The 60,948-nt window shown below is 34.6% G+C and overlaps 11 protein-coding genes and 1 non-coding gene across 19 annotated transcripts in view; 6 read left to right on the top strand and 6 right to left on the bottom strand.

The window, feature by feature from the left end:
- Positions 1 to 532: 532 nt before the first annotated feature.
- On the top strand, positions 533 to 4,776 carry LOC110808988 (S-adenosyl-L-methionine-dependent methyltransferases superfamily protein). The gene is made up of 7 exons (XM_022034682.2): positions 533 to 930; positions 1,515 to 1,679; positions 1,768 to 1,950; positions 2,150 to 2,744; positions 3,557 to 3,669; positions 3,748 to 3,968; positions 4,144 to 4,776. The coding sequence occupies exons 1-7, from the start codon at positions 703 to 705 to the stop codon at positions 4,457 to 4,459; spliced, it is 1,821 nt and encodes a 606-aa protein (XP_021890374.2). The 5' UTR covers positions 533 to 702; the 3' UTR covers positions 4,460 to 4,776.
- Positions 4,777 to 8,546: 3,770 nt separating this feature from the next.
- LOC110808998 (uridine kinase-like protein 5) lies at positions 8,547 to 13,023 on the top strand. 4 transcript variants are annotated; one of them, XM_088214507.1, is made up of 15 exons: positions 8,547 to 8,626; positions 8,758 to 8,896; positions 9,017 to 9,108; positions 9,486 to 9,555; positions 9,966 to 10,081; positions 10,299 to 10,395; positions 10,645 to 10,724; positions 10,986 to 11,180; positions 11,271 to 11,354; positions 11,465 to 11,525; positions 11,826 to 11,886; positions 11,957 to 12,050; positions 12,272 to 12,344; positions 12,571 to 12,653; positions 12,741 to 13,023. In XM_088214507.1, the coding sequence occupies exons 2-15, from the start codon at positions 8,800 to 8,802 to the stop codon at positions 12,927 to 12,929; spliced, it is 1,392 nt and encodes a 463-aa protein (XP_088070633.1). In that variant the 5' UTR covers positions 8,547 to 8,626; positions 8,758 to 8,799; the 3' UTR covers positions 12,930 to 13,023. The 4 variants fall into 4 exon arrangements, with proteins under 4 accessions (XP_088070633.1, XP_021890387.1, XP_088070637.1 ...); XM_022034695.2 differs by having other exon boundaries at positions 8,547 to 8,896; XM_088214511.1 differs by having other exon boundaries at positions 8,547 to 8,896; positions 10,640 to 10,724; positions 11,009 to 11,180.
- A 426-nt stretch (positions 13,024 to 13,449) lies between these two features.
- Positions 13,450 to 15,461, bottom strand: LOC110808983 (Surfeit locus protein 2 (SURF2)). The gene is made up of 5 exons (XM_022034677.2): positions 15,158 to 15,461; positions 14,754 to 14,851; positions 14,359 to 14,643; positions 13,849 to 13,891; positions 13,450 to 13,721 (listed from the first exon to the last, which is right to left on the bottom strand). Exons 1-5 carry the CDS (start codon positions 15,385 to 15,387, stop codon positions 13,640 to 13,642), a joined length of 738 nt encoding a protein of 245 aa, XP_021890369.1. The 5' UTR covers positions 15,388 to 15,461; the 3' UTR covers positions 13,450 to 13,639.
- A 2,841-nt stretch (positions 15,462 to 18,302) lies between these two features.
- On the top strand, positions 18,303 to 21,384 carry LOC110808973 (GDSL-like Lipase/Acylhydrolase superfamily protein). The gene is made up of 5 exons (XM_088214482.1): positions 18,303 to 18,670; positions 19,230 to 19,439; positions 19,757 to 19,926; positions 20,545 to 20,818; positions 20,957 to 21,384. The coding sequence occupies exons 1-5, from the start codon at positions 18,376 to 18,378 to the stop codon at positions 21,202 to 21,204; spliced, it is 1,197 nt and encodes a 398-aa protein (XP_088070608.1). The 5' UTR covers positions 18,303 to 18,375; the 3' UTR covers positions 21,205 to 21,384.
- A 262-nt stretch (positions 21,385 to 21,646) lies between these two features.
- LOC148269090 (Pentatricopeptide repeat (PPR) superfamily protein) lies at positions 21,647 to 24,583 on the bottom strand. Its single transcript, XM_088214474.1, has one exon. The coding sequence runs from the start codon at positions 24,292 to 24,294 to the stop codon at positions 21,901 to 21,903; it is 2,394 nt and encodes a 797-aa protein (XP_088070600.1). The 5' UTR covers positions 24,295 to 24,583; the 3' UTR covers positions 21,647 to 21,900.
- A 1,584-nt stretch (positions 24,584 to 26,167) lies between these two features.
- Positions 26,168 to 26,248, top strand: TRNAL-AAG (transfer RNA leucine (anticodon AAG)). The gene has a single exon. It is a non-coding gene; the product is annotated as a tRNA-Leu (tRNA).
- A 993-nt stretch (positions 26,249 to 27,241) lies between these two features.
- SGF29A (SGF29 tudor-like domain-containing protein) lies at positions 27,242 to 32,437 on the bottom strand. Of its 2 annotated transcripts, none has more exons than XM_088214462.1 (9): positions 32,181 to 32,437; positions 30,714 to 30,807; positions 30,412 to 30,488; positions 29,538 to 29,647; positions 28,869 to 28,954; positions 28,617 to 28,670; positions 27,880 to 28,033; positions 27,682 to 27,695; positions 27,242 to 27,536 (listed from the first exon to the last, which is right to left on the bottom strand). In XM_088214462.1, exons 1-9 carry the CDS (start codon positions 32,299 to 32,301, stop codon positions 27,434 to 27,436), a joined length of 813 nt encoding a protein of 270 aa, XP_088070588.1. In that variant the 5' UTR covers positions 32,302 to 32,437; the 3' UTR covers positions 27,242 to 27,433. The 2 variants fall into 2 exon arrangements, with proteins under 2 accessions (XP_088070588.1, XP_088070591.1); XM_088214465.1 differs by having other exon boundaries at positions 29,538 to 29,644.
- Positions 32,438 to 39,522: 7,085 nt separating this feature from the next.
- LOC110810253 (uncharacterized) lies at positions 39,523 to 45,182 on the top strand. Of its 2 annotated transcripts, XM_022036355.2 has the most exons (15): positions 39,526 to 39,907; positions 40,796 to 40,950; positions 41,059 to 41,170; positions 41,333 to 41,491; positions 42,205 to 42,309; positions 42,874 to 42,957; positions 43,030 to 43,145; positions 43,253 to 43,354; positions 43,429 to 43,542; positions 43,653 to 43,709; positions 43,835 to 43,901; positions 43,999 to 44,052; positions 44,150 to 44,224; positions 44,308 to 44,343; positions 44,862 to 45,182. In XM_022036355.2, the coding sequence occupies exons 3-15, from the start codon at positions 41,066 to 41,068 to the stop codon at positions 44,997 to 44,999; spliced, it is 1,212 nt and encodes a 403-aa protein (XP_021892047.1). In that variant the 5' UTR covers positions 39,526 to 39,907; positions 40,796 to 40,950; positions 41,059 to 41,065; the 3' UTR covers positions 45,000 to 45,182. The 2 variants fall into 2 exon arrangements, with proteins under 2 accessions (XP_088070582.1, XP_021892047.1); XM_088214456.1 differs by having other exon boundaries at positions 39,523 to 39,907; positions 42,874 to 43,145.
- Positions 45,183 to 45,515: 333 nt separating this feature from the next.
- On the bottom strand, positions 45,516 to 49,926 carry LOC110810234 (Pseudouridine synthase family protein). Its single transcript, XM_022036327.2, has 9 exons — positions 48,835 to 49,926; positions 48,573 to 48,628; positions 48,388 to 48,470; positions 48,198 to 48,276; positions 47,560 to 47,670; positions 47,324 to 47,433; positions 46,427 to 46,510; positions 46,042 to 46,079; positions 45,516 to 45,857 (listed from the first exon to the last, which is right to left on the bottom strand). The coding sequence occupies exons 1-9, from the start codon at positions 49,829 to 49,831 to the stop codon at positions 45,787 to 45,789; spliced, it is 1,629 nt and encodes a 542-aa protein (XP_021892019.1). The 5' UTR covers positions 49,832 to 49,926; the 3' UTR covers positions 45,516 to 45,786.
- Positions 49,927 to 50,047: 121 nt separating this feature from the next.
- Positions 50,048 to 52,385, top strand: LOC110810235 (cryptic loci regulator). Its single transcript, XM_022036328.2, has 2 exons — positions 50,048 to 50,620; positions 51,955 to 52,385. Exons 1-2 carry the CDS (start codon positions 50,189 to 50,191, stop codon positions 52,108 to 52,110), a joined length of 588 nt encoding a protein of 195 aa, XP_021892020.1. The 5' UTR covers positions 50,048 to 50,188; the 3' UTR covers positions 52,111 to 52,385.
- A 156-nt stretch (positions 52,386 to 52,541) lies between these two features.
- On the bottom strand, positions 52,542 to 56,020 carry LOC110810228 (GHMP kinase family protein). Its single transcript, XM_022036319.2, has 6 exons — positions 55,690 to 56,020; positions 54,941 to 55,090; positions 54,138 to 54,326; positions 53,942 to 54,058; positions 53,350 to 53,510; positions 52,542 to 52,937 (listed from the first exon to the last, which is right to left on the bottom strand). Exons 1-6 carry the CDS (start codon positions 55,924 to 55,926, stop codon positions 52,682 to 52,684), a joined length of 1,110 nt encoding a protein of 369 aa, XP_021892011.1. The 5' UTR covers positions 55,927 to 56,020; the 3' UTR covers positions 52,542 to 52,681.
- A 960-nt stretch (positions 56,021 to 56,980) lies between these two features.
- Positions 56,981 to 60,948, bottom strand: part of GC6 (golgin Putative 6) — an 8,533-nt gene continuing 4,565 nt past the window's right edge. For all 3 annotated transcript variants that reach the window (XM_088214430.1, XM_088214422.1, XM_088214433.1), the window contains 6 exons: positions 60,762 to 60,947; positions 60,512 to 60,615; positions 60,285 to 60,333; positions 60,129 to 60,194; positions 58,399 to 59,166; positions 56,981 to 57,747 (listed from right to left, as the gene is read on the bottom strand). In XM_088214430.1, coding sequence (XP_088070556.1) covers positions 57,193 to 57,747; positions 58,399 to 59,166; positions 60,129 to 60,194; positions 60,285 to 60,333; positions 60,512 to 60,615; positions 60,762 to 60,947 — 1,728 coding nt within the window. In that variant the 3' untranslated portion in view covers positions 56,981 to 57,192. The remainder of the gene's footprint in view (positions 57,748 to 58,398; positions 59,167 to 60,128; positions 60,195 to 60,284; positions 60,334 to 60,511; positions 60,616 to 60,761; position 60,948) is intronic.

The raw sequence follows: 60,948 nt of genomic DNA, 5'->3' as shown, positions 1-60,948 counted from the left end.
CAAATAAAGTTTATTTAAAATTTTTGAAGAACTAAAGTTTGCATCCGAAATTCATTTAATCCGAACTATTCGAATTCAATATGATATTAACTTTTTTTTTTTTAAATATGAGTTTGAATTCGAGTTAACATAAAAAAAAAAAGATAGGTTTAAGTTTAATATTTTAAAAATCATTCGAACTCAAATTGTAAAATTTAATTAAGGATGAATAATTTGAATATAAACTCATTTAATCTGATTTATTCGAACCCAATTTAATAAATATATTAATTATTAAAATAAATTTGAAAAAAAATTACACTCATACTTACATTTTAGTAAATTTAAATAATTAAATATCCATTCATAAATTATGAACTTGTGACCCACACATCCACATTTTAGGCCCATGAACTGAATTTCAATATACGGGCCTTAGTAGGCCGACTGCTTCGTTTTCATCGGCCCATCTAATGACACGTAAGCCCATCTAAGGGGCTCAGGTGATCCGTACCGCACAGGATCTCTACTCCTTGTTCTTATAGCATCTAAAACACTCCAACCCCGACATCTCCTTTTCCCTGGAACTCGCGTAAAGAGCGGCAACCAAATCTGAAGCTCTCTGCTTCAGGAATTTTGTTCTTTCATGTCTCACCGATGACACAGTAGCGGAACCCTGAACTGTCCCCGGTCCGGGTAGTTCTCGCACTCGGGTATAGAAAAATGAAGCAAAAAGACAAGCAATTTCGCACTGCGAAGCTGCTGACTTACTCTCTAATCGGACTCATCGTGTTTCTCGGATTGGCTTGTCTGTACTACGGATCCTCGTTCGCTCCAGGTGTGAGGAGATCCGATGAGGAACTTCACGGGTACGATGGGTCCGACCCGATTATCAGCCGCGGTTTGCGGGAGGGAGAATTTGGTAACGCCGGAGTACCCAAGAGTTTTCCTGTACGCTTCCTTGTTTGGCTTACTGTTTTCTTTTTTTAATGGAGCTCGATAGGAGTGTGATTTAGGATTCACTATTGTTTTAATGGGGTAAATTTGACTGGTTATCAGTTAGTAATGCTTGTGATTAAGTAACTTCATATTCAGTTTTGTGGAGCATAAACTTAATATGTTGATAATTCAGTAGGTTATATATATATATGCATATATATAAATATATATATATTGCGTGTATATGAATTTATATATGTACAAATTTATGATGCAGGTCAGTGCAAGAACCTGAAATTAATTGCCATATATGTGTTTATATATAAACAGATATATGCTAAATTTCTTACATTGGGTTTTAGATTTGATGGAGATCATGCCCATGTGGAGGAACCTGCATTAAATATGTATATGTATCTATTATGTATGCACATTTCTTATCCTGGGTTTTAGATCTGATGAGGATTATATCCATGTGTGAGAACCTGCATTGAATGGAGTCTTCAGTTCTGTGAATCGACTTTTTTTATCGAAAATTAATTTTCTTATTCAAGATTTTGGTTATTGGAAATAATAGGTTTGCATGATCGTTACAGGTGTGTGACATGAAATATTCAGAGTTAATACCTTGTTTAGATAGAAACCTTATGTACCAATTAAAGCTGAAGCTCAATTTGACATTGATGGAGCACTATGAACGGCATTGTCCACCTCCAGACCGTCGCTACAATTGTCTGATTCCACCACCGAATGAGTACAAGGTTGTTTACCAATCTTTTTTAATTGAGTCTGTCTTATCTCGGCTTCAGTTAGTTTTGATGCCAACAAATTTTTCTTCTAGAATTTCAGATCCCAATAAAATGGCCTGCTAGTAGAGATGAAGTGTGGAAGGCAAATATACCCCATACGCACCTTGCACAAGAGAAGTCAGATCAGAATTGGATGGTAGTGAATGGGGATAAAATAAATTTTCCGGGAGGAGGAACTCATTTTCATTACGGAGCTGATAAATACATTATTGCTCTTGCTCAGGTATATGTTCCTTAATCTATTCTTTACGTCTATTTGTTTTATTGTTGGTAAGTACATTGTTTCATTGGTTGACTTAAGTAAGGAAAAGGCGAAACAATGTGTTATTGTTTATGATTTGTTAGGTATTGCTTCAATAGACAAATTGAGCATCATTTTGTAATTGAGATAAGTTTCTTTGGATATTTGTTTATTGCCACAGATGCTAAAATTTCCGGGAGATAAACTCCACAATGGTGGGAAAATCCGAAATGTTCTTGATGTGGGTTGTGGGGTTGCTAGTTTCGGAGCATATCTTCTTCCCCTCAACATTATAGCCATGTCTCTTGCGCCTAACGATGTACATGAGAATCAAATACAATTTGCTCTAGAGAGGGGGATCCCATCAACTCTTGGCGTCCTTGGAACAAAACGACTTCCCTACCCAAGTAGATCATTTGAACTTGCTCATTGTTCACGATGTCGGATAGATTGGCTCCAAAGAGACGGAATCCTCCTATTAGAACTTGACAGATTACTAAGACCAGGAGGTTATTTTGTGTACTCATCTCCCGAAGCATATGCACATGATCCTGAAAATCGGAGGATAGGGAATGCTATGCATGACCTTCTCAAAAGAATGTGCTGGAGAGTTGTTGTGAAGAGAGACCAGACTGTAATATGGGCAAAGCCTCTCTCCAACAGCTGTTACTTGAAGAGAGATCCTGGCACAAACCCTCCCTTGTGTGATTCTGATGATGACCCAGATACAACTTGGAATGTGCTGATGAAAGCCTGCATTTCACCATATTCAGCAAGTAAGTTCTCATGGCACACGCTTGTATTTGATTGACAGATATGAGGTAAATTGTGATCCATTTTGTGTCGGTGGTATCATTGTATTTATTTTGGTAACATGGCATGTATATATATTAGGTACATCAATTTTGCACTGAAATATTTTGGTTTTTTTAATGTAATGACAATAGGTCACAGTCAAATGTGAGAAACAATTAATGGTTTGCTCTCGATCTCAATGCTTGTGGACAATATATAGTAGCATTCAGCTTGAGATTTGATGATTCCTCTTTTTTGCGCAGATGCCACCCCAATCGTACATATGATACTCAGAAGAGTTCTATTTTCTAAAACTACCCTTTCCATATTCATTTTTTTAATCCTTTTCTTCTTTCATTGGTATGGCCAGAAACAATGACAACCATGGTATTGGGCCCCTGTTTTTCTCTATCTTGATCTGTTTTCTGATCTGCTGCTCTATTTTCCTCTGATTTAGCCCTTGTTGCTTTTCTTTTCTGGATTGTTTTCCGCTGCGTTTATTTAATTATATTAAATAATTAATAGCACTATTTTCCAATGGTGGCCTAGAGAAATTCCTGGCTATGATGATGAACCTCCATTTAAACATAATTCAACGTATCATCATAGCTTTTGTTGATTGTGTATAGTGATATTTATATCGGAGTTCAGTATTCTGTTTGTTTTGGAAATACTAATGCCATAATTTCAGCCTTTCTGATAACTTGAAACATAACACTGTTGCTAAAAATGCTTCTTTGACTTTTACCCTTTTTTTCTTATCATTTGCTACTTCTTTGATTTGACAATATAGGGATGCACAAAGAAAGATGGAGTGGATTAGTTCCTTGGCCACAGAGGCTAACGACTCCGCCTCCTCGCCTGGAAGATATTGGTGTCAGTCCCGAGGAATTCCACGAGGACACTGTAAGCTTCTGAAATTGCAAACAACTACTTCATGTATAGAGTATATTCTTTTACTCATCAAATATCATTTCCATGCAGAGCATATGGAATTTTAGAGTGGCTGAATACTGGAAGCAGATGAAATCAGTAGTACAGAAAAACTCAATCAGAAATGTCTTGGATATGAACTCGAACCTCGGAGGCTTCGCTGCTGCTCTCAAAGATAATGATGTCTGGGTGATGAATGTTGCTCCTGTCAACATGTCTTCCAGATTGAAGATTGTTTATGATAGAGGATTAATTGGAACTGTTCATGATTGGTATGCAATTTTTAACCTTGCAACTGCTCATTCTTTACGCAATTAATAACTCCCCTGGTTTCAGAAGAAACTTGAAATGCTCTTTCGTTACACGTTTTATTGTTAACGTGCAAATACTGTTTGTGGATACTGTGTCATTTTCCTAAATGTTGTATGGTTACAATTTGTTTTGTAGGTGCGAGGCATTTTCCACATACCCTCGAACATTTGATCTTCTTCATGCATGGACTGTGTTTTCCGAGATTGAGGAGCGTGGCTGCAGTGCAGAGGACCTCCTAATCGAAATGGATCGGATACTAAGGCCGCATGGATTTGTTATCATACGAGACAAATCCTCGGTGCTAGGTCATATCCAGAAATTATTGTCTGCATTGAGGTGGGATGGCTGGTTATCAGAAGTTGAACCAAGATCAGATGCTCTTTCAACAAGTGAAGAAAGAGTTTTAATTGCCAGAAAGAAGTTGTGGCATGAAGAGATCTTGACGATGTGAATTTCTTTCAGACGAGCAGGTATGTACAATCAGATGAATTGCATGATGAAGGATTTGGCTGGTGCATGAAAGCTCCTGGAAATAGAGTTTAGTTTATCATCCTTGTTGGTTAAATTGGGTAGGTAGAGAAATAGGGGAAGTCTAGTTTGATTAGTCATTTTGGGGAACCCACATTGTAATACAAGTTTTGTTTTTATTTGAATTGTGAGTAAGTATTGTATTAGTTATGAAAATATATATATGTATTAGTTTATGGTACTTTTAAAGCTTTTGAACACGTATGATACTATGAAGCTTGTTAAATTTATTTTTCTTAACTACACTGTAATATATGTTAATTTTACACTAGACAAAAGTTGAAACTAAGATCTTTTATCTTCCATCAAAATTTTTGGAACCCTCTGTGGAGACAAAGTGTTGATTTGGAAACCAGATAGAGTGTATCTAACATTAGATGTATATAATTTATATACATTGTATAATGTATTGTGTTTTACATTAGATGCATGTATGTATAAATAAATAATTTGTATGTACTGTATAATATCTTAATTATACATTAATATACATTGTGTATGTAATGTATTTAGTAAGAACTAGAGTTATATATATATCTTATCAAAAAAATAATTATATTAATTATATATATATATCTTACTTTTAATTAAAAAATAATAATAATTAACTAACTATTTTTTAAGCTCCTCAATTGAGTAATAACTTCTTATATTTTTATTTAATAAATTTAATTAACTATTTTTTAATATCTATTCAAAATTAACATAATAAATAAATTTTTATTAATCCTTTGTAAAAATAACTATTTAGTTTTTTACAATTAATATTTTATCTAAATAAATAATTATTTATTTTTAATTAAAAATTATTCACTTTAAATAATGTAACATCCACCTAATTTTTTTTATTTTTTATTAATAAATAAATTTTTTAATTATTTAATTTATTTTATTATATTTTGTTTTATTTTAATTTAATAGAAAAAATTGAGTAAATTGATAAAGGATTAAATAGAAAATAATTTTGAGAAAAATAAGTAAAAATTTGGGTTCTAAGGGTTTTTTTGAAAGAAAAATAAAAAATTAGGGGTCAAAACGTAATTTAAAAAAATTGCGCCACGTCAGACATTCAGTCAGCAGCCCCGACCAATCAGAACGTGCCAAGTGGCAGAGGCGCTAACGTTGGAAGCCACGCGGGGGGAGTCACATGGGCGATCCGCGTGTGCGTGATTGGATGACTGAGGTTCATTTCTGCGTGTACCGACGGCCCAGAGTGAATCGCGCACGGACGATCCAGATTGGATCGCGATGAACGACCCAGATTCACTTTCTATTTTGTCGCGATCGGACGGGTCAGATCAAAAGCGACAGACGGTCCAGATCAAAAGCGGATGGGTATAAAGAACCCAATCTGCACCCAAACCCTAACCCTAGCCGCCAGAACTCCTCGCCGGAGAAGACAACCCAACCGCCGGGGAGCCGACCGCCGCCACCAGCCGCCGCATCGGAATCCTTTCCGACCGCCAAAAAAGATAAAAAAATTTTTTTACACGAAATTCAATTTTAAACCCATTCATGACCAAATCCGAGTGAAAGAACCGGCCAATTAGCCGAAAAACACCGATGAAACCCGGCACCGCCGCCACGGATAATTTTACAAACCGCCTCCGATGAGGCCTTTCCCGATTCCTATTTCGTATAATTTTTTTACCGTTGTGATCACCGTTTTCTTCTCTACAAGTTTACCGAAGTGAAACACCCAACCTCAACATGAGCTGGAGGAGCCACCGCACCAGAGAGCTCCGCTGCTGGTGAGTTTTGGTTTTTCGCATTTTTTCGGTCTATCAAGGCTCTTTAGCGTGTGTGCTCGCAGGAATCGATGTAAAATCGATCAAATTCGGTCGAAACGGTCGACCTGAGGAGGATCGCCGCCATGCCGGATTTTCAAAATTGATCGATTAGCCCCTGTGACTGATTTTGGGTTTATTGGGATATTTGTAGGTATTATAAGCGCGTTTCAGTTTTCGGAGAAAAATTAAGGGAACCCAAGGACCACCCGTAGGCGCAGTAAACTATTTAACTTTTCGACGTCTAATCAAGTAATGACCCCTCACCCTATTTCCTATCATAGAATTGAAGTTTGAATAAATAGTAATACGGTATTTTGTACAAATTAAATATATGTGCATAATTAATTACGGATTGCTAATGGAGCCCGAACCGGACATCATTCTCTGTTGGTTTATTTTACAGTCTAAAAGTATGATGGTATCTGGTTTATCTATTTTATGGTTTAAATGCATGTATTATTACCTTACCTTACCACTGTTTAATTTTAGAATTTGAGACATGATTGCATTACCAGATGCATGTTTATTTGTTTATGTGATTATATTTAATTTGATAATGGAGACTAAGGAGAAACATAAAAGAGGTGTGATCAAATAAATAGATAGAATGACAGCCTTACTAGATTGGGAGATGGTGAACAGACTGGGTACATAGGGAACCCTACCGTGAACGTTGTCTCATACCAAACGGGGTATGGAAACTTGATAATTTGGCGCTCATACCAGACGGGGTATGAGGATGACCCGCTGCACCTTCATATCGGACGGGGTATTGAAGTTTAATGTCTTGGAGCTCATACCGGACAAGGTATGAGGACGGCCCTGTAATTGAGATTGTTAAGGAAAAATATTCACGTGTAGCAGGGATACCCCTATGAACTCTTATGAATACTAGTAGGCTGGTGAAATAAGAAATGGTTATGATTTAGTTTATTGTTAATGAATATAAATTTATGATATGTTCTATGTTGCTGATTGTTCATGAAGTTATTATCTGTATGATATTATTGTCTCTATAGGTTATTTTCATAAATTCCACAATATTAAGTGAACGGTAAATGATTTTATGATTGATAAACGAATTTGCTAAATTTAGTGCTCCATTAGTTGTTTTGATTTTCTACCAACCTTTATTTCTGTATCGGTGATATAGTGTGATATCCTTATTGGGCTAGTGTAGCTTATCCTTTATTTAACCATTTCAGATCAAGAAGACCTGGCTCTAGAGTCTGATCTGTAAGAAGATTGCAAGTAGATACTAGATCATTTTTATTTTCTATTACTTTTCTTATTTCTCGTGTTTCTTTCAGAGAATTCATTCCATAATGTTTGTTTAGTACTTTTAAGTTATTGTGTAATGGATGTAACCCTTAACCTTTTATTTCGCTTCCGCACTTAAATTATTATATATATTTTTTTTGAATTTCCCGGGTTGTTACAAATAATGTAAGCTTAAATGCTTTAACAATCTCGAATTCTTTATAAGTATAAGCAGGTTGGATATTACATATAAAATTTTACTCAACCAGAAATGACTATTTGACCAATCGTTATAACGTGCTATTATATGTTTTGAATGTTGGATGTTACATGTGAAATTTTACTCGATCAAAAATAATTATTTAACCAACCGTTATAGCGTGTTCTTACACATTGGATGTTACACGTGAAATTTTACTCAACCAAAAACGACTTTTTGACCAACTGTTATAATGTGTTATTGTACATTGGATGTTATACTTGAAATTTTACTCAACCAGAAATAATTATTTGACCAACCGTTATAACGTTTTGTTACATGTTGGATGTTATACGTGAAATTTTAATTAACCAGAAATGACTACTTAACAGACTGTTATAATGTTCTACTACACGTTGGATGTTACACGTGAAATTTTACTCGACCAAAATGACTACTTACCGACCGTTATAATGTATTATTCCAAATTGGATGTTACACGTGAAATTTTACTCAATTAAAACTACTTGATAAACCGTTATAACGTTCTATTACACGTTGGATGTTACATGCAAAATTTTATTCGTTTAGAAACGACTACTCGACCAACCGTTACACGTAATAAATTCACTATATGAAATAATAAATATATTTTTTCAAAAAATAATTACTTATCAATTTAATATTTAGAGAATTTATTATCTATAATAACAGCCTCTCTGCCGGTATAAATATTAGTTTTTAAGTGAATATATGCCATTTGTCTATTTGTTCCCGCGTATTTCTCTCATCAGCATCTCCCATATTCATCAGCCCCCTGAAAATCTTACTCAATCTTCCAGTTGCGTATAGATAATAAAATCGAGAAACCGTTTTTGTTAAATTATTCAGGAATTTACCATTTCCAATTTATCTTCTGTTTTCTCAATTTTTCCGAGAAATTTTAAAGAGTGTATATATACATATGTATAGGAGTATATTTTTAACCTGGAGTCGGTATCTGTGGATGATCTGATGAAGATGGAGTCCCAAATGGTGAGTGAATTGACTAATGGCGTCCAAAATCACTTATCTCTGCAATCTGTTCCTGGAAAGCAACCTTTTATTATTGGTATGATCGGCTTAATTATTTCTGAATTTAATAGAAAATAAAATTTAATTTGTCATTTTTTTTTTCTCTTCATTCTCTCTCTCCCTCGCTTGATCATTGCTTTTTGCTTCAATGTATAAGGTGTTGCTGGAGGAACTGCGTCTGGCAAAACGACTGTGTGCAACATGATTATTTCCCAGCTCCATGATCAGCGTGTTGTTCTTGTAAATCAAGTAATTTCCCCATTTTTCTCAATGTATTTTTGGTAATGATAATTATTATTATTTAACATCAAGTTAGGGAATGAAGAACAACGCTAACCTATATGGGATTGTTTTAATGGATCTACTAAAGAATTTTCAAATCCTGGAAATAAGAGAAAACAGAATATGAATTAATTCTATGTAAGTTTTCTTTTTCTTTTAATTTTAATTTATTTAGTTTAAAATTTTGAAGTATCCGTGAATAGTAGTCTCAAGGCAAAAAACTTATATTGAATTCTGATAATAAAACAAAATGGTTTGAATTGTAATAAGATCAAACTACAAAAAGATTAAGACTCTACTTGTTACAGATTTGATCTTTCTGTTTGTATGTGGAATTACTGTAGGATTCGTTTTACCACTCTCTCAGTGAAGAGAAGCTGAAAAATGTTCATGAATACAACTTCGACCATCCTGGTAAGCATGTCATTCTCACTGGCTGCAAGGTGTTTGATTTATGTTCGCAACATATATTAGAGTAACTATAGGGTATTTCAAGAGCACAAATGAATTGACACACCTTGTAGATGTTATTGATACACTTTAAATTTTATTTCTATAATTTTTTCACATAAATTTAAAAACATTTACAGAATTTTACTAACTCATCTATACTCCTGGAGTACTTTATAATTACTTATATTGGCTCAAGTGGTAGAAAGTTATTGGATTGAAGAACCTACAAATTCAAAGTCTTCAATTTGAATTGTGGCATGTTTCATTTAGTGTTCAGATGGTTGCCAAATTTGACATGTTTCAGTTGATTTTGAAATTTGTTTTGTGTGATTCTAATGGAAGCTTATTTCGTGTTAAAATTGTTCATCTAGATGCCTTCAATACAGAGCTCTTGCTTTCATGTATGGAGATTTTAAGACATGGAGAGGCAGTTAAGATCCCGGATTATGATTTCAAGACTCATAAAAGCTCTCCATCGGTATATAAGGTACTAAAACTGATTGTTTGGAGATGAATTCAGCATATGCTACTCATATGGTAGACATTCTGTGCTACTGTTATTTCAGAAAAAAAAAATTTAACTTGCATTTTGCATCTCAGTTTAGCCAAAAAAAAATATTTGGAAAAAACAAGACATAGTTGTTTGGATTGGAAGAAAAACATTTGGCTCTTAATGCTGCTGCATATTTGACAATCTAACGTAGGTTAATCCTGCTGATGTAATCATTTTAGAAGGCATACTTGTCCTTCATGATTCTCGCGTCCGTGACCTCATGAACATGAAGATCTTTGTTGACACAGGTTCTTCTTTTGCTTTTCTGATACCTAGGTTTTTATTTTGTGTATTTGGTTCTGTACATAAGCAATTTATCAGACGGCACTTTTGTCTTTTGCTTACATAAAAGAGCATTTTCCGGGTTCCTAGTTCTTACAGCCAACATTTTTGCCAGTTTCCTTTTTAGTACGTCATGATCTTTTCACTTTTATTTTGCAAGTATTATTGACAACTATCTTCAATCCAACCACATTGCAACAATGTTGCCAGTGCAGATTCTGATGTTCGTCTTGCACGGAGAATTCAACGTGATACTGTCGAGAGAGGGAGAAATATCCAAAATGTGCTTGACCAAGTTAGTTGCTTCCTCCATATATATATATATTTTTTATATATATATTTTGTGAGGCTCCAATTGGAATGTTTAACAGCTTATGATTTTATATAGTGGTTAAATGACTCGCTACCAATAGTTTGAACTGAAATTTTCTAAATTAGTAACTTTGTGTGGAGTTAACGTAGATATTTTGTTATTTGAATATAGTTTTATTTATGATCAATCATACTATTGTTGCTTAGGGTGGTCTCATCAATATTTTTTCTCTGCAACTTACAGTATGCTAAATTTGTCAAGCCCAGTTTCGATGAATTCGTACTGCCATCGAAAAAATATGCAGATATCATCATCCCAAGAGGAGGAGATAATGATGTCGCAATAGACTTGATAGTACAGCATATCCGACTGAAGCTTGGCCAGCACGATCTGTGTAAAATATATCCAAACATATTTGTTATACACTCAACATTTCAGGTACCACACTCTAAAATTCGTCTGAAAATTGTATTTTGTTGACATTTTATTTTCACTTTCAGTTTCATGGTGTTTTTGTAATGGTTTCAGATTAGGGGTATGCACACCCTGATTCGTGATGTCAATGCAACGAAGCATGACTTTGTATTCTATGCAGACCGATTGATTCGTTTGGTAACACAACGAAATTCTAGATTGAAGCAGAGATAATCCAAGATTTATGAATCATATTTTCACATGTTGGACGGTCCTGATTTTTTTTTGTTTCATAATCAATGTTTTAGGTGGTAGAGCATGGTCTAGGACACCTTCCTTTCACAGAAAAACAGATAAATACTCCAACAGGTAATTTTCCCTGGATCATCTGCTGTCACTTTCTATCATATGAAGACTTAGCACTTGAACGGTAGACACCAAAGCCATGAAAATAATATTTCCATTCTCATTTTCCTTTCGAGATTGTATTGGATTGATTTTTTGTTCTATGCTTTTGTCATATATTAAATGGAAAATATTTCAGGTCTGGTCATATCTTACTTGTACTCTATTTATAATTGAACCTGTGTGGGATTTGCTCACTTGCAAATATAATTAAGTTTGGTCATTTTCTATTAACATAAACTAGAAGTAGTTTATTACTTGCAGGGAGTGTGTATACTGGAGTTGTCTTCTGCAGAAGGTTATGCGGAGTGTCAATCATTAGAAGGTGCGTAGCTTAGCCATTTACTAGAGACTTCTATTTCTTGACAAACTGATGAACCCGGTTTTCTTATCAGTGGAGAAAGCATGGAGAATGCATTAAGAGCATGTTGTAAGGGAATCAAACTAGGTAAAATCCTTATTCATAGAGAGGGCAATACTGGTCGGCAGGTTCGTACAGGCAATTCCTTCCCTTGTTATCGAAAACATGTATAGCGATGTAGCTTGATAGCAAGTTTTCTTAACTTCAATTGCTATTATCATCAAATTTTGTATTTTATAATAAAATTCAAAGATAGAAGTTATATGTTATGTTGATTTGATATAGAACACGTCACCATAGTTGAATTAAATCCTCTATATTTCTCATTTGGCGGTGCAATTTGTTACAGTTGATATATGAGAAGCTACCTGCAGATATTGCTAGCCGTCACGTGCTATTGCTTGATCCAGTTCTAGCTTCAGGTTTGGGAACATGAACTCTTTTTCTTCTTTCTAAAAGATGCAATATCTCTACCAGGGATGTTAAGCTTATTGATCAAGATTGAAGATTTTTAATGTAATGGTTTATATATGTCTCATACTGATGAATTTTAATCACATATTGACTAAGTATGAGAATATATACTAACTTCATCATATGATTTTATATTAAAATTAAATGAGCTCTAACTCCATGGACAATAACTAGGAAACTCGGCGGTCAAAGCTATATCTTTGCTTATCAGTAAAGGAGTTCCCCAACAAAACATCATCTTTCTTAATCTTATTGCTGTGAGTTTTTTTCAGTTTCTTATCTCTTTTGCTTATAAAGAAGTGATCATTATGCGGTTACTGAAATTGACTTGTGATTGGATTCAGGCACCTCAAGGAATTCGTGCTGTCTGTAAAAAGTTTCCAAAGCTGAAAATCGTGACATCTGAGATTGACGCGTCGTTGAATGAGGACTTGTGTGTGATTCCAGGCATGGGAGAGTTTGCAGATAGGTACTTTGGCACAGATGAAGAAACTGTTTTGAGACCTCAGGACAGATTGCAGACTCAGAGATGAGATACAATACTTCCCCATTTCAATCTCGTTCCAAATTTTACAATTCAAACACACAATATGATTTGTTGGTGCTCAATGGAAGACCTTTCCGTTACCTGCTTATTTATTCTGGAATAATGCTGGCGAATGACTAGGGACTGGAAATTTCATTTAACATAGAAATATACTTGCTCGTGTGCCTCTTATCATAGAACAACCAATTAAAAAATATACATATAGGAAGTTGTAATTATTAAAATTAGATTGGACTAGTTAGCAGACTAATTGATCATGTTTAGCAAACTGGTCTGAATAACTTTCAAATCATTCTTCGAGTTAAATCTGTAAAAATTTGGATTGACCAACAAGTTATTAGTGATAGATTTATCTGTTATATATAAACTCATCTTGTTTTGTTCATTATCTTGGTGATCAAAACTTAGAAAGAGCTCGGGTTACTGATTCATTTCCACCAAGCTGAGTCTTTCTTAAAGAAACTTAATAGTAAGTAAGAACCCAAATGATATGAGAACCTGTGCAATAAAATAGAAAATAAGACTTTCATATTTGTCTTTATATAAAAAATTTGAACAAAGTCAATTCACAAGGAGAAACACCAAAATCAGAATATCTTATATATTCTATCCCTTTTTTCTACTCTGGAAATAACCTAGAATGAAGAAGACAATCGGGTGAAATGCTGGACCTATAAACTCTTTGATGTGAGCGGATTAACTTGTAGAATTCTTCTTACTCTTTTTCTTCCTCGAGGCAAAGCTACTGGGTCCAATTTCTATCGACATTCTCTTTGTCCTGCTTACCAAACAAGAGTTAAGAACTTATCTGGAGCCAGAATGTAGAAACTACGTGTAACTGAAGAAGCAGCGGCAACTTCATGAAGACTACAGAATCAAAATCAAAATTTAATGAAATATAGTACCTTGCAGAAAGCGCTTCTGACTCTAGGCTGCCATCTTCTTCAACTGGATTACCAAAAATACCATCAAAGTTAATGAGGATACAAAGAAGCTTAACTACATGCCTAGAGTAATTCAGAAGTAAATTATCAAGGCAAGACTGGAATAGAGAAATCCAAAATCTCATTGTTGTTTCCGAAAACATTTCAGTTCTTGGGCCAGTTTCATCGTAAACCAAGTAAAAGTAAATCCAGTTCAAACACAAAGTTAATCAAACTCAACTGCAAGGTAATTAAAGGTAATGAGGTAAGTTCCACTATGTCCACATTGTTTACTTGCAGAGATCAGGAACAAGAAAATACAGGACTCTATGACTGAAAGTTTGAAGGCTTGTCAAGCTATAATATAATCATCTTTCTATGTACAAGATCACTTGTCTCAAAATCTGCCAGCAATACGCTACATCGTGCAACATGAATGCTTAAATCCCCCGGACAAACAAAGCCCATTTCAACAAGGGACAAAAGGCATACCTGTTCCATTTTCATCGCCATCTTCCTGCCCTGACTTGGAATCAGAACCCCATCGATTATCTCCATTATCAAAGTCCCATCGATCTCCCAATGGAGGCATCCAAAATTCAGGTTCTTCTGAATCACTAGCTTTATCTCTTACTTCAGAAATGATTTCTTCAACCTTTTTTTCTTTCTTCTTTTTCTTCTTCAAGCTTTTTGGACTTGGATTTGGCTCTTTATGGGCCTTCTCTTTGCCTTCCTCAACCAATGTTCCACCTGCTTCTTTCTCCATTTCCTTTTGCTCTGTTCACAGTACTTCAAATATTAACACCACCAGAACTAACGCAGAAGATGCAAAGCACCCTTCAAGTCCACTTAAAACTATAAAATAATGTACAATTTCTCACACAGACCTAATTTGTTGAGGAACCGTCTTCCATTGATATGCTTCCAGATATGTTCTTCACTCTTGTTGACCGAGTCACCCGTTAGTTTACATATCACTTTTGAACTGATAATGTCAAAAAATGAAATGCAAAATTATGACAGATCCAGAAAACTAAGAACTTCTTGAGATTAAATTTCAAATTGCAAGCCATTCTGAGACCTCAAAAATTCATCAGGAATTATAACGTCTTATCACTGAGATTTCAATAACTATCTGAGTTAAGAAAATAACCCAAAAGAAATAAACTTTTAAGAGAATCTAATCATGGAGTACCATTAGAATTTAAAAATTGACTGTAAGCTAAAACCCTAAACCCTAATAAACCGGGAAACTTGAGGAGGAAAATAAAATTTGCAAAGGATTGATTACCGGGAGAGAGGGTCTTGCTTGAAGAGGTTGAGAGGAGGCTTGCTCTGAGAAAAAGCGTAGTCGATGAGTCCCAAACGACACCGTTTGCTCTGCGAATACGATTCCTTGTCTCTTCCAAGCAACTCATGGCCCGTCTCAACGCACTTAAACCTTCCGTTTTGGAGCTCGATGAATGTCGGTGAACCTAGAAGATTGCTCCCTTCTTTCTCTTTCTCTTCGTTCGTCGCCATTGCTGCACCTTGCCGCTGCTGCTAAAACCTGTTGGGGATTAAAGGAAGCACAATTTTCGTATTGATCCGATCGGCCTCTCGCAAGCCTAAACGATGTCGTTTCTAGATGACGAAGAAAATTGCAATGAAAACGCTGTCGTTTTTGTGCTGTTTAGCGTGCCTGAGCTTTTCTAAAACGGACCATTCTTTTTTTTTTTTTTTAGTAAACCCCAATATATAAAGTAATGCAAATCATAATTTAAATTTAAATTTCTCATGAAAAATATTAAAAATTAGAATGTAATGTTTTTTTTTTTTCTATCTAAAAACACATTAATTTGGGTTTCTGTTCTGAGTACAGATTAAACAGAAACCACCTCAACATTTTAAATCCTTAATAGAATCTTGAAGATCAGGTAACCCACTCGGAAGAACAATATTCAGTTATTCATGTGCAGAACATGAGATATTTAAATTTTTAAACTAATATCATGAGATAATTTTTATCTAACAGGCAAGCTAGATGATGACTGTAAATACACAGGATACAAAGCCGTACATATATATTTATACGTGTGCATGCGTGCGGGTTATTGTTTTGTCTGAAAATGGAGACAAGTTTTCCTGAATTTAAGCTCCATGGTACATTTATACATACATATATATACAAGAAGAAGAAGAGATGAGAGATAATCCAGAACTTGTAATTTGGCGTATATATATATATATACACTATATGTTAAAATCAAAAGAATAGTGTATGTAAAAGTTAAACTATCTGCTCTGTTGGTTCTGTGTGTCCGGAGTGGGACAGGGTTGGAGGAAGAAGGATTCCGGACTTGTAAGTTCCCGGCGATTTATAACTTTGGAGATTCGAATTCCGACACTGGAGGAGGCTCTGCAGCATATTATGCAGCTGGGCCGCCCGGTGGGGAGACATTTTTACATGAGCCTGTTGGAAGAGCTTCTGATGGAAGGCTCATTATCCGACTTCATAGGTAACAACTATTCTATGTAAATCTTCTTTTTATTTTTGTAGAAGAATAAGATCGGTTAGTTATATTTAATTTATAAGTTTGATCTTACTTATAATTCGTATAAAAATTAATTTATTTTTAATGTATTGTAAATAATTTTTGAATTTTAATAGTGGAGAGTTTCGGCTTATCATACTTGAATGGATTCTTGAATTCAATCGAAACGAGTTTTAGACTGAGGTACTAATTTCGCCGTTGGAAGATCAACAATTAGGCCGCAGAATGAATCTTGGTTTCTGAATGGCGTAAGTCCATTCTCACTTGACATCCAGGCTGTGCAATTTAAACAATTCAAAGAACGCACGATCAAATTCTACAAACGAGGTGCTGATAATCCCGAATCCTCATTTTCGATTTCTACGATTAATTTCTAGTCTCCACAAAATGTTCTTTACTATTAGCTAGCTTATTGCTTATTACTTATTGATGGATCGTGTTCTGCACGTTGCATGCGTGGATAGACACCATCTGTCTTGACCCGAGGACTTTTCGAAGACCCTTTATAAGTTCGACATTGCTGCTGGTTTTCAAACAACGAGCAACAAAGACATTCTTGAAGTAATTCCGGACATAGTTAATCAGTTAGCTACAGCGGTTAGGGTACGTTTTTTAATTAATTTCTTTACTTTTATTCGATAAAACAATAAATTTCAAATTTTTATGTTGTCACTTATTAAGATGACCGATAAAATATTACAAATATGATTAATATTATTTAATTTAAAATGCATTAATTACAATAATTATATTATTTAATTCATTTATATTTTTAAAACGTGTAATAATATTTCTAATTTCCGTATATTTGACATTAAATTGCAGATTTTGTAGGAGAAAAATGCAAGAACATTTTGGATACTCATAGAAATTAATTGTTGTTTTGCAGATTTAACACATAATGTTTTTTTTTTTTTGTTTTTTTTCATTTTAATTCACTTCACAATGTTTTTTTATACAACAATTTGAATTGTGACTTTGCATTTTTTTTTGTTCATCTTACTTATTTATAAAGAGTTGATTATAATGTTATATTGATGATGCTTCTGTACTATTTAATTATTAAAATATATAAATTTTTATTCAAATATATATATATATATATATGTGTGTGTGTGTGTGTATAACCCATCAAAACCAGACAAGAGAATCCCACGGCATTCTTGATTTGATAGCATTTTGCAAGTACCATAATACATAAATTTTCTGTGGACTAAAATTTATTCAACTTTTAATTTTCTTTTTCTTAAACAAAAGTAATATGAATCTTGTACGTATTATTTAATTGAAGAACATTTATTTTATTAATGATATAAACAGTTTCTATATATATATATACACGTATTTATCCCCACACACCAAATGTGCAGAATAATAATTAATAAATTACAAAATACGGCGTATTAATGTATAATAATAATAATTATTTTATTTGAATTGATAGTTTGATATGATTATATATTAAATTTAATTATTTATATTTTAAAGTATTTAATATTAAAGAAAAAAAATACTTACTTAAAATGTATTTAAATTATTTAAACTGTAATCTTTATTAAATTTTTTAAAAAATAAATTTAGTAATTTTATAATTAGTATAAAAAATGGATTGAGCTGTCAAGAAAGATTTTTTCGTTAATAAAATAATAATTATAAAAATTTAATAAGAATATAAATGAAATAAAAAATATTACTCTATCAAAAACTACTAAATTTAAAAAAATTCTCAAATTTAATCTCTAAAATACTATTAAAAACTCTAAAATAATCATATTATTATTAGCAAATAAACGTAATTTTCTCCTTCTACTGTTATACCCTAACTATATTTTCCCAACATCCAAACAGAGGAGGGTACTGTTTTTTTAAAGTGTGTGTGACAGCGCATGTGCAAATCCCCACATATCCAAATCTTTTGTCACCATATTCAAAGAGAAACTCACTTTTACCCTTGAATCTTTCTACATATATATACATGTACACACAAAGAGTAAGCTCCATATTGAACAAGATAATCTTAAAAATGCTTATTTCACGGAGATCATCAGCTTTTTTGGTGGGTTGGGTTCTATTTTTCTGGGTGATTAGCGCAAGATCTGCTGCTTTACCGCCATGTCAATTTGCTGCAATTTACAATTTTGGTGACTCAAATTCAGACACCGGAGGTATATCAGCTGCTTTTGAACCAATTAGAGCTCCTTATGGAGAAGCTTTCTTCCATAAACCTGCTGGGAGAGACTCTGATGGCCGCCTCATTATTGATTTCATAGGTACCCAGAATGTACTTCCTTCTTCTTTCTTCTCACTTTCTCTGTATATTATATATATATATATATATCTATGTATTTCAGAACTCTGCAGGTAACTATCAGAGTTACTAATCTGGTCTTTATCATTTTTATTATTTGTAACCGTTGTTTTTTATACTATACTGGTTGGTTCGGGAACAAATAATAAATAAAATAGTATCCAAAAATGGTTAATGTGAATGGTTATTCTAGAAAAACCCTATATGTGTTTATGCTATGTATGTGTTTATGGGTATGTACATATTTGCTATTTTGCTTGGACTTGAGTGTGATGCAGTGTTGGAAATGATTATGGATCTAATTGTTTAACCTAAAAAGATGGGAAACTGATGAGTAAGATTTAGGCATAATCTTTTAGTTTTGGCATGAATGAACTGACTTTCAATAGACTGAAAATTCGTGTGTGTGTGTATGTGTGTGTTATGCAGTCCAAATTTGGAGAAATCTATATATCCAAAATTCATTCTTGTCAAGAAAACTGTAGTGGGTTTAATTCGAAAATTGTTTTCTGGGTATGCAGCTGAGCAACTTGGACTGCCATATTTGAGTGCATACCTGAATTCTCTAGGAGTAAATTTCAGGCATGGAGCAAACTTTGCTACAGGAGGATCAACAATCAGGAGACAGAATGAGACCATTTTTGAGTACGGAATAAGCCCATTTTCTCTCGATATGCAGATTGTTCAATTCAATCAATTCAAAGCTAGGACTGCTGAGATTTACAGAGATGGTTAGTATCATATAAGAGTATTTTTAGTTCAGATTTCTTTGACATATCTATGTCGAGGGTATTTTTTGGGCCTGATAGCAACCGGAAAACTTGGGAATAATCTTGATTAAGGGTCTCGTGTATACATCAAAGTTGATGAATCAAATTTAATTTAAATGGATTTGCACGTAGAAAGAGAAAAAATATCTTGAGTGAGTTGCCATGGTTGTCCCAATCCATTTTTTCCGCTATCAGGTCCAAAAATATTCTTCACAACTCTGAATTGGATTGACTGATTCTTGATATGGGTATATTATGTGTTTGTCAATATTCCTCAGCCAAGAATCCAGACAGAGAAAAGGTGCCAAGGCCTGAGGAATTTGCAAAGGCCTTATACACATTTGATATTGGCCAGAATGATCTCTCCGTTGGATTTAGGAAGCTGAGTTCTGATCAACTCAAAGCTGCATTGCCAGACATCATCGGCCAGTTAGCTGCTGCAGTGAAAGTAAGTTTTAAAACATGTGGGAAAAGGAATACTGAAAATCTTGCTGATTCAATACTAAATCACTGCAATTTTACATTGTCTTCGCCATGAATTTACTTCAAAGTGAAATGAATACATGTTTGCGTGACTCGAATTGTGTAAATCACCAATATTATAACTTTGAACCATGCAAGACCCGTCAATTCTCCTTGGTTTATGCTTCGATTGCTTGTGAAGCTTTATGGATTTCTTGAAATTTTAATCCTCCTGTTAAACTCAAAATCGTCTTTGCACGGGGGAGAGTACCTACTTTTATTGTCTTTGCTATGAATTTATTTCGAAGTAAAATGAATACTAGTTAAAGGGCCTATGATGTTCAAATCACCAATATTATACCTTTAAACCATGAAAAAGTCTATCAGTTTATCTTTCACCTATGCTTCAACTGCTTGCACTCGACCTTCATGCTTTTCTTTTGAGTCTACCTGTTAGACCCAAAATCTCACTTGTGAATACGTGTAGCTTAGGATTTCACACTTAGAATCAACAGTTTACAGATTTTTTCAAACAGTGGCATGATCTATTTACTGGAGAGTTGAGGAATTTAATCCTGATCACCAACCATCTATGATTTTTCAGAATATATATGGTCAAGGAGGAAGAGCATTCTGGATACACAACACTGGCCCTATCGGGTGCTTGCCAGTAAACCGGTTTTATATCCTTAATCCAGCACCAGGCACTGTTGATGACTATGGTTGTATTAAGGCTCAGAATGAAATGGCTATGGAGTTCAACAAACAGCTTAAAGACATAGTTGTCAAGCTGAGGACAGAGCTGCCAGAGGCTGCAATAACTCATGTCGATGTCTACACTGCAAAATACAAATTGATAAGCAATTCAAAGAATCTAGGTAAACAACTCAGTGTTGATCTATATGCCAAAGCTATTCGAGGTGCTCGTTGTCACCCGTATGGAAAGAATTATCAAAACTAAACGGGTTTCTTCTGTAGTGTACTTTGCTGACTCGAGTTAGCCTCTTATGTTTTAGGTTTTGCGGATCCATTGAAGGTATGTTGCGGGTTCCACCATGATTATGACCACGTGTGGTGCGGCAACAAGGGCATGGTCAACAAGACTGAAGTGTACGGAGCTTCTTGTGAAGATCCTTCAGTGTTCATAAGCTGGGATGGAGTCCACTACTCCCAGGCTGCAAACCAGTGGGTTGCTAATCACAATTTCTATGGTTCTCTCACAGACCCACCAATTCCTATCACTCAGGCATGTCATAAGCAGTGAGAGCAAATAATATGTACGAGTCTAATTTTATATAAACATATAAATTTAGAGCATTATATTGAGAATATTTTCTCTTTTTTTTAAAAAAAATAATTTGCTCAAACATGTCGTAAGTTGTGAGAGCATAATAATATGTATAAGCCCAATTTTTATATAAACATAGTGAATTTAAAGCACTCATTTTAGAGCATTGTATTGAGCAAGCTCTGTTTAACCAAGGAAAGTTTTAATGACTATAATGTAAGCATTGTAAAAGTTTTTCTAGCCTATGTAACATCAAAATAGTAAATCTTCTAAATCTCTTTCGCTTAAATTACTTATTCTCGCTATTATTACTTTATTCGAATAGAGAAAATTAAAATATCTGATAGATTGAAATATGGTATAAACTGTTTGATAAATAAAAGTATTAATCGAGAATGAATTAAAATGCTAAAGTTAATTGACAATGAATTGAAATGGCGAGATTTGATTGATAATATATTAAAATGATAAATCAAATATTGTACAAGGTCTCATTCTTCCGAGACACTCCACGTGATACACTAACCAATTCTAGACCCTAATAAAAAATTTTTGATACATTTGACATTTGTTCAAATGGGTATTTCTTTATCTTTTTTCAGAAAATCAAGAGTTCAAGTGCCTCAAAGTGTATCTCTTATGTCGTAGAGTTGAAGATAAAAAATAATCTGTCTACCAGTAATCACCACAAGAGCATGTACCATCTTGAAAATGGTGGAACCTCTTTGCATCTCTTACAACAATCTTTCTCCGAACTATTTTTGACATTAATTTGACTGCATTGTGACAATCCCCACAAATTCTTAGGTTCTTAAAAACCCTAATTGTGGCTCCATGAGGAAGTTTCATCAGTCCAAAAGCAACTGCAAGCTTCTCACTATGAGTAGACAAGCTGTATTCCTTCTGATCAGACTCCATGTCATGCAATGCAAATTTTGTATCAGGGACATACCCTAATTTTCTCATTTCCAAACCAAGTTGATCAAGATAATCATAAACTGATTGCACCTCTGGATGCACCGTGTCATCGACCAAGAACACATGTACCTTATTCTCAATCTCAATCCAACTACAACCAGGTTCCTTTTTCACCCCTCTATCTCTCATTAGTTTTCTAACTCTAGCAACATCATCCCACCGGCCAACAGCAGCGTATATGTTTGATAAAAGCACGTAGCTTCCATCGTGTTGTGGCATCAACTCGAAGAGTCGTTCTGCAGCTTGAATTCCCAACTCCATGTTTCCATGAATCCGACAACCAGCAAGAAAAGCCTCCCAAACTGGTGCAGTTGGCTCAGAAGGCATTGATTTTATAGCATTCTTTGCGTCTGCAAATTTCCCAGCTCGACACAACAAATCAATAAGACGAGCATAATGGTCTTCACCTGGCATTATACCATAACAATCATACATCGAATCAAAATAATATTGTCCTTTTATGACTAATCCTGCATGGCTGCACGCAGAGAGAATTGTGAGAAAAGTTATTCGATCAGGTAATATGTTTTCATCTAGCATCTGTTCAAAAAGTTCCACAGCTTGAACACCATGTCCATGCTGTCCCAAGGCTGCAATCATGGCATTCCAGGATACTGAATCTAAGAAAGGCATAGTCAAGAAAACGCAGTTTGCAGCCTCCACAACACCACATCTTGCATACATTGTTATAAGTGCATTTCCTGCTGAGAGGCTCGACTCAAACCCGAGCTGGACAAGTTGAGCATGGAGCTGCCGTCCATTCTCCAATGCTCCCAGAACAGCACAAGAAGTAATTGCTCCTGCAAATGCATAATCACACGGTTCAAAACCCTCTAATTTCATCTGATTAAACACCTTGAGACCCTCTTCCCCAAAACCATTTTGTGCCAATGCAGATATCATTACAGTCCATGTCAAGAGGTTCCTCTCCGGAATTTCCTTGAAAAACAATTTAGCTTCATCAATGCGCCCAGCACTTACAAACCCTGATAAGATGGCATTCCAGGAAACCATATCTCTCACTGGCATCTTATCAAAAATCACCTTTGCCTCATTTATTCTCCCACATTTCCAATACAATGTGATCAAAGCATTGTCAACAGGCAACTGAAAATCCGGAGCTGGTCTCATCACTGTCCTTAAAATATAAGCATGAACCTGCTTCCCAACTGCAAGTAATCCGGCATTAGCACAAGCACTGGTAATACTTGTGTATGTAAACTCGTCCAACGCAATTCCCATCAACTGCATCTTCCTAAACATCTCCAAAGCTTCTCGATAATGCCCACGATGCACATACCCTGAAATCATCGCATTCCAAGCAACCGCCAACTTTTCATTCATCCCCTCAAGAAACTCCCTTGCTGCAGCAAGCTCATCATTCCTTACATACCCTGTAATCATGGTCGTCCACGACAACTCATCCCTTTGAGGCATCTCATCAAACACCCTCCTGGCCGCACCCAACAACAAAGCTGATGACCCAGATGGAGAAGACGCGCACTTGACATAAACAGACACCAATGCATTCAACACAGATGTAGCAAAACCAGTGCCTGATTTCACAACTGCGCAATGCAGTTGCTGGCAATGGGTTTCATAATCAGCAATGAGCGCTAAACCACCAAGAACACTCGCAAATGTAAAATCATCAGGCTTAAAATCTTCACGCTTCATGTTACGAAACAAATGGATAGCCGCGTACCCATCGTGATTATGGGAGCAGCCAGTGATCATAGCATTGTACATGATAGTGTCTCGTATAATCAAAGGAGTTCTCTCAAATATCTCCATAGCCAGCTTTAGGTTCCCCGCAGCGGAGTAGCCCGCAATCATGGTCGTTCTTGCAATGGTGTCTGGTTGGGGAATTTCGTCGAAAAGGTGGCAAGCATAAATGAGATTGGAAGATTTGCAGTAGATATCGATTAAACGGTTGATGATATGGCCACGCGGCTTGAACCCAGAAGAAACCATGTTGCCATGGATGATCCGGGCGAGGGAGAAAGATATGGGTTTGTGTGGACAACATAGTCGTAGTTGGGCTGCATAGTTGTTTGCAACTGTACGGACATACTCTGGGCTGCTCATGGCTGCAACGGTGGATTTTCATGGTTGCACCTGCTTTAAACGACAATGCATGGAAGAGGAGAGAAAAAGAAGAGAAATGTCAGGTTCATACTGCAACAATGGCGACTGTGACGAAAAAAATATATGTATACTTATATATATATATATATGTATTTCTCAGAGGCAGGGAGACGTCAAAACAGGATAAAGATGAAAACTTTAGTGACCATTAGAATTGATTTGATTCAGTTCTTATAAGCAGTTATTAGAATGGTGTTGAAACCTAATAATATTTTCTATTGGATGGTCATGAGTACCAAGTGAAAAGTTTAGATAAATTATGAATTGTTAAGACTTATAAATACTTAAATCCTACTAATTTATAGTATCATTATGCTAATATAATTACAGTAAATAAGCTTGGTTAAGTTTTACCGAGTTTTTCGTGTTCAAGTAAAAGTAATATTGTATCGTCGATAAATTATCTTAGTTAAAATAATCATAACATTTAAAATTTTGATTAAATTTTTTGTCAAAAATTAATTTTATAACTTTTATCACCAAGATTATAGTATAATCATTTAAATTTTATTAAAAATTTATAAATTTAAATTTCATTAAAAATATAAAAATTATTATTTATAAATTTATTCTAAACTGATAATGTAACATTTTAAAAAATAAAAATAAAAATAAAAATAATAAGTTAAAGAAATTTTGAAAGAGAATGGAACAATTGGGAAATCATTGTAAGGATTTTAAGTAGTGAAGGGAAATTTGAGAATTTTTAAAAGATTAAAAAAAATTAATCAACTGTCTTAAATCTATTGTTGGGATCAAATAACTCATTACGCCATATAATTTCTTCTTTTTTGGTTCATTCAAAAGAAAAAAAAAACCCAAAAAAAGAAGAAGGGGCGACATGAAAGATAGAGAACGAGAAAAGAAGGTTGGGAGAGAGAGTGAAATTAGAGAGGTTGAGCTAAGACAAGACAGACAACATAATTCGAGGAGGAAGAATTCTCACTGAGAATTCGCGAGGACGATAAGGGTATGAAGAATGACAACTGTCGTAGACAAACATTCATTCAACCTCAACACTCAAGGAGTTCAAGATGACACCAACTACGATAGCATCTAGCTTGATATTTTCAAAATATTGAAAATAATATTTGTATACACTTATCATGTACAACTTCTCCTATTGTTGGTAGGATGCATTGAGTGAGCTAAACAAGTTGATTGATTAATATACGGACATATTTTTATGAAATGTAGAAATAATCTCATTATTTTATTTTTAGTGATGTTAAATGGTGAAACATATGATAAAAAAATTTAGAGTGTGTTTAAACAACACCCTGTCCTCTTGGATACGAGTTGTTACAAGTAATATCATATTATTTTATTTAACAATACGAAAAATTTTACTTATTAATATATTATTAAATTATAATGAATAAATTTAATTTAAATTCTCATAATTGGAGTAATTAAAATAAGATAAAAAAAACTCACCTAACTATTTAATATTCAACATGTATACATATATTTATTTTAATTATTGTGTTTAAATTATTTTGGTTTACATTAATATGAATTTAAAATATATATTTAAAATAATTGAACATTTTATTTCAATACCTATAAAATGTGTGTTTCATTCTTTCACTATGTAATTTGATAGTTGTATGTAATTCTTTAATAAATAGAATTTTAAATACACGGTAAAAATATATATATGAATGTATAACTTGTACATATATTTTCCTTTATCATGGATTGAAGAATATGTATATCAAATATATACAAATAACTAAATAAAAAAACATAAAATTGAAAATTAAAAACAATGTCAATATTAATATATCTTGAAAGAAGCAAAATTGCACGTGTTGAGATGGCCGAGTTGGTCTAAGGCGCCAGATTAAGGTTCTGGTCCGAAAGGGCGTGGGTTCAAATCCCACTCTCAACATTTAATTTCTTTTTCCCAACAAATATTATTGCCGGTCAGTTCAGGAAAAATCAGTGTCAATTTTGGCCCTTTCACTTTTGACTTTTTTGAATTAAATGAACTAAAATTATTTATGTGTGATATAAAATGTTTGTTTTTTTATTTTTATTTCTGATATCAATGTTTATATTTATTCAATTGAAATAATATAAATATGAAATAATAATATAAAAAAGCAAACTGGACCAAATTATAGCGGTTTAATTTGGTTTGATTTTTACACCATTCAATTTAATTTTGTTTTTCTTTTTTAATTTAGAATCACTTTAGATGATACTTGAGAAATAAAATATGTAAAACTTTCACATCCATAGTTGTAATTTATTTTATCAAAATAAACATAAGTTTGAAATTTATAAATACAGATATGATTTGGTTCGATTTTAAAATTTGATAAGGTTTGTTAATCCTCATTTTAATTTTACAAAATTTCTTTGTTACAATTGATTTAATTCTCATTTTCCTAATCTCATTCTGATTCTTATTTTAATATTAATGTTTTATAATTAAGAATTTCAAGTTTCTAAGCATAAAACTTCAAAATAAATATAACAAGAATTTAAACTAAAATTAACTATGAATAAAATATATAAGAATAAGTCAAGGAAAACCTTATACATATATATATATATATAAGTAGAATATGTTTTATGTTACTTACTACAATAACCAAATAGAGCCAGGTTCATATTCAAATGCTGACAAGAATCTTGTTTTTCAGTTGAAAAGCTGTCAAATATTACTTAGATCGAAAAATTATTAAATAATGTTCTAACATTTCATAATAATTTCATAAATCTGTGAAGTAAATCATCCAAAGATATGTATTTATAATCATATAATATTATGTAATTTACTAAGAAATATTAGAAAATTGTACAAAGTTGGAGAAATGATGCATACCTTGGAGAAACCATAAGATTTCCTGCAGATGTATACTAAAGATGGACTGCGTAAAGAAATATAATGACTACGATGACGGGAACAAATGCAGGACAATGGTGAACGTACAGAGATAAAATGTCAATCCAAGTGAGCTCAACATCATTTACCTATTTCTACATCCGGCGCATAACTTATGTGTATAAGATCAGTCTTATGCTTTAGTACACATCCAAACCTAAATTTATACAGGTTATGAACAGATCACTGGCGATACCCCTCTGGTAGGGCAACTACCTTGTGGAAGGGCACGGTCCTGTGAGGCAAGGCTCCATCTTCTTCGTCATCATCAAATTCCAGCAAATACCTGCCGAACAAAACATGAGCATACATGTTATGCTGGTATAAAACGCTTGACTATAACAAGAATGCACAGACCGGGGGGGGGGGGGTGCTGCAAACTTTCTGAAATGCGTTAAAACTGTAACCGAGGCATGAGAAGTGTTTCTTACTCATCGGATTTCCTCTGGAATTTGGTAGAATGATTGCCGGAACCCAAGAGAATGACATTACAGTAACAGTCAGTTTCGTGTCAGGAACATAATAACATATTTGAACATTGAGAATAAAAACTACAAACAAATGATCAACAGGAAATTAGATAGATAATAATGATAATTATAATAATCAACTCAAGGGGGTATAAGCACCTTCCGTGGGGTACTGATGACAGTTGCCTTGTAGAGTGTAGTTGTTCCTGGATAAACAGCCAAAACATGTCTTCCAGAAGGGAATTCTGGAACACTAGAAGGATCATTTCGCTTGGGAAAAGGTATAATGCATGACATTGGTAGCTTGTATTTCCTGAAAAAGGTAATGGGATGAAAAGAGAAACATCAATCAACCAAACCAACTCACCATAATCAATTGAGATAAAAAGAGAAGCACATATTGGATCTAGCATTATCCTTCAAGAATCATGTAAGGTCCTCCAAGCTTACACATTCACAATAAGAAAAAGAGTGAGAGAAGTTTTATCCTATGATCATTCAGGTCCGATAATTTTTCAGACAAAAAGCATCTAATGAATTTAGACATTTGGGGATAAGTAGCACCTATGAGGAAGTTACTAAGGTCAAACTCGTCTGTAATTGCAACAATATTGTTTTGCTGATCACTAATAATAAGCCGTTTAGAATGAAAATTTTGGATTAAGAATAACTCTTATGTTCCTTAAATAAATAAGAGATCCATATCGTCACCAAAAAGTTTGTGTTTAGAGAGCCGGGGAAAATGTACAAGATTTATCAGTATAAATTAACTATACACATGAATATATAAGACATATGACATCAACAAACAATTTTAATAGCAACAACAAAGAAGTGAATAAGATATAATCATCTCACTGTCAAGATATTTAGAAGCCTCAGCAAAAAGAAGCTACCTTTGAGCGCCAGCCTCTTCATCATCACCTGGCTCCTCATCAAGCACTTCAAATCTGCAAGCAATTTAACAAGTTAAGAACAAGTTTAAAGAATTTTGGCTGTAAAACACGAACAGAAAGAAAGAAAATGCTTTAAATATGAAAAATGGCTCTTTTTCACTAAAAAGAAAAGAAGAAGAAGAAGATAACTGGCTAAGGAGCAGCAACCAATAGCAGGAAGCATATTTCATAAGTTCAAGGAACTGTACTCACTCTTTTGTTTCCCTATCGAAGTGCATCACTTTCATAACGTACCATTCAGCGTTCTCACCATTTTCTGGTGTGACCTTTGCTGCTACCTGAATATAAGAACGAGTTAATCTTCTCACAAAGAAAAAGTAGAAATATCAAAACGCAAGTTATCCATTCAAGTAGCTTCCAGTTGAAAGTTAGTGGCAGAGAGGTCAGCCAAAAGCAGCATTTGAGCTTTTATATTCTATCTGACACAGCTTGTGTGTTGCTCAGAGTGTCTTTTTGTGTCAAACCCATGGTGGGCACAACCCGATGTTAGTGTGGTATGGGATTATTGTCTTATACTTGATGCGCATATCAAACACTTGATGATCAAGAACTAAAGGTTATAATATAAAATAATATGAAAATGATGACAAAGGCCATTATTTTGTTATGAATATGACATTGTCATATCTTTCTAAAAGCTTATATATGACTCTTGTTATTTTTCATATCAAAGAATCCAAGTACCCGTATCCAATTTCTTGACTTTTATTGACCGAAACTCTATATTTTTCACCATAAAAGTTAGCTAGTCAGACACTTAAATCTATACCTATACCAGACACTTGCATTGGAGTCCAAGCAACATAGGAAACAGCTATTCTGAATTTATGATGAACTACTAGTATAGAGCTAGAAGCATACCTGTTCACCTTTTAGACTAGCACAGGCTTCAACCTGACTTCGCATAGACGGAGAAAGCCTTGAAAGGTCTGAATCAGCCTTCATTCGTTTCCTCTTCTGGTCATTACCTTCTGCCACATAGGTAATATAAGTAGATAAATATGTAATGCTCACTAAAATCTAGAACAGGCAATGGAAGGGTGTTGGCAGGAGGCACATAAAGACTTACATTTTTTCAATTGGATTAATAGAATTAGCTCAACTATTTAGCTATGTAATTTTAACTAATACTTTATATTTTCAATTGCTTGGAAGAGGCTTGTTTCTAATCCTACCTTCGATGAATTTTTTCTTTTAGAAGAAGTTTAATCATGTTATCCATAGGTATCTTGAATATGTACAAACCCATGATCACATGTCATGAGCAAAGTACATCCTGAGGTTGAAAACTTCTTATATAAACACCGGTCACAATAATACCAGGCACTGAATCTGAATTCATCAGGGGCAATAAATAGGATAGATTGTATGTTTTCTTCCTTGGAGTGGAGTGGTGGCAATCTTATTTGCATTATGTAAAATCATAGTTCCTTCATCTTGTAGAGAATTAATATAACTAACATGGTCTACACAGACATTTAGAGCACATATCATTTGCTACAACGGGATACCTGTTTATAGCACCTATCTGCCAACAGGTTTTTTTTTTAAAAAAAAAAAGAGAAAAAGGATTTATTCTGACAGAAAATTCTGACTTAAAAGACCAACTACCAAAAATCCAATTTTCAATATTTGCAATTGAAAGCCACTGTGAAGAGCTTAAAGAAAAGGTCACAGTAAGAAACACAATAGTTCATATAGGGACATAGGATGCAGCAGAGATTGCAGCACTCACCTATCTTTCTACGTTGCTGCCCAGGAGGTCCAGAGGGCAGCAGGCCATCCAGTTGATTAAGTAGAGTGTTGGAAATACTGCATTGAAAGAAAAAGGATACATCACAGGGAAACTACATATTACTGACCAGAATATTAAGAATTGTTGTAAGTTCGTTTTCAATGGACAATTTATCATATTAGCCAGGACCTTAGCTTCAAAATATGAGTCTTATTGCTACCATTAACAAATTAATAACGAAAATAAACCAAAAGGAACAAATAGAGGCATCTAGACAATGTCTTTTTACTTCAAAAACTCACCGTACTTCATTTTCTGAAAGTTCTTTTGCCTGAATGTATAAACTCTTTAACCTTGATAATGAATTATCACCAGGCTTCTCAACTACCTCAGGAGCTGCATCAACATGCAAAATATCAGGTCTGAAAAAGTAGTTAAATTGAAAATCCAAGAGAACTAAAGTTGCACAGTAATTCAACAAAATTGGAAACAGTGGAAACATTATTCAATAACTAATCTACCTACAATTTATGTAGTAGTTCTTACATAAATTGTTTCTAGCATTGAAATGAAATTGCTGGCCACAAAAATTCATCAGAGAAATATATGTAATTCACATTCTCCTCTTTAGGAAATAAGGCACAACAATAATGCTAGCATAAAGAGGACTTGGAGCACAGGAAAAAGTCAGTCATAAAACAGACAGTTCTAGGCTTACCAGAATCAGATCATAAAAATCTTAATCACATTAATCTGAAAAATAAAAGAAACTCCTCATCTAAAAATTTTCTCCAAAAATCAATTTCAATTATTGATTGTGCCAAGAGCAAGTTTCATGCTATATCTAGTTAACACACTGTTGCATTGTTAAAAGGGAAAAAAAAAAAAAGAAAAAGAGAAGTTTCAAATGCTGAGTTAAGAAAGAACAAGATGAACCAAAATTATTCAAAAGCAAAGCAAATACTACGTTTGGAGAAAACGGGTAAGTGCCAATTTTGGAACACGTATCAGAATCTATCCGACTAGTCCTTATAATCACTCTACATAGAATTCCAAAATAAAACAGGAAACATCATGAAAAAGATCTTATTTCCTTTTTCACAAACAAGAAAGGAATAAATAAACTTTCTATAGATTTCCTTTTTACTCCGTCTAATACTAACTAGCGAAACTGTTTTTCTTTCGATCATTCCTTTCGACTGCATACTGCTATATTTCTTGGTAGCAGCCATGTCACTTAGAAATTCTCTGCATAAAATGATGGCCAGTTGCAGCAATGATAAATTTCACAAGGATTAACGTAGCTATGGTTAAAAGCATTAAATGGATTAAATCAGTTATGAAACGTAAAAAGGTCCACCTCTCACAATATTCTTTTCATTTGTCATTTGTGATTAATTTCCCCGCCACTTCCTCATTTCCATGGAAATAAAAATCATCGATCACTCATTAATTCACAGTGATTAAACTAGTGATGAATAACGGAAGCTGATAATTTTTAGTAAAATTAACCAAATTTTTTTTTAAAAAAAAACCACAAAATACACCTCAAATTCAATTATTCTAACAATATTAACCTCAAATTTACTTGTTTTTATTTAAAAAAAAAAAATTCTCGCCCCCTAAGAAATACCAGAGCAGAAACATTGTTTAATCAAACAGTCGTGAATCCAAAAATACGAAATAGGGCAAGAAAACGACAACACATATGATCACAAAACGCTAATTGGCAAAACCGACTGATACAAGCATAGATTACCGAGACTCACTTGCTTGGAGTTTTTTGTGCATCTTGTTGATTTCCACTAGAACCTCTTCTTGTTCTTTCCTCAACCGATCGAGCTCCTTCGAATTGTCCAGTATTCCGGCAATGTCCGGCGACGACGACATCGTTTCGCCTCACCCCAACCGAGCACCCGCCGGACGGCAACGAGACAAAAACGACACTGTTTCGGAACGCGAACTCGATCTTTACTAGAATGTGTATTTACTTACATTCAATCATTATTGCGATCAAAATCGTAAATTACCGAGAAAAAAATAATCTCCCTCTTTTGGGTTTCTTAAATTTACGCGAAACCGAGCAGATGACGAAGAAAATATCAGTGAAGAAAATCTTATTTTTCATTTTTATGAAATTAAAAAAAAGAAACAAAAAAAAAAAAGAGCACGCCGATGAATGAAGCGACGCCGTTTCAGGAAGGTTTTAAACAAAACGTTGTCCATCATCAGCAGTGGATGAAACAGAGTAAGTTTTATTAATTAAAAATAATTCGTAAGTTTAACTTTTTATTTAATTTATAAATAATTCTTTTTGTTCGGAATAAAAATTTATATTTAATTAACTATTTTCTTTTCTGTACCCTTAATCAGGGTTTTAATGTCCGAGCGTTGCCACGTGGAGACATTCTAAGCTAGGTGTCTTACTATTGACTGCCACGTGTAGACACTATATTTGTGAAATACATATGAAACTTTTATTAAATAAAGTAAATATTACTATAACCGCAATAATACATTAATAAATTAAGTCATACGTATTAATTATAAAAAAATTTTATTCATATTTATTTCATAATTTTTTAATTTTATTTGATTATCTCTCTTGATCAAACCAAATAACAATAAGTTAACAAATAACTTAAAATATACACTAATCCTGAGGTAATAAGTAAATAATTCCTTAATAAAATACATTCTAAATTAAAAAATAAATTGAATAGAATTTAAAATAGAAAAAATAAAAGAGTTCTTGAATATCTAAACAAATCATAAAGCTTTTTATTATTATTTTTTTAAAAAAATATATTATGTTGAATTTTAATTATCACACAATATTTTTTTTTATTCAAATACTTAATAAGCTTATTAAAATTTAATTCAATTTGATTTTCATAATCTCATCAACATAATAATAAATTCAGTCATTACTTATACTGAATCACTATAAGTTATCTATCATCATCCAATTAGTATATTTACAAAATTATGAATTCTACACAATTAAGAGAATTTAACTACCATAAAATATTTTTTCAGCCCAAAACATAATAAACTCGCTTAAATTTAACTCTACAACTTCATCAACGTATTAATAAATTTAGTCATTAACCATACTATGTAACGCCCTATTTTTTTTTTTTTCAACGGCGTAAAATAAAACAATCCCGTGACCAAACACGCAAGTCCCATGCCAGTTTAATCACACACAAAGAAAACTTATCCACATTTCATTGTTCAAACCCAATGTAAACTTACAATTCTACGTATACATCAAATGACAAAATCATATCATACACCTACAGCAAACAGTATCCATACTAATATAAACTTTTACACACTACAACCTGCCACAAAGAAAACCATTGCCCTATGGCGCTAAAGACTAGGCTCAACAACCAGCAACTCAGATCTCGACTTCATCCCTACTTCATTTATTAATGATAAGAAGTGAGTTCACATAACTCAATATGATAAAAATCAAGTTGCAGGTATAATATGCAATGACAAGAAATTCAGTATGTCTATATGCATTTCTCCTACACAACCCAAGTCATACCTTATAACCACCCTAGAACTAGCCATCATTAACCTACTCTGAAAGTCCAGTTATGGTTATTAGTAACACATATAACAACAAATCCAGTACCCCCATAGGTACTCTATCTATACCACCTACATCCTACCTTAACACTACCATAGTACAACACCAACCCCACTTATCCTGGAAGGCTATTCATATTGCGTATCAAACGTGACCCCATGCCGAAGTCACACCCTGAGCACCCCTGTTCACATTCATCACCAATATCGGCAACCCATACTCAATTCTCTACCTCTCAACCCTAATAGGCCACACACACACACAAATACCATTATCTCACGTCACCAACATCGGCGACTCATACTCACTACTCTACCTCTCGACCCTAATAGGCCACACACACACACAGATACCATTATCTCACATCACCAACATCGGCGACCCATACTCATTCCTCTACCTCTCGACCCTAATAGGCCATATACATATACAGATACCATTATCTCACGTTACTAACATCGGCAACTCATACTCACTCCTCTTGCTCTCGACCCTAATAGGCCACACACACACACACACATACCATTATCTCATATCACCAATATCGGCGACCCAATCCCTTACCCGTCGGGGTCTCTCGACCATTACCACTATCGATGATCAACCTACTCTTTCTAAATAGCGACACCAATATCGGCGTCCCCCCCCCCCCCCCCCGTACGACACACACCAACATTTCACGCATACGCCGGCGATGTTCCCTCGCCAACCTTTAAATTTACAGCAGCTACACCAACCTATATCCCCTCCACACACTTACACTACATAACTATCAACACGCCCCTACTCTCCCACCTTAAATCACACCTTACAAGCCCCTCCTGTGCCATCCCAATCTCTAGCAGCTACACTCTCCTCTCCCTCTATACCTACCTCTCCCTACAGCCATAACACGCCTTTTCCCTCACCCGAATCTCTTCATACACACCGATCTCCTATTTCACAGTCCACTCCATCGGACAGTCCTGAACTCTCATCTCCCTCACAGCCCTCACGCCTCGCTTCCCTTATTCTTCTACTTCCCAAGGCCTGTTCGAAACATCCCGACTCTCACCGTCACAATCACCAACACTCATCCCTCTCACGGGACACTCACTAAAGACATTCTTCCTTCTCTCTCCTCTCGCAACTCCCTCCGTACCCCCTCTCACACACAAACTCTCCTCGTCATCTCGGATCTCCCACACACGCAAACTTCCTCACTCACACTCTCTCTCAGTGACCTTTACTATGTGATCACACTCACCTCACACAACCTCCACTCTCTCCTACGGATCTCTCGTACACCCCAACGTCACCATCCTCTCCCTTTCCACGGCCTCCTCCGTGAACGTCTCCGCCGTTCAACCCATACCCTACATTGCCTACCTCCACTTCTCAATTCTGCCACGTTACATACTAACTACCTGGATTCCTCAACCTACAACCAACATTTCAAAATCACATAGCACCTACACAATCAAAATTTTTACTGTATCTCCTATTTCCATCTTCCTTCCTCCTGTCAATCGCACTGTCACCACCGTCCACTTCCTTCTTCTCTCTCCCTTCTTGCTCCTCTCTGCTCCGACTCCCCTCTCTCTCTTTCTCGAACTTTCTTTTCTCTCTTTTTTTCTCCTTCCCGCTCTCTTCCTTCTCTATTTTTCTATTTTCTTTCCCTTTTTTTTTCCTTCTCTTCCCTCTTTCTTTTCTTTCCCGTCCCCTATTTATATCTCACCTGCTTCCTCAAAACGACGTTGTTTTTCCCCATTTAAAACGACGTCGTTTCCCCCCCACTTTTCTTTTTTTTCCAGTTACTACATACTAAATCAAGTATTATACATTTATTACTTCTAACTAATTATATATTAAAAATTATAAATTTTATATTCTTAATGGAGTTTAAAATTATAATTTTTAAATAAAATATAAGGATGTTAATTGCTAAACTATTATATTATTGATAAATTATTGCTAATTATTAAGATGTCAAATAATTATGATTCCCTTTGTTTAATTTTAATAAAATAAATCCAAAAAATAACCAGCCTAAATATAAAATAAAATAATTGTACTATTAACATCAAGTATGTCCGTTAAATTCAATCGAATACATCTATAAATAAAAAATATATATATTAAATATGTTAATTAATGAAAGTATTAATGTAAGATTTATATTAATAATATGATGATAATTTAGTGATTAAAATTATTATGTTATACTTGAATGTCATTAATTTAAATTTCACTTATGATATAATTCATTACTCTATTGATATATTATAAATTGGTAATGGTTGATTTATAATGTTTGATTAAGTAAAATTGATCACTTAGCTTGCTGATTCTTTGGAATTGTAGTGACCAAATTAGGTTATCTCTCAATAAGTCTAATATATTTTTGAGCAAAAAGAACATCTTTATTGTAATACCAGTAATTAAATTTAAAAATTTAAAATTAATGTATAAAATATATTTTTTTTTAATTTATAAATTTTATTTATTGTAAAAATTAGAAAAAATAGATAATGATGAAATTGAAAATAATTTTAGAAAAAATGGGTAAAAGTTTGGGTTATTGGGGTATTATTGAAAGAAAAATAAGAAACTGTTGGTCAAAATATAATTTAGAAAAAATGTGCAACGTATGACCGCCTAGTCAGCAGTTCTAACGAATCAAAGCGCGCCGCGTGGCAAGACACAATGACGCGGTGCCACACGGGAGGCCACACTGGACCACCAGAAGGTCTAAAATTGTTCCCGCGCGCGTGGACGGCCCAGATCCATTCCATCCTCAGGCGCGATCATACGGTTCAAATCAAATCGCGATGAACAATACAGATTCACTTCCTATTTAAACGCGATTAAACGGTCGAGATCAAACGCGATGAACGATCCAGATTAAAGAGAGATTGATATAAATACCTCACTTCACACCGAATCCTAATCCTAGCCATCAGCCCCTGCCAGAAAAGAAGAAAAACCAGTCCCTAGGAGAGAGAGCCAACTGCTGCCCACCGCTATGCCGAAACCACCTCCGACCGCCAAAAGGAGGTAAAAAAATTTTTATTTGCTCGAAATTCGATTTTGAACACCCCATAGCCAAATCGGATCAAAAGGATCGGCAGATGAGTCGAAAACTTAGGGTAAAGCCTAGTGGCACCGCTGCAGGAAAAATTAAAAACCGTCTCCGATGAGGCCATTCCCGATTTCTGTTTCGTGCAATTTTTTTACCATTTTGTTTTCCATATGTTGACAAAAGAAAAACACACAATCGCGAAGGTGAGTTGGCGGAGCCGCCGCACCGGAAACTTCACTGCCGATCAGCTTATGTTTTTCGACTTTTTTGGCCAACCGAGGCTCTTTAACGTGTTTTCTCATAGGAATGAGTACAAACCAGTCGAAATCGACCGAAATTGGCCAAAAATGACCAGTCCGAGGCAAACCACCGCCGCAAGTGGTGATGCCATCGCCGGACCACAGCGGTGCCGCCATGCTGAAATTTTAAAAATTAACTGGAAAAGGGTTTTAACACTGGTTTTGAGTTTTTTAGGGTATTTTTAGGTACTCGGAGCGTGTTTTAATCTTCAAAGAAAAATTTAGGGAACCTAAGGACCGCCAGTAGACGCAACTGAAAATTTAGTGTTATAATATCGATTCGAGTAAGAATCCATCAACCTATTCTTTGTTATGGAATTGAAGTTTGATTATAAATAATGTGGTATTTTGTACAATTTAGAAGATCTCGATAAATAATCACAGGTTACTGATGGAGCCAGAACCAGTTATTATTCACTGTTGATCCTGTTTGATTGATTTTACTGTTTCAAATACATAATATTACACTGGAGTTGGTATGATGATTCAGTTGTGCTTTCTTGATGCATGTATTGCTTGTTTTGCGTGATTTATAGTTAAATTGTGAAACTAAAAATTAAATATAAACAAGAAATTATTTCATTAAGTGAGTGAATGAATGATAACCTTACTAGATATCATGGGATATGGTGGACGAATCGGATATATAGAAAATCCTACTGTGAACGTTGCCTCATATCGGAAGGGGTATTGAAGATTCATATTTTGGCGCTCATACCAGAAGGGGTATGAGGACAACCCGTTTCACTCTCATATCGGACGAGATATTGAGGGATGATATTTTTGGCGCTAATACCGGACGAGGTATGGAAATGATCGATTAATTGATAATGTTGAATAAGAGTTCAGACATAGTGGGGGGATCCCTATGGACCCCTATGGATACCAGTAGATAGGTTACAAGGGAAAGTTACTATTTAATTAATTAAATATGAGATTATAATATTGTTGTGTTATTGTCTCTATAGGTCAATTTTGAAAATTTTGCTACGGTAAGTGTATAATAAATGATTTTATTTATGATAAATGAATTTACTTAAATTAAAAGTTTCATTAGTTGTTTTCATGATTTTTATCAACCTTCATTTCTGTATCGGTGAGTAGTTTATTGAGTTAGTGTAACTCACTATTTTATTAATCATTTTAGATCAAGATGATCAAGATCTAGATCCTGATCCAGAAAAGGGTTGCGAATAGGATGTTTAATTGTTTATTTTTCATTTATTTCTTTGATTTTTCGTTGTTCTTTTAGAAGAGTCATTCTCGTAATCTTATTGGGTATTATGAATTATTGCGTAAGAAATGCAAACTCTAACGCTATTATTTCGCTTCCGCATTCAATTTATAATTTATTTCCTTTCTAATTCCGAGCTGTTACATTTTTATATGTATTATACACTGATAATGATCAATTTATAATATTTTATTAAATAAAATCGAGTACTTAACTCATTAGTCTGTTATTTAAGCTGTAGTAACAAAATTAGGCTAAATATCAATGAACTTATTATATTTTTTGTCAAAAAAAAAATATTTTATGTGTATTATAAATTAATATTGATCGATATATAATATTTGATTAAATAAAATTAAATACTTACTGTTTTTACAACTACAGTTACCAATTAAATTAAGTTTCAATGAGTTCGTTATATTTTTTTGGTAAAAATAATATTTTATGAATGTAATATAGATTAATAATGATCGGCTTATAATATTTAATTAATTAAAATTGAGAACTTAGCTCACTAGTCTTATGTTAGGTTAGGGACTAAATTTTACAAATGTCAATCTTTAATTTCTTTTTATATCCACCCAAAATATTATGTTAAATATACTTACAACTGATTACTGTAATTACGCAAGCATGTGGCATTATAAAAAGTATATATAATAATCATCGACCCAACCGTCCTCAGAAATAATTAAAAATTTGAATTTACTAATTCTAAAATTTTAAATTTATTATTTTATATAATATTTTATTTTATTGTAAAAAAAAATTATAAAAAAGTCTCATGAACAAAACGACAGCCAATAGAATTAAGGAATCGATCTCAGAGCCTGACGTGGGGGGCCCGCGGGTCCTACCTTTTGATTTTCACGAAATCACAATGGGTTTTGACCAAGCCTTCATCATCTCATCAGTTACGATACGAGTGTTTAATACACAGGAGTTGCCACTTACCACCCTGAGAGAAAGTAATTAAGAAGAAGGAAACAAAGAAATTGAAACTTCCATTATGAAAACTATGGAATTGGAAGAGTTCTTTTTATAGTATTCCTCATTGGCTAAGCAATTTTGACAGACAACAGCTCGGGAACAGAGTTCTAATCTGATTATTTCCACCTGGTTATGCGCGAGAAGCTGAAGAAGACCCAACACGCTGTTGTTGTGCCGGGAAAAGTCTGTAACAATCAGCTCTACTGAAAAACGATCAGAGCAGCTCTCTGCAATTCGTTTTGTTTGCTCGGATAAACTCTGGTTCACCACGAGATTCATCTGTTTGCGATTTCGGTTTCCGATTCCGTGTAGGTTTCTTTAATTTTTTTTGTTCAAAATTCTTGTTTGGCTGTTGAATTTTTGTTAGTCTCTGTTTGTTTGTTTTCTGTTCAGGTTAGCTCGGGTGTAATTTCAGGTTTGCTGGGTTTTTTTTTTTTTGAGAAAGGTTTTGTTATTGTGGTTCTGCTTGTGTATGCTTTACTGGGTATTCGTTAGTGGATGTTCACAATAGAATTCTGCTGTTTGTATAAATTGCATTAAGTGTTGATCGAGTTTGTGTGTGTTTGGGTGGAGGGTGTTGTATTTTACATGAATTTTGCTTCACTATTGGTGGATATCATGGTATTTTCCTTTCTACATTGATTCTTTTGTTTTACCTATAAGGTATCTGGTCAGCTTTTCGCCATAAAACTGTCTAAGAGATCATAAGATTTCACTCTTTTTCCACAATTGGTTCGTATTGTGGTTTTTGAGGTGTCCTTCTTTCTCATGTTTCAAATTTGGTGGGTGGGCTAAAAGGAGGGAAATAGATGCTTGATGCCTCTTGAATGCTAGAGGGTTATCATGGCATTCCTGTTTATTTGATTGTTTATATGCTTTATCAAATTCACGTAATAGTGTTAAGAATTTGAATTTGGAGTGTATAAATTAGTCAATAATGATATTGAAGGCAGTGGCTTATGTCTATTTGTTGCCACCTGGTTTTACCATATCTAATTCATTCATAGGGGATAGTGAAGGTTTTGTGAGTATGGATTCTAATTTATTCTGCTTATATCCGAGTTCAAAACTTTAACTATAGCATGACAAATGGTTGGATTCAAATTACTTAAATTTCTTTTGGTAGTTGCTTTCAAGGAATATAATGCATCTTCTTGGTCAGCTAATCTCGTTCCAATTACTCAATATGGTTTCAGAATTGGTAGTCTTGCTGGAATGGTGCTTATTTGAGTTTGAAGGACCGAAGAAGCGAGGCTAGTATATGGACCAGCTCGTTCTTGCTGGACTTCAACTTGTGTCTTTGTGATTATAGAGTCAACAGAACTTGATTGATAGGAGTATCTCCACATAGGTGTGGGATTTCTTACTTTTCTTCTTTTGGAAGTTGGATCTTTTAAATTCTGTTTGTTCTTTTACTAGTTTTGGTAAAGTTTGTTGACCTACCTCTTTTGGGATGCAGCAAAAACATGAGAAAACCTAACGAAATGATGAGGCTTTTTATAATGACTTTTGCTGGTATTTTAATTGGTTTCTTCCTAGGAATATCCTTTCCAACACTCTCCTTAACCAAGGTAAACACGCTTTTGTTCATGTATCATGTTATATTGATATATATATATATATATATTTCAATTCTCGCCAATCCTGTTCTCTATTTACTCTTTTTGCTTTCGTCTAGGTTAACAGAGTATTTTAGTAATGGAATCTATTTTTATATTGTTAAAATTTTGTAGATGAATCTCCCATCCAGCCTTTTCCCCTCCATTGATCTTACATATATTGGGGACAAGTACCCAAGCCTTTCAAAGCAAACAATATACAAGGCTTGGTCTCCTGTGAAGAGTGATGATGGAGGCATCCCTCTTCCACCTTACAACTCAAATGATACGGAGGTATCTTTTTCTTTTTTCTTTTTTGTTTTTCAAATACGAGGTTTAGATGGGGTTATCTGAACCGTCTGGAACTTACAAAAGTTTAGTGTTCTTTTGGGACTAACATGTGATTTAATTTTAATTCATTTGACCATATTTTGGGCTCTGTTTTGAGTATCTTAGTGAAGGAAAAAGAAGATAGGAGTTTATATAATCTGAGCTTCTTTATCCTTGACTTGAAGTTCTGAGTATTAAAAGTTTAGTTTAAACTAGTTCACAATATTTTAAGAAGCCGATTAACCCAGCAGTTCGCTATTTGTCTTTTCGTATTCACTTACGGGTGTTCTTACAGTATTTTAATTGTTTGGATTTGTATTCTGTGAACTTGCTACTCTTCTGAGGAAGGCTTTTCTTTTAGTTGTTTGGATTTGTGGCTGGTGCACTTTCTACACTTCTGAGGTTTCTTTTATCTTTGAGTTGCACCACCAAGAGAAGTCATGTATAGCCTAGTTCCTATGTTGCATTGTGCATTCCTACATACCATTCATGTTTAGAAAGACAAGTGAAATGCATTTCATCAATCTGATTGTTGAATTGTCTTGCCAATAATTTTAAATAACAGCTTAGGACAAAATGACCATTCATATCTGATCTAATGGCTCCTAAGTTAAACAAGTAGAATCCTCTGAATTTCTATATTACCCCTATCTGTTAAAACGCATTGTTCTATGCAGATCTGGGTTCCAACAAATCCTCGTGGTGCTGAAAGACTTCCACCAGGTATAATTGAATCAGAATCAGATCTCTATCTGCGCCGATTATGGGGTCTTCCTAGTGAGGTGTGCATCTTTTATTACATGCTTATGAAAGACAAAACACATTTGAGCTGTAAACTTATAATCAACAAGCAAAAAAACACGTGGAGGAGGGTATGGTGCATGCAAATTCACCATTAGATGATTGGAAGCCAGAAAATACAAATAAAGAAATCACTCGCAGAGACAGCTTGGCATGGAGGAGGATTTGGTTTTCTCAAGTGTTAGTACAAGCATGCCACAACATAGAGATTGTAATTTGTGTTGGATTTTTAGGATTGTGAATTCGAGTTATAACTACTATGACTTAAGATAGTACATTGTTGGTGACGTAGCTGGAAATTCTGATTAGATTACGGGAATTATATTTTCTTAATTCACCTTAAGCACCCAGAAAAAAAGAGTGGATCTAAAATTTCTTGCAAAATATTAGAAGCAGGGTTTAGTAACATTTGCTAAATAATAATGGATCAGATAGCTTTGCAAAAAAATTTAAAAGTTCATCAAGATAGATTTTAAGAAATTTCAGCCAAAAAATTACACATATCTGAACAAAGAACCTTTAACTAATAGATGTTGCATTTCCAGGACTTAACCATCAGGCCCAGGTATCTTGTGACATTTACTGTTGGATATGAGCAGAAGAAAAATATCGATGCAGCTATTAGAAAGGTCAGTGAGGCTTTTTCGGTCTTTGTTTCTCATTATACATTTATGTTTGTATCTAAACATTTATTTCTACAGTTCTCAGAGAATTTCACCATTATGTTGTTTCACTATGATGGTCGGACTAGTGAATGGGAAGAGTTTGAATGGTCAAGACGAGCAATTCATGTGAGCGCTCGAAAGCAAACTAAATGGTCAGCATCTAGCTTTTTAGATTTCACTTTTAGTTCTTACATATCATAGTGAATTCGTTAAAGCTTCTTAACTAAATTCTAATGTAAACCTATGAAATTCTTTTAAGGTGGTACGCTAAGCGTTTTTTGCACCCTGATATTGTTGCCATCTATGACTACATATTTATATGGGATGAAGATCTTGGGTTGGAACATTTTGATGCAGAGGAGTAAGTGTTGGTAAATTTTCATATCCTTTGTTCGGAAAAGCTAGGCTGTAGGCTAAATTAGTTTTCTGTTTCAGATACTTAAAAGTGGTAAGGAAACATGAATTGGAGATCTCACAGCCAGGTATACAGCCAGATGGAGGATTGACATGGGAGATGACTAAGAAGAGAGACGATTCTGAAGTTCACAAGTAAGAAACCTAACTTTTCTCAACATCTCTTTTTGGTTTTTTTTTTTTCTCATTTTTATCCTTTTAATTTGTGGCTTGATCATATTTTTTTTCCTTTCATCCTCTCGCAGGCATTCTGAGGAGAAAAATGGTTGGTGTACTGATCCTAATTTGCCACCATGTGCAGCGTATGCAAACATAATTAAGTTCATTTTCTTCAATTGTTAAACCATGTGAATCACTCCTTTTTCCATCACCTGTACGTTGATTGTCAATATGATGGTAATCCATTTTACACTGAATATGCTAACAGATTTGTTGAGATCATGGCTACTGTATTCTCCCGGAAGGCATGGCGCTGTACTTGGCACATGATCCAGGTACCAGACAGCAAATTCATCTGTTCTTGTTATTTCCCACTTTGAAAACATTTCCCCAGCCTTGTGTGTGTACTCATTTCTTATCCTCGGATTGCAGAATGACTTGGTTCACGGATGGGGTATAGATTTTGCTCTTAGGAAATGTGTTGAGGTCAGTGTCTATTTGTTCCTTTTTCAATAATTAACTTATTTCCGAGTAGTCATTGTTAATAAAGATATTTTTCTTCAAAAAAACTGTATGAAACTAGAATGCTCATGAGAGAATCGGAGTTGTTGATGCTCAGTGGGTTGTTCATCAAGGACTTCCTTCACTTGGGAAACAGGTAACTCATCCAGTCCATTAATGACATTGAATTTTCTTATTAGTACAAAGAACATTTTAGTTATTTCTTTTTGGCTTCCACAGGGTCAACCAGAGAGTGGGAGGCAACCTTGGGAAGGGGTATGTGATGATTTAAAGATATTCGTTCCATTGTTTTTCTGTTATATCTCCCTGTAGAAGTGGTTTGCCTGGTTGTTGTCTGTGAATTGGTTTCCCGAAATATAGGAATATGATTTTCGTGTGTCAATTACATAGACAGTCTTGCGTATAGTTATAACTACGTATATTATTTTGAAGAATAACAATTTTAAGCCTTTCATATAATTATATTTTACTTAATTTCTTGTATAATATGTTTACATTATTTTCCGGGTACTTTTAGTTTTCGAACGGTATACTTTTACTTATAATATATACTAATCTTTTTTTGTCTTTTTCAATTTTTTTCAGGGAAATGTAAGAATAATTACTAATTTTGTAATTTTTACATCCACGTGACATTATAATCATTTAACGACTACTAAGAAACTAAATTGAAATTGAAAGATATGTTTTTTTTTGCCCTGAGTTGTTTCTTATTTATATCCAAATTTTAAGAACACTGATCTAATTGGATTATTTCTACGATTTTGTATCAGGTGAGGGACAGGTGTCGAAGAGAATGGACGATGTTCCAAGATCGAATGAGCAGCGCAGAGAAAGCTTATTTTGCAGCTATGGAAAATGGTAGTTACAATTCAACAAATGGTTATAGTTACAATTCAACAAATGGTTAACAAGATGGCAAATAGCAACTACCATGACAAAGATATTCATAGTACTAACACTTAATATTCTTGTAGAAACTTACTCTCAGGTGATGTTCAAGGCTGTTTGAACAATACTAGTAGTTGGATAAATTATTGTATTCTTTCTACGATATTTATATGTTTAATTCGATTAGTCGATGATAATATTCACATTCAGATAGCAAAAGACATGCATTCGGAGAAAAATACTCAGTTTTGATATAATGATAACTTTATCATTAGAATTGTTTGTATCATCATATTCAGCATTTAACTAAATGTAACCATTGTACTATTCACAATTTATTTACATATATATATATATGTATATTCAAAAGCTGCATCTTTTTATGATATTTATTTTTCGTTTTGAGTAAAAATATATATATGTATATATCATTAATTATTTAATACATGTACACATTATAATAAAAGATTGAAAACATATGAAAATACATAATTAAACTCAAATCTATTAATTTTTATAAAACTACATACTAACTATTCAACTAAAAATTTCACCTTTTGCTTTATATTGAAGTAATGTATAATCTTTACAAGCAACATAAATAATTTTCAGAATTTTCCCAAAAAAATTTAAGCTACATTTCCTTATAAATCTAACATCTACACCTGGGTATTATATTTTCGGTTCTGAAATTAAATAAATTATAAGAAAAAAAGAGAGAGGAAAAATGGAGTTAAAAGAGGTTCAATGTCCAATTGTCCTTCTGGCTTCAAGAATTGTTGAAGAAAGAAGATCAGAGTCAGGCAGTTAGAAATAATTTTTAGCAATTGCCTCTTGCAGCTCCTTGAATTCCCATGCATCATCGGCTAAATACTGCCCTGTAATACAAACCAATAACTTGTTAAACACAGTTCTAGCTTCTGCTTAAATATAGTATTGGATTCCCATGCATTTATAATTATGGATGTATAAATGATAACAAAAAAAGGTCGACGAAATACAAAAACATGTTCATGAAGCCAGAAGAACGATGAAGGAAGAAGAACGATGCAGTGGCCATACCGATTGAATCTCTTCGAAGAGCAGTTAGATGAGCACAGCTGCAGAAGAGAAAATGTCGATTAAAAATATTATGGTAATATTTGGAGCATGGGTAGCACAAGATAGGATGAAATGTCTCGTGTGTCTACTATTTTACTACAAAATGTTTGAAGACCTATTAATTCTAATAACCGATCATAGAGTTGATCATTCAAACCGTTCAATTCATATATAGGGATCTCAAATCTATGAATAGGGATATTCTCGAAACTTATTAAAAATTAAATATGACTAACACCAAATTCTACTTAGGTAGCTAAATTTTCATCACAAGAAAGAATCATGAAGGGCAAGCGATAAACCAGGGCAAAACAATTCGTATAACTAAACCAATTTAAGTGATTACCTCCCAAGAGCTTTCCCAAAATCTGCACATAGCGACCGGATGTATGTGCCTTTTGAGCATGTGACACGGAAAATCAAATTTTGTCTGCAGAAAAATTCAAGAAGTTAAACCAGGTCAATTTGTTTGTCACATTATAAATAACAAATAAAAAGACAGCTTTTAGTTTTTCAGAATAGTTTCTTATACCATTAACTCCACTTTCCAAGGCACAGTTCAGACTGATATTTGGCTTCCCGTGTTAAAAGTGCAGAAATTTTAGGAAGTTTTAGAAGTAATTTCGGAGAATGATAATCAGAACAAGGTCGTGTATAATGGCTAATTCTATGCTTCTTCAACCTTTTTTTTTTTGAGACAATATGCTTCTTCAACCATTAATTTATTTATTCCCAAAAATTGGCCCCTGCAATTTTACTACTAAAATTTCCATCCCACCTACCTGACCAAGTTCACAAATCAACAACCTAACAGGAAATCCAGCAGCTAATCATGATTCTCTGTCCTCCTATATGCAGTGACGGATTGTTTACTCTGGTCAATCTCTTGAATTTTACAAACCAAAACATATTAATCTTGGAACAAATTCCAACATAAAGCATGATCTTTACTGTTATGGTATAACTATGAAACTAGATGTCCCCGTCTCATTTTATCATATGCCTATATCCTCTTCATAATCTGAGTAAATGGCTGCTCCCAAAATGCATAGCACGTATCATGTTTAGCACAGTCTGCCAAAGCTATCCTTTAGCATAATAATTAATATCAAGATGGGGCTCGTGTCAAAGTATATTGTAATTGTGGTTTTATATGATAGACGAAAAGGATCACAAAAATAATGGTTCACTAGTGTACTTGTGGTGCAGGACTGCAAAATATCCAGAAGAAAGTAAAAAAGACCTGTCATCTAAACTCCGCTCAATATCAAACTTGAAAATCGAGATTCTTCTAGGTGAAAGCTCAATACTTTCTCCTCTTCTTGCTTTCTCATACATCTTCTCTCCTCCTACCTATCACCAAAGAAAGAAAAGCCGGAAGCAATCAAGCTACTAAATTGTGCAAGCTGTTCATAAAAGAATCTGTCAGCATTGTTATATGACTATCGTTTTTATATTTGCTATGGAACATGTCTTTACCTTGATGGCAGAGAACATTGGAGGAACTTGCCATATCTCCCCACAAAAGGATGCAGCAGCTTTCTTTATATCCTCATCTTTGATATGCTCCCAAGGCTCTCGTAGAATTACCTGCATCTCAAGGTAGAGTGAATATTGAATTATAGCAGGCCTGATGCTCAAAAGAAACTGAAACTAAGAAATTCCCAACAGATGCAACTAATAATTTTAGCAAAAACCATATGCAGGAATATCCTTTCATTTCCCCACACAAAAGCAAAGGAAATATCATTGTATCATAAGTACTCCTACTTTCAGCATTTCGTGGTATGATGTTCTCGTATGGAGAATGAAAATAACTGCTATCAATCACTTTTCAATTTTATATAGCACCATATAGTAAGAGAGACAGGCTGCAAAGAACGCCAAATCCTTGACAATGTCATAATACTCCAGCAAAATTGTAAGCCATGCATCTAGGGTTGCCCACTACTCCATTGCTCTTTTAAGAATATAACAACCAAAACTGAACATGATAATAGGGTAAAAATGTAGTATGCAACAAGATGCGGATAAATACATTGCTTAAAACACATCCTATGATATGAGAGGGCAACAGAGAGTTCACAGGAACACGCAACAGTAAGAAGAAAATATACCGGTGAATCAGCATCCCAAGTTGATGTAGCTTCCCCTAATCGAAACACTCCACTATAACCTTTTACCATACCTTGATATCTGCAAGAGAAATAAACAATCAAGACCATCCAGAGACCTCTTTGGTGGGGGACTAGGGATGGACAAAGTTCCCCGGACATATACAAAATTTTTAATCATATTTACACTAACCTTTCTACTAACTTTGTGGCTTTACCAACACATACAATTAATAAACCAGTTGCCATGGGATCAAGGGTGCCTGCATGCCCCACCTGCAACAAGAAAAGTTAGAATAGGACCCAAAAAAAAATAAAGAAAGAAATCAGAGAAGCATGCAAATCTGTATCTACATTCTGTAACTTAGCAAAAGCTACCTTTTTCACTTTGACTACGGAACGAAGCTTTCCACAAACTGTAAATGAAGTCCAACCTGTTTTTCAGAACCATAATGTTCACTTTCAATACATCAAATGATAATTTATAAATGATCAAAGCATATGAAGGGCTCCGGGAATTAGATGAGAAGTCCAAGAATCATCACGAGATCAACCGCTTAACAGATGAAGTTAAACATATCAGAAAGAAGAAAAGACACATATTTTCTTGCCAGAATGCACAGTCTAACAATCAACTAACCTTTGGGCTTATTGATAAGAAGAACCGTGCCATATGGTCCATCCCATGTAGGGGGAAGCTCACTATTCCTCGTCACAAGATAAGGCTCCCCCTCACCAACCTCTGCATTTCCATTGGGAACTTTGTTCAAACACTTGAAGAACTCCATCACCTTCTTCTCTGTAACATCTCTCTTTACATCCTTGCTCAAATTCCCTCCTTTCTCTTCTTTCTCCTCCTCAAAAAACACCAACTTTTTATCATTCTCTGCACTACCAACATTCTCCTCTCTCTTCTCTCCACTCTTCCCACCGCTGCCATCGTCAACTCTCTTCTTACCTCTCACTCTTCCCTTCACATTCTTATCAACATTTGACTCTCCTGGTTCAAGAAACGCCTTATCCAGACACTGATCAGGAAAATATTTCTTCTCCAACTGATACACCATCTTATAATGTTTATCTTTCTCCCATGGATAAGCAAACGCATCGTAAAAATACAACTCCTCTTCTCTTTTATGCAGCCTGTTGAACTCCACAACTTCCGGCTTTAACTCCACGAAACCATCCTCATTTTTCCGATCATCATCAGAATCCGACCCGTACATCCTCTTCCTTCTCTTGCTATAATACTTCCGCTTGGCTTTGTCCATTTCCAAATTACTCGAACTGGGTCCGCTTATTTCCTTCTCCTCACCCAATTTTTTATCTATCCATGAATCAAAACCCAGTTCCACGTCTGGGTTTTTGTTCTCCGGTGAGTCCGCTGAGTTGGCTGAGTCGGGTACGGGTCGGCGCCGAGCTCTGGCGAGTGACGATTGAGTAGGCCGGCTGATGATCATCTCGTATTGAAGTGGGTACGGCGTACATGTCGTGGAGAAGAATAACGAAGAAGGTGAAGTCGCAAAGAGGGTTTTCTGTACATTCTTTGAAGGAAACAGAAACAGTCTATGCATCACTGTTGAAGAGAACACACGTTTTGTGCATAGAAAACGAAAAGACGACAGCGATTTCGCCATTGATGACACCCGAAACGACGTCGTACTTGCTATTCCGGTTCCGCTTTATTCATCGTCTTCTTCGTTTATCACTAAACAGCTGAGCTCCATGGAATTTCTTTATTTAATTAAATATAAATTAAAATAATTCCAGTCATTCCACGTGTAAAATAAAAACAATTTAATATTCAATTTCTTATTTAACCAAACAGGAAGCGCGTCAATTTGACTCATTTCCACTACTTAACTGACAGTGAGTGCGTGCCCACCACGCGACTCTCTCTCTCTCTCTCTCTCGCCCGACAAATTCAAAAGCTTCAATTTTCAAAAATAGTTGAGCTTCAAATTTTTCCCGCTTGAAGGGATCTCTCGCTTTTCATGGAGCCAGAATCAGCTTCGGCTTGGAACGCTGAAGACGACGAGTGGGAACTCTTCAATGACGACGGCTTCATCTACAAGCGGAAGAAACGGCGGCGACTCGCCAACGACCCGGCCGCCGTCGTCGACGTATCGAAGAAGCGGGATCCGGTGGTGGATCCCGAAGTGGAGGAGAAGCAACGGAAGGAACGGAAGAGAAAGGCCTTGTTGAAGCTGAAGAAGAAGTACCAAAGAGAGATTGATCAGTGGGAACTTTTGTCGAACACGTTGAGTGAAATGCAAGAGAAGTTGACACTTCGGTGTAGGGAGCAGAGAGAAGAGGGAGAGCGACGAGGAGTTGGTGAGGAAACGACGTCGGTTTTGGGACCTTCTGGGGTTGTGCAGAGGACGGACGATGCTTCTGGGTCCCTGCTCGACGAGCTCCTTCTGCAGGTAATTGGTACTTTTTTTCTAAATTGTTGTCTGGTTGCTGAACAAAAATTGGGTTATCAAAATATGTGAGCTCTTCTTGTTTTGAGGGAAAAAAGATTTAAGCTTGGATTTAGGGGTTACTCAGATAATAGAAATTTCTGCAAATGGGCTTAAATTTGAAATTTCTAAATCAATTGAGATTACTTTTGGCATTATCACTGTTTATAAGAACTGTTAGTATTTTGGAAAACAAAATTTGTTGTTCCACAGTATTCTACTTCAATTATTCGTTGTTTGCTAAGCATGGTTTATGAGATCTATTTTTTTTTCCCCTCACAATTTGTGTTGGTTAACATGATTGATTGCAGAATAGCATGCTTGATTTGTGTTTAATACGATGTTGGATCGAAAAAATTCCATGAAAGGGATGAAATTAATTTGCAAGGATGAACCTTTATGTTCATAATTTGGATCACAAGTTAGATTTGCGAATTGATTATACATTTTGCATTTAGTTTATTTGTTGGAAACATAGCCTAAGGACATGACAGTAGCAACCTTAATTGTATAGCTAAGCCAAGGTAATACTCTATTTCATTGCTGAAACAAGTTTAATGTTGACAACTTGCAGCAATTAACTGAAGTTGACGTTTTGGCGCGTTTGAGAAGAAATAATCAAAACCCTTTGAATATTAGTTTTTTTCTTCTTTTGTCAACTTAATTTTTATGGAAATGTTTGGGTTTTGTCACTTTGAAAAAAGAGGATTTATGGTCAGATAAGAGATAACCTGGTTATTACCTTTTCTTCTCGGTCAAAAGAGATACATATATATATATCACTATCTGAACCTTAGTTGTCTTTGATTGTAGAGGTAAGTTGGTGTAGATCTTGACTTCATCTTTCTGGCCTGGATAAGGGTAGAACATACCCATCAGAGTTAGAATTCTTGGGCAAGGAACCTTGAATATGACCTGTCTAAATTAACTTGGTTCCATGTTTAATTGCTAAGGGTGCTGGGAGCAAAAGAGTTGAAAAGATATCCGTGATTCAGTTATATACCTAGTTTTAGTTTTGCATTGATGAACGACTTATGGTAGCAACTAACAAGTAACTTAATGACAGGCGTCATTGTGTTGGATTTTAATATCAAATAATGAAATGCTCCGAAAAGGAGAAACTGTCTTCTTTATCTGGCAACCAAACAGATAAATGCCATGGGCATCGTTAGTTTACATATGATTATTTCATCTTCTTCTCCTATTAGCTTTTTTCCAACTCTTTTTGTATATGCTTTTTTCCTTTACTTTTTTTTTTAGGAACATTGTTATAAGATTTTCTGCATCTTGAACTGCAGGCAGAAGCACAAGAAGCAATTATTCGTGACGTTTCGAATCTCTGTGATGTATCAGAAGCAATGTGTGGTACATTAGAGGAGCAATTAAAGCAATCCTATTTCGACCTTCCTATTTGGGAATCGCCAGAGGAGCTCTTGGCATCGCTTTGTGACTAAAAAGTTGTAGCATAATTACTTTGGCAGCAGTAGAAGTAGAAAACTGAAGCTGGGATCTTTCCTATAACACAGTTAGCCTTCCCATTGATGCTAATACTGTAAAATATTGCCGTGTAGAGTTCTTCATTCTAATCGTAGATTAAATAATCATGTTTTTTCTTCTTTTTATTTTTTTATTGTCAGTTATTGTTTATAGATTCCTCTTTTCTTTCCTGACATATTAAAACAGATTTAACAGTTGTATGAAAAATGTTTGAGGTTGTCCCTCTTGTCAATTGCACAGTTATTTGAAATATGAGATGAACACTTTTAGAAACCAGGGTTCATATGAGCTTTCATGTCAATTTTTATTTTCTGAGCTTTCTTGAAAATTTACTCTTAGAAGAATGATGCTATATGTGGATAATTTTGCATATCTTCCTAACAATCAATTTGGACTCAGAAATATCTTATTTATTGCTTAAGTATCCATTAACAAAAATTCACAATGTTCAGAAACTCTGCTTCTGCAAAAGACAAAAAAAGAAAATCTCTACATATTATCTTATTCCTGCTTTCCAAAAAAATGCCCTTAAATTTTGTCTAGAGTTGTTGAGGTTTTGAGATCAACTTCATTTAGACACGGCGGAGCAATTTCCACTGGCTGAATAACAAATCCTGCTTTCTTGCATTCCTCCTCCAGAAGTCTCACCTGGTCGGGGCCATTAGGACAAAATGCAACTACAGCTCCTCCACTTCCTGTAAATTTTGTTGCTGCACCCACTCTCCGACCTATCTCCACCATTTCTATGTTTAATGCTCCTAGGCAATCATCTCCAAACATGCTCCTGGATTACATTTCGCATACCAAATTCAGTACAAAAACAAAAATACATAAGCTCATCTTGCTGAAAACGAAAGGCTTTAGTCACTAGCAACTTGTTTATGCAGCTTTTGATGTTCTTTCATTTTTTCTTTTTTGCAGTACTAATGTCATGGCTGCCAAATGTTTTATGTGTCATTTGACAAGCCAGCAGAGGCGTTGAATTTCAATTCCCAGAACACCAGTAAGTTCTAGATCTTGGAAAGACAAATCAAACTGGACTCTATTTTTCATGCCTATGGTGGCAGTTGTCAGAATAGTTATTAGCAACTAATTTTCATTTATACAACCTAGATCTATCAATGCGCCTTCCAGGTCTAAATAAGATCGAATACATCATCATGTGATCTTAGACCTTACTGCTGGAAATCTCTTACCTTCTAAGGTCAAAATTTCGTTTCATGAGGTCTGCAAGTTTAGAGTAGTTCTTTTCGAGTATTGCTGTCCGACCTTCTAGTGCTATTTTTGCAGCTTCTGCCATTGATGATCTCACGAATTCATCACCGTCCAACCACCTTTTCCTAACTGTACTGTGTACCTGCAATTAATAACTGATATAAATAAATCTTATACACATTATCCTATATCAAAGAGCATATCAGAAGCTAGGCCTCAGAAACAATCTTGGCAGTAGGAAGTTGTTCTCTCTGAATCCCTCTAACTAAGCTGGCTAATATAGTGAAGCTCATAGCTTACGATTATAAAATAGCTTTAAGGGGAAACAAAACAAACAGAGATTAATGAGTGTCAGCTACATCCCTTTGATTGAAGTTAATAAATCAACAAGAATATGAATTACTCCAGACCTGTGATACGCGTATGTTATCTCATCTCTACCTGATAGCCAATGTATGCCTTTTCCTTAGATAAAAGCTAAACTGTAGCTCTGATGAGTTCTATGAAGATTGATTCCTGTTAATGAGGAAGTAGGAGTATAAAGCTTAAGAGTATCCACTTTATGATACTAACCTTTCCAGAATCACTTGGATTCTCAGTATAGATCAGATATAGAGGAGGAAGAAGGCTTATATCAATTGGTATATAGATGCCATGTCCAAATTTCTCCATGTATTCCTTGCTAAAATCCTGCAGAATAATAGTTGAAAACATGAGTAACAACATACATTGTCCACTTAATCTGCATATCTGCGTCAGCAACACAAACCATGTAAACAAGGCCCCCATAGACTTGTGCCACGCGATCTTGAAGACCAGCAACGATTCCAAGTTCTTTCTCTGCATTGAGGATAAGATTAGGTCTGACTTCTACTTTGACCAAATGCCTGACCTCATAAAAATCAAGCAAGCAGCGGAAGGCAGCACAGGCAATTGCACTAGAACCTGAAAGTCCTGTCTGGAATGTGAAAGTTATAACTTGAATCCATATGTTGCTGGAGAATAAACATGAAACTGAAGAAAGAAAGTAGAACCAAAACGTAAAAGGAATTTTTTCTTGAATGTTCTTCTACAATCAGGAAAAGAAAAATATCTGGACATTAACATTGTCCAATAACCAAAAACAGAGAAAAAGTTCTCAGCTATCTACAGTCGTAAAATTTGGACCTTGAACTTGAACATGAAATTTTCTATAAGTTCATGCATTCAGTTTCTCTTAAAGTCAATAAACAGTCTACAATATAGGTACATAACTAACTAGAAGATACAAGTTAAACAATTTGCCACAACCACCATACCTTCCCCCTACACTCAGCCATTCAAGAAACAGAGACCATAATGCCTCATACACGATGAACAAGGTGCGCAAAGGAACAGAGTAGAAACCAAAAATGCTGATGGTTTAATCTCTATACATAAATAGATATATGTATATATAAACAGATTGAAGAAACGATTTCTGGAGAAGTTAACTGGAAACTAATGGGAGGCTATCGCATGGCTGATGCAATAATCATGGCCTCTATGAGTAAGCAATTTCTTTTATCTCAAACTAATGACTTAGACCTCTACCTGCCGAGGGATATTAGTTTCATACGATAAAGTGAAGTTCTGATTGTGAAGATCGATCTTGTTATCTTTGCAGTAGCTAAAGAAAACTTTGCAAATTGCCATAAGCAGTCGTACACCTCCATAATAACCCTCATTTGTCAGCCGATTCATCTGGAAGTAAACAAATGAGCTACTTCAACAACCCAAAGAGTATATACTCACACATATATACAGAGGACTATAAATTTGCCAATTGCCAAGATGTTCAAATCACAAAAAGATGTGAATAATAGTCTAATAGAACAGTTACACAATTGGTAATAATTTAAACCACTAAGCTCTCCTTTTTAAATTTCCTCAAGAGATTATACAAGTCTGAGTACAAACCTACAAGTACTTTAACCCACAAGTTTGTGAAATGTTCTGTTATATTAAACATACGTTATTTTAAAATTACATATATACTATTGATTTATACTTCACATTTAACCCATCTACACATTTAAGTTTAACAAAGATCTGTACTGCTACTGCCAGAATAACTGATCGAAGTCCAAAATCAAAACTCATATTCAATTGCAGTACAAACCCTGATCAAATTTAGTAAAAAAAAAAACATATACAATAGATATTTATGAATAGTTCCACCATTTATCAATTATATTATTGTTATATCAATTGTCAAACCACACTCATCATTTTAAACATCAAATTCAAGTAATCCAAATAAACAGAATCAACAGAGATAAACCCAGATCAGAGAGTAGTACCAGGTGATCAAAGGACTGGAACTGAACCATATCGTGAAAAGGGTGAGGCTGAATGACGAGATGCTCGGACGGCTCAAGTTTGACGGACGCCCAGAAATTGCGGATGCTGAAGGAAATGGTGCGGCCGTAGTACACATCGCTGGGGTTACCCAGTAACCCGATTCGAGCATAAGCTTTGTGCTCAATCGCCATTGATTTCGGAGCAGACCCATTTGAATCTCCGGATTTCTGATCCATTTTCTTGCATGGAGGAGGAGGAGGAGGAGAAGAAGAACTGCCGCTGCAGTTTCCTGTTTTATATATAATCTAATCAAATCCGCGTAAACGGATTAACATGACTGGAAGTAAGTTATTTTTATCAGTACACTTCAGCTGAATTTTTTTAATTTAATATAATTTTCTTTCTTTAAAAATATTTAAGAATCAAAGTATTTAAATTTTATATTATTCATTAAGATATTTTTTTTAATTTTAATTTATATAATATTTAAGAAGGTAGTATAAGTTATATAATGAATACAAGTTAGGGTGCAATAAATGATCATTAATTATGGCAAATTATTAATAATTAAGTCCCATTAATTTTTTAATAATTTTTTAATTATTTGTAATGTTGTATGTAAGTTGTTTCGGTCAAGCTTTACTAAAGTATTATCTTATTAGAAAGTTATTCTATGAAAATATATTTTACTTTTAAAAAATATATATATATATAATACATTTTATAATTTAATTAAAAATTCACTCAATTTTAATTTTTTTCAATTTATAGAAATATAAAGTTATAATTTAAATATTAATGGAAATTTATATTTAAAAATATTAAAAATTACTGCAGTAAGATGTACTTTCATGGGAATAAAAGTCTGTCATTGGTAAATACTTCGTGGTCAGGCCTGGCAGAATCGTATAGAAAACGACCAACGTCGTGTCGTTTTCAGGCATAGTCCTGCTGGTGACGGTGATCCTAACTTTGCACCAATAATTCCATTTAAAAAAAAAAAATGTTACTGTCAGATTTTTAATCACTTACCTAAAATTTAACACTGATAAAATATTTTTTTCATTTCTACACGTAATAAATTCTAAAAAATTTGACTCTAATAATAAATTATATAATACATGTCTCATTTGTAATTATATAAATAAAAAATAAAAATTGTTATGATTTTTTATTTTTATTTTTTTATCATTTTACTATAAAATATCAGTTTTATCACATATTTAAACTTTTAAACAAAATAACGAATCCAAAGAATTGTCATGAGAACACTTAATTTAAAGCATAACAAATCCAAACATAAAAATAAATATAACCTAACGGGGTAATAAACATAACAAATCATGGCAGACGGGCATATGTTAACAGCTTGATGCAGAGTGTAAAAATTATTAACAATAACGCTACTGTGCTGTACAGTTCATATAGAAATGTACAAAAGAGTGCAAACCAGCAGGCAGTAACATATGACATTGAAATCTAAAATACCGACTTTCAATTCATCAGTCTTCGTCTTCTTCATCTTCATCTTCCGGCAGCCCCATATCGTCTCCAATGCCTTCAAGCAGTTTGTCCACGTCCTCCCCCAACTCCAACAGCCTCGCAGTAAGTCTTTCCACCTTGCTCTGCTCTTGCCCGAGGCATACAAGCAAATCGTTCAGCTCTGCCTCGCTCTCTTTCTGGGCTTCCTCCCTAGATTCTGCCTTTATTGACTCAATATCAGGAACAGCTGTGGCACCTCCACCCTTCAAGGCTTTCACCTCCTTCTCAAGGTAGAAGTTGGCCTGCTCAAGACTATTGTAGGCATCAGACAAGCTCTTCAAGTCAGATTCTGTTTTCCCAGCTAAACTCCGGTACATAGATACCTCAGCTTCAAGTTTTGCTTTCTCTGCCTTAAGCATCTCTACACGTTGAGATGCTTCTTGAAGATCTCTTCTGAGAGTCTCCACCTGGACTCTCTCTGATCCCCCACTTGACCTTTGCTCCAATTGGGAGAGACCATTCCCGCCTGTCTTGGCCAGATCTTCAGCCAGAGTTGCATTACGAGCAAGGAGATTCTGGAAAAATACGTGTTAGAGGAGGAAAAGACAAAACAGTAAATGAATAATAACAATAATAAGAAACCACAAGTACACACTGGGGAAGAAGGTGATCTTCCGGATGAACCTTTTTTTGGTTGCTTCTTTTCAAGTTTCACAAATCACCGATTACCATATTCACAGAAACATATCCAAAGAAACAAATATATCAGTTTCATTGGAGCTCAATTTAGTTCTAGTTTATTATATTCTCATTTGATTTTTACATTTTAAATATTTAATATATTAGAATTTTATTATAATTTATACATAATTAAATTAAATTCCACTCGCATCTTTAATTACGTAGATCAATTTGTCTTCCCACTTACTAAGGGAGGAAGAATCATAAAAGCACCTAATTTAAGTAAAACATGGAATTAACTTATTTCTGTTGTAATCTAATTCTTATTTTATAGAAGAAATTTGAACCAAATCTAACCTTACAATTATAGACAATTATAAGACACATCTATTAGAATTATAAGACACATCTGCACGGTGTACAGATGAGGCACTACTATTTTTTAATCCTAGTTATTTCAGAGCGTTGATACCACACTTCTAGTTGCCCGTCTTGATTGTAAGCAATGAGGAAAAGGAAGAGAAGGGGAAGGAATTGTACAATACCTGTATCTCAGAGCATTGCTTCTCCACGAATGCTTTCAACCGCTTTATATAGTCCTTGTCTGTTTCCCCACTCTTCTGTTCCAACTCTGCAGGCACAACTACCACCTTACTCTTTGGATGACTGTAAACATCTACTATGTTCTCTCTAATGCTAGCCTCCAGACCCTTAACTAGACTAAGAAAATTGTCATAAAAAATTGACAACAGGATAGGATGATCCTCATTCTTTTTATCTGCAGTATCACCCTCATCTACATCTTCAATGTCTACCATGCTAGCAGCAGTTGACCTCGTTAATGGTTTATGGGGCTCTAGAAGCTTCCCAGAAGAAAAAAGGAAGCTCTTCTGCATATCATCAAACTTCAAAAAGTATGACGTAAGCCCAACTTTCTGGCCTATGGCATCAACTACGGCGAATGCATCCTTTCCATTATCACTGGACTTATTGTAAATAACACATTCTCCCAAAACAACAGCTGCCAACCCTCTTATACATACAGTTGCAGATGGGTCTGCCACTAACTCGAGCATATATGTTAGGTGGGGACGTGCATCTAGGAAGCAATGCACTGCAGTTGGACAATCTGCTAACCAGGTGACAAGTAATTTCAGGATGATTTGTTGAATATACGAGTTCCCCATGGCACAGGACTTTCCATCTTTATTTTTCATAGACGAGGCGACAGCCAAGTATCTGACAATTCGGTGCATCAGTGGCTCTGGAGCTCCTAATGATGGCGTGGGTGCCTCGAGTTCAATTCGAATAACCTGCAAATTCTCTTCTAAACTCAGATGTAATAAAGGAGAAGAGAATTAATTGAGGGAGTGCACTGGGTTTTGCCATTTCTCCCAATACGAAATTATAGCAATTTGATCATTTGAAACAAAATAACTGACGTCAAATATATAACACGGGAACAAAGAATTAAATTTAAAAGGGAAGCAAATGCTCCTCTGAGTGCTCGGGGCCAAAAAAAAAAATCTCTGATATCTTAAAGATTTTCTCTCATGCCAAAAAAAAATCACAACAGACAATCTTCCGACCTTTTCTAAAAGAAAAGGCAAAGCAGTAAAGAGACTGAAGAAAATCAGTATAATAGCACGCCTACAATTTCAACTCTCACCACAGACATGCTGCAACAATAAAGAAATATTTTTGGAAAATAACAGCTGATGATGCTAAGTAGATATTGGTAAATTGAACAACTAAACTAGCAATACAAGCACATTGCAAGCTATTATTAATAAGATACAGACAATTTTCTTCTAATATTGGCTAATCAAAATTATCCACAGTAGACTTTTTTTAGATAAAAAAATTAAGTGAAATTAATGAAACGAAGATAATACATCCTCCTAAGTGGAAAAACAAAGTAGAAATCAATACCAAGACACCCGCCCAGTCTCTTCATAACAATGTCAAAGACATCCTAAAGCAGTTCTGAATTTGGCCCATGAAGACTAAAACTAGTCTACAACTTCACCCTTTTGGATTTGTAACGTTCTAGTACAGCAAGCGTAGGTACTGGTGCATGAAACAACTAAAGTAGCAATACAAGTACATTACAAGGTGTTATAAATGACATAGCAATAATTTTCTCCTAATATTAGCATAATGAAAATACTCCACAGGAGACTAGAAGTGTCTGCAATTTTACTTCTTTAAATCCTTAACATTGTAGTATAGCATGCAAGCAAAAAAGAACTGTTAATACAGCAGAACTACCTACCTTTTCCTTGCAATGGTTATTATCCTTGAGGATGTGAGAAAGAACACTAGCAGCCCTGCAAGATGTCTGCACTTGAAGACATTAGCGAGAGAGTTCCCAAGCAACAAGCACCAAGAAATAAATATCTACTTTTCTTTCAAGCAAGCACTTAATTACCTCAAGGTCACCATCATTTTCACCCAAAGTAAGGCCACGTAAGAGCATGCTGCCATATAAAGTAATTCCTTATCAGATTTTTGAGATAAAAGTAAATAGTTTTTCGCCAGAAAATTCACTGAAGTAGGGAATGGATTGGAAGGAGGGGTGGGAAACATAGTAGATTCATTTCAACAGACACGTCACTGAAGTGCAGAATCAGGCTAAGGAAAAGTAGCATTTAATACCTTCCAAATGACATGTTAACATCCTCCTCAAGGGGAGCATGGATCATTGGAAGTGGTTGAGGAATTAACGTAGATGCTAACATCGCTTGACCATCACCATTTCCCTGAAAAAATATAAAAAATGAACTAAACAGTAAGATTTAGAAACAAAGGTATTGTAATCCAATGGCATAAATTATGCAATGACATGTTCATACAATTTAAGAAACAAGACACGCAGAAGGATAATTAGCAAAGACAAGAGATTAACATCACAAAAGCTCTTGAAAACTTGATCGGCTGCAACAAACTCTTGTATACTGGATGTTCGCAAAATGATTCGAAGAATAGAATTTAAAGCTGATTCTTCTTGGAGACCATCACCAAGAACTTTGCTCGCAAGGGAATCACGATTCTTGGGATGTCCAGCAATCAGATTGCCAATGCACCTTAAAGCC

The sequence above is a fragment of the Carica papaya genome, chromosome 1 (genome assembly GCF_054855325.1).
Source record: "Carica papaya isolate Zhongbai chromosome 1, ASM5485532v1, whole genome shotgun sequence".
Taxonomy (NCBI): Eukaryota; Viridiplantae; Streptophyta; class Magnoliopsida; order Brassicales; family Caricaceae; genus Carica; species Carica papaya.
This window is presented reverse-complemented; position numbering and strand designations above follow the sequence as displayed.

What these genes read in the sequence shown, in the direction of transcription:
- LOC110810228 (XM_022036319.2), bottom strand. Translation starts at nt 55,926, where the DNA reads ATGGATCAGAAATCCGGAGATTCAAATGGGTCTGCTCCGAAATCAATG. An exon ending in ATGGGGGCCTTGTTTACATG is followed by an intron (nt 54,059 to 54,137) that starts GTTTGTGTTGCT and finishes ATTATTCTGCAG; the next exon opens with GATTTTAGCAAGGAATACAT. An exon ending in ATCCAAGTGATTCTGGAAAG is followed by an intron (nt 53,511 to 53,941) that starts GTTAGTATCATA and finishes TATTAATTGCAG; the next exon opens with GTACACAGTACAGTTAGGAA.
- LOC110810253 (XM_088214456.1), top strand. Translation starts at nt 41,066, where the DNA reads ATGAGAAAACCTAACGAAATGATGAGGCTTTTTATAATGACTTTTGCT. An exon ending in GACGATTCTGAAGTTCACAA is followed by an intron (nt 43,543 to 43,652) that starts GTAAGAAACCTA and finishes ATCCTCTCGCAG; the next exon opens with GCATTCTGAGGAGAAAAATG. An exon ending in AATTTGCCACCATGTGCAGC is followed by an intron (nt 43,710 to 43,834) that starts GTATGCAAACAT and finishes ATATGCTAACAG; the next exon opens with ATTTGTTGAGATCATGGCTA.
- LOC110810234 (XM_022036327.2), bottom strand. Translation starts at nt 49,831, where the DNA reads ATGGCGAAATCGCTGTCGTCTTTTCGTTTTCTATGCACAAAACGTGTG. An exon ending in CTTGGGATGCTGATTCACCG is followed by an intron (nt 47,671 to 48,197) that starts GTATATTTTCTT and finishes CTTGAGATGCAG; the next exon opens with GTAATTCTACGAGAGCCTTG. An exon ending in GAGCGGAGTTTAGATGACAG is followed by an intron (nt 46,511 to 47,323) that starts GTCTTTTTTACT and finishes ATTTTTCTGCAG; the next exon opens with ACAAAATTTGATTTTCCGTG.
- LOC110808983 (XM_022034677.2), bottom strand. Translation starts at nt 15,387, where the DNA reads ATGGCGACGAACGAAGAGAAAGAGAAAGAAGGGAGCAATCTTCTAGGT. An exon ending in AAGCAAGACCCTCTCTCCCG is followed by an intron (nt 14,852 to 15,157) that starts GTAATCAATCCT and finishes TGACATTATCAG; the next exon opens with TTCAAAAGTGATATGTAAAC. An exon ending in TGGCGATGAAAATGGAACAG is followed by an intron (nt 13,892 to 14,358) that starts GTATGCCTTTTG and finishes TTGGTAATCCAG; the next exon opens with TTGAAGAAGATGGCAGCCTA.
- LOC110808998 (XM_088214507.1), top strand. Translation starts at nt 8,800, where the DNA reads ATGAAGATGGAGTCCCAAATGGTGAGTGAATTGACTAATGGCGTCCAA. An exon ending in ATACAACTTCGACCATCCTG is followed by an intron (nt 9,556 to 9,965) that starts GTAAGCATGTCA and finishes TTGTTCATCTAG; the next exon opens with ATGCCTTCAATACAGAGCTC. An exon ending in CAGACCGATTGATTCGTTTG is followed by an intron (nt 11,355 to 11,464) that starts GTAACACAACGA and finishes TCAATGTTTTAG; the next exon opens with GTGGTAGAGCATGGTCTAGG.
- LOC110808973 (XM_088214482.1), top strand. Translation starts at nt 18,376, where the DNA reads ATGTACACACAAAGAGTAAGCTCCATATTGAACAAGATAATCTTAAAA. An exon ending in CCTCATTATTGATTTCATAG is followed by an intron (nt 18,671 to 19,229) that starts GTACCCAGAATG and finishes CTGGGTATGCAG; the next exon opens with CTGAGCAACTTGGACTGCCA. An exon ending in AAGCAATTCAAAGAATCTAG is followed by an intron (nt 20,819 to 20,956) that starts GTAAACAACTCA and finishes CTTATGTTTTAG; the next exon opens with GTTTTGCGGATCCATTGAAG.
- LOC148269090 (XM_088214474.1), bottom strand. Translation starts at nt 24,294, where the DNA reads ATGAGCAGCCCAGAGTATGTCCGTACAGTTGCAAACAACTATGCAGCC.
- LOC110808988 (XM_022034682.2), top strand. Translation starts at nt 703, where the DNA reads ATGAAGCAAAAAGACAAGCAATTTCGCACTGCGAAGCTGCTGACTTAC. An exon ending in CACCACCGAATGAGTACAAG is followed by an intron (nt 1,680 to 1,767) that starts GTTGTTTACCAA and finishes CTAGAATTTCAG; the next exon opens with ATCCCAATAAAATGGCCTGC. An exon ending in CATTTCACCATATTCAGCAA is followed by an intron (nt 2,745 to 3,556) that starts GTAAGTTCTCAT and finishes TTGACAATATAG; the next exon opens with GGATGCACAAAGAAAGATGG.
- LOC110810235 (XM_022036328.2), top strand. Translation starts at nt 50,189, where the DNA reads ATGGAGCCAGAATCAGCTTCGGCTTGGAACGCTGAAGACGACGAGTGG. An exon ending in TCGACGAGCTCCTTCTGCAG is followed by an intron (nt 50,621 to 51,954) that starts GTAATTGGTACT and finishes CTTGAACTGCAG; the next exon opens with GCAGAAGCACAAGAAGCAAT.
- SGF29A (XM_088214462.1), bottom strand. Translation starts at nt 32,301, where the DNA reads ATGTCGTCGTCGCCGGACATTGCCGGAATACTGGACAATTCGAAGGAG. An exon ending in GCACAAAAAACTCCAAGCAA is followed by an intron (nt 30,808 to 32,180) that starts GTGAGTCTCGGT and finishes ATGTTGATGCAG; the next exon opens with CTCCTGAGGTAGTTGAGAAG. An exon ending in CTAGTCTAAAAGGTGAACAG is followed by an intron (nt 28,955 to 29,537) that starts GTATGCTTCTAG and finishes TCTTATATTCAG; the next exon opens with GTAGCAGCAAAGGTCACACC.